Source organism: Phocoena phocoena, chromosome 13 (genome assembly GCF_963924675.1).
Source record: "Phocoena phocoena chromosome 13, mPhoPho1.1, whole genome shotgun sequence".
Taxonomy (NCBI): Eukaryota; Metazoa; Chordata; class Mammalia; order Artiodactyla; family Phocoenidae; genus Phocoena; species Phocoena phocoena.
The window spans coordinates 15,983,458-16,055,546 of record NC_089231.1 but is presented as its reverse complement, the minus strand read 5'-3'; the positions used below and the strand labels follow the sequence as shown (position 1 = coordinate 16,055,546).

Sequence of the window (72,089 nt, the reverse complement as noted above, 5' to 3'; positions counted from 1 at the left end):
TATTTAATGGTATGGAAGATAATCTTAGTATATTATTAAGGAAAACAATCAGGATACAAAACGATATGTATAATATAATACCTTTTTCGGAAAACATATAGAGATAACTGTGTGTATATATGTAATATATATATTTATACATAAACATATATTTATAGAGACAGAGAGAGAGAGAGGTGCTATGTCTCTTTTGTAGAGAGAGATTGTCTGTCTTGTTTTCCTTTGCAAACTCAAAACCTAGCACGGTGCCTGGAACTCAGAGTGTGTATTAGGTGTATACCACATCAATCACATATATATAAATGAATGATTAATAAAAGACTATGAAAACATTCCAAAAAAATCTCTGGCATCCTCCCTCCTGATTAATCATTTTTTTCTCTCAATTTTCTTTCTCCTTGACCACTGTGGTATTCACTTCCTTCTTAAAACTCATCTGTTTCTGATTCAGGGATGGTGTTTTCTGATGGGGATCCTTCTTCTCTCTCCTGCCCTTTCTCTCTCTACCTAATCGCCTGTACCTTCCCACCTGTTCCTTTCCTCATTGTACATTTCTTGTAAACAAATCACATTTTAGAGACAAGGTGTTGGCCCACAGACATCGTGTTGGGCTGGCAGTCCTGATGCCTGGGCTCTCATCCCGTTTAGGCCGATAGTCGGCTGTGCTGTTGGCCCTACCCAAGCCATGTCACTTTGCTGAACAAGTTTCCTCACCTATGAAGTGGAGAGGCTGTGTTTCCCAAAGTCTGAAAATCTACAGCAGCTTAAAACATGTTCTAATTCCTGCACCCACCAATCTGCTCCAGCCGGGGTTAAATGTCCAATCTGGCTGTCCAACACAGTGACTTTTAAGGGTTGAATCACATAAATTAACAATTGAGTAAATTATGTTAAGAGCAAAGGGAATGAATACCCCAAATTCACCACTTCCTAACTGTTGTATGCACTTGACCATCACCTGTACTCTTGAACTGAGTCTGTGTGGTGGAAATGTATTGCTGTGCTACCGCACGTCATCCTTTAAGCTCAAGTTCAGGGATCAGGCTGGGAGCTTGAAGTCAGCTGTGGTAGAAGTATATTCACCACACAAGTCGGCAGTCACTGTAGGTCAGGGCTTGATGTTTTGTTGACTGTCTAGGCTTCAGAAGTTGATGGAGAAAATGTTACAAATTAAAATAAAACTTAAACGTGTTACGTCTGCAGCCTTTGCATTATAAATAGCACCCCAAAACTGTTATTCAGCAAAAGCATTGCTCACATCATGGACAAATGAGTGAAGTTCTGACATACATCTTTCTGGCTTCACATCCGTATTACTCATTACGGTGGACAAAAATATCACCCAACGTTTATGTGGGGATGACACTGGTGTCATAGGTAAAATCATAGGTTGGCTACAGATATAAGAGTTTGGCAAAAATTAGTGAACGCATTCTGTGAGAATCAGTTGGCTATATATGGAATTTATAACAAGGAATATTATTGATTTAATTATTATTTGTAATCTGTGCGTGTTATGGGCTGAATTGCATTCCTCCCAAATTCATATGTTGAGGACTTGACCCCAGTACTTTAGAATGTGACTGTACTCGGAGACAGGGTCTTTAAGGAGATAATTAATGTGAAATGAGGTCATTGGGATGGGCCCTAATGTAATATGACAGGTGCTTTTATAAGAAGAGGAGATTAGGACACAGACACACTCAGAGGGAAGGCCAAGTGAAGGTGCAGAGAAGGTGTCCGTCTATAAGCCAAGGAGAGAGGCCTCAGTAGAAACCAGCCCTGCCAACACCTTGATCTTGGACTTTTAGCCTCCATGACTGTGAGGAAATATATTTCTGTTGTTTAAGCCACCCAGTCTGTGGTATTTTGTAATGGTAGCCTGAGCAAAGTAATACACTATGCTATACATTCTTTATATCAGTATAATTTATGGTGTATGTGTGTGTGTGTGTATATATATATTTTTTTCCCCTCATTTTGGGGAGAGAGCAGATTATTAAACATTTATCTTCACTGCCCAGCCCCACCCCACTGCTAGCAAACCTATAGGAGCTGGACATTTTTCTTTTTTGGTTGCGTTGGGTCTTCGTTGCTGAACACGGGCTTTCTCTAGTTGTGGCCAATGGGGCTACTCTTCGTTGCGGTGTGCAGGCTTCTCATTGCGGTGGCTTCTCTTGTTGCAGAGCACAGGCTCTAGGCACATGGGCTTCAGTAGTTGTGGCATGTGTGCTCAGTAGTTGTGGTGCGAGGGCTCAGTAGTTGTGGCATGTGGGCTTAGTTGCTCCGTGGCATGTGGGATCTTCCCCGACCAGGGCTCGAACCCATGTCCCCTGCAGTGGCAGGCGGATTCTTAAGCACTGCACCACCAGGGAAGTCCCTAGGAGCTGGACCTAAGAATCTGAATTTTAAGGAAGCTTCTTACCTGATTCTGATCATTGTGATGGTTAGCTGAAAATAGGGATGTCAGTTTTACTGGTGAAAACATATGTCAGACAAGATTCCAAAAGTAGACAAAAAACCCAACCCCCTGTATTAATTTGCTAGGGCTGCTGTAACAAAGTACCACAGACTGAGGGGCTTAAACAAGGGACATTTATTTTCTCACAGCTCTGGAGGCTGGAAGTTCAAGATCAAGATGCTGGTAGGGTTGGTTTCCTCTGTGACCTCTCTCCTTGGCTTGCAGATGGCCAATGACCGCCTTCTCCCTGGTGTCTCTCTGTGTGTCCAAATATCCTTTTATACAGACACTGGTCAGATTGATCAGGGCCCACTCTAACAGCCTCATTTTAACCTAAAAACCCCTTTTCGGGACTTCCCTGGTGGTCCAGTGGGTAAGACTCCAAGCTCCCAATGCAGGGGGCCTGGGTTCGATCCCTGGTTGGGGAACTAGATCCCACATGCATGCTGCAGCTAAGAGTCCACATGCCACAACTAAGAAGACTGCATGTCGCAACTAAAAAGATCCTGTATGCTGCAACTAAGACCCGGTGCGGCCAAAATAAATAAATAAAAAAAAAAAAAAAAAAAAAAATTAACCTAATCACCTCCTTTTAAAGGCCCTATCTCCAAATGTAGTCACATTCTGAGGTACTAGGGGTTAGAGCTTCAACATATGAATATCGGGATGTGGGGAGGTGGGTGTGGGGAACTCAGGTCAGCCCATACACCCTGTAAAAGCCCATTTTGGATTTCTAACCTTTAGAACTATATGATAAATAATATATGTTGTTTTAAGCCACAGAGTTACAACAATCAAAGTTACATTTTTTTACAGCAGCCACAGGAAACTCATAGACTTGCAGGAAGCTCACTTTGCCTAGTGTGGCCACACATCCCGGTGACCCCATTTCTTACAGTTTTTCCTACCCTTTTGTTCTATCACCACTTTTGGTTCTCCACTCCCGACATCTGCTTGTTTTCCTTGCTATGTTTTTAATATTGGACTCCAGTATAAAATGGTGAATTTATTTAGTAAATATGTGATCCTTATTAAATATATGTGGAGGTAGGAGTATATCTATATATCCATATATCCTTTTCAGTTATTCTAATCTGGGAACTGACTGCCTTTGGCTTTATCATATGTGTTCTAGGATAATGATTTCACATCTCTTGTCTGAATATCTTGTCTCGTTCCATCTTTTCTCTGGAGGAAGGGCACCTGGAAACTAAGAAGGGTTTATGCCCTTCTATGTTGGCAGTTGGTATAAATGTATATAATTTAAAAAGCAGATGACCAGACCACACAGTAGAAAAACTATTGAAAGGGGGCTCTGAAGCCATGTTGTGTGTCTTTGGTCCCACCAGGCATCCGATCAGTTATTTCTTCAGGTCTTTCCATGGCCTACTGTGTTCTCCAATTTCCACCCTCCTGGCATCCTGTCTCTCCATAAACTTGTCATACCTTCCCCAAGCACATGGCTGCTGCTTCTCTCTAGGCTTGTAGCTTCCCCAACCACACCTCACAAGCTAGTTAGTAGCATCCTTGGCTTGGATTAGAATCCCCACTCTGAGAGTGTTGCAGGTTGAACTGTGTCCTCCAAAAAGATAGGTTGAATCCCAAACCCCTGGTACCATGGATTTGTGATCCTATTTGGAAATAGGCTCTTTATAGAGGTAATCAAGTTAAGATGAGGTCATGCTGGATTTGGAAGGGTCCTAACCCAGTGACTGGTGTCCTTATGAGGGAACTACACACGCAGACACAGAGACACACAGGGAGAATTGGCGCATAATGACTGAGGCAGAGATTGAAGTGATGTGTCTAGAAGCCAAGGAACGCCAAGGACTGCCCGCAACCACCAGAAGCGAGGAGAGAGGAGTGGGCAGACTCTCCTCCAGAGCCTCCAGAAGGAACCAACCCCGCTGATCCCTTGATTTCAGACTTCTAGTCTCCAGAACTGTGGAACAAAAAATTTCTGTTGTTTCAAGCCACCCAGTTGGTGGATATTTGTTAAGACAGCCCTAGGAAACAAATGCAGGGAGCTGTGGCCTCTCAAAACCACCATCCAGAAGAAAAAAGCATGTGTTTATTATCTGAGACAAAAATAAAAAAGCAAAACAAGCAGTCTCAGGTAGGTCTTGGAATTCATTTTCCTTGCGATGTACCAGGCCCACCCATGGTCATTTCATCAAGTCCAAGCATACCCATTTGTAGCATTGTCTGCATTGGGGGCCTTTCAGGGGGAATCTATTTATATGGAATTAAAACTTTGCTTAGCATATCGAGGGCCTGATGGTTTCACGTGATGTCTGCATTTCCCTGTACTTTGTTCCTGGGAAGGAGGCGGGTGGAGGGAGGCTTCTGGTTCCCAAGCAGCCTGCAGGGTTTTTCATTTCCTGTTTTCTCTAATCTCCTCACAGCCTTGAAATCTTCCCCAAGCGGCTACTTTTGCTATGAAACTTTCTTAACCCTTCAAGTCCCTTCTCCCTGGTCCTCATGCCTCAGCCCACCCTGATGGCTACGTTGCCGAACTTCCTACTCTGATCACTTACTCCCTTGGTTTCATCGTTTATCTCTTGAGGTGATTATTTCATGTCGCCTATCTGTGTGTCTCATCCTCTCCCCTGGAAGCCGAGGCCTGTGGTTACACTCCTGGCATAGGAGGTAATCCATAGGTGGCACTCACTGGGCGAGCCAATCACTGGCCCCAGCCCTGCCTTTGTTCTGTGGTCATCAGTGGAGGACTGACCATCTACATGAGTTGCGTTCTCAGAATGTCACCTCTTTTCCCATCTGGCTGCCAGTCTAGAGGGCATTTTACTCAAGCCCAGCCTCTCCACTGGCGCTGGAGCTAGGGGCAGAAAAGATGCTGAAACCAAGAAAATCTCAGAATAGAGAAAGGGTGACACAAGGGGCTTCACTGAAATTTCTGGGTTAGCTGGATTTCAAATATCCATGTTGTGGTAGGCTGAAACATGGATCCCCAAAGATATCTCATTCTAATCCCTGGGACCTGTGAATATTACCTTATATGGAAGCAAGAGCTATGCAGATATGTTTAAGTTAAAGATTTTGAGATGAGGAGTTTATCCTGGCTTACCCAGATGGGCCCTAAATGCAATCACATGTATCCTTAGAAGATGGAGGCAGAGGTGGAGGGAGATTTGACACACAGAGGAGAAGGTGACGTGACCACAGAGGCAGAGATCGGAGCGATGCGGCCACAAGCCAAGGGATGCAGGCAGCCACCACCAGAAGCTGGAAGAGGCAAAGGACGGACTTTCCCCTGAAGCCTCCAGAAGGAGCACAGCCCTGCTCACACCTTGATTTTGACTCAGTGATACTGATTTTGGACTTCTGGCCTCCAGAACTGTGAGAGAGTAAATTTCTGTGCCACCAAGTTTGTGGTAATTTGTAATAGCAGTCACAGGAAACTAATACACATACTATTCTCGTTCTTGAAGTCCAAGATTAATAGTTGGTCAGATGCAAGGGGGACTGCCAAGAGGTGTTTGTAAAGAGCCTGCTTTAGGAACCTGGATATCAAATTGACAGCACATTCAGATCTTTTATCCACAAGGAGATCACTGACAACTGATGCTTAGCATTTAATGTGTATCCAACGCAGGACAAGGACTGTTCAATTCTAGTTTTAAAAAACCTGCAGTGCAACACAGCCATTGGGTAGGTGCTTAATAAATATTTGCTGTAACCGCTGAAGATGATCGCTGCTTTCAGGATTTGTTTGTGGCTCAGCATTCTAGAAGCTTCTGGTGCCTTCACCTTCCTGAGTTAAGTGCATCCATATTTTAAAATCTAAGACCATTGACCAAGGCCTCTCTTTCGTTCATTTAAACCCAGAAATTAATCAATTCTGCATTTTAATATCCACATATGGTTGCCAAGAAAGAAAATGTGTCTGTTAATTAGCTCGGCAGAATTGAAACAAATTGTTTTTAATCTTTTGGAAATGAAAACTTGGAACAACTGCCATGCAATTTGAAGTAACAGGTGGGCTTAATCATTAGCTTATTCTATCCTTCCCTCCTGTGACAATCACAATGTATTTAGATTTGGACAGGGCCCATGGCCTGGCATCTCAGGTTCTTGACAGAAACTAATTAAGGATAAGGCAGGAAAAGAACAACCTGTCCATTCGATTTCATAACCAGAAAGGAAGCAAATGCAACTGAAAATCTGCACAGCATACAGAATAACCTCAGGTAGAAAACCATAAATCCAATCCATTTACAAAGCAAAACACCAATTGGAAAGAGAACTAGAGTTTAATCTTCTCAAGTGAAGAATTAGGTATCTCTCTACATTTGTCCTTCAGGGATTTATCCAAGGGTCAAGAAAGGCTCTTATAGTTCCAGATCCTTAAACTCTAGGCTATCAAGTTTGGGATAGTCAGTGATGGAGAAGGGAATTTGGAAATCATGCAGTCTATTTATAATAAATACATCCAGTTTTGTTTCTGACACAGAGAGGACCTTACAATACGTTTGTGGAGCTGGATTTGGGGCATTTGCACTTAGTTTTTTCAAAATTTAATTCAGTTAACTCAGCAAATGTTTATTGACCTCCTCCTCTGAAATATCCACTGATGAAGACACAGCCCCTCCCTCAGAGGGGAGACAGGCCAACAGCTACAGGCCTTCTAGTCTGATACACTAAGCTAGAGTCTGGGCTGCTTCCTGGGCAGACCATCTTTCAGCCCAGACTCAAAGGATGATTCAGCATTTGCCAGGCAGACAGGAAGCAGGGACATTCCAGGCAGAAAGACAGACAAGTGCGGGCCTGGTGCGTTCTGTATAATGGAGCAGAGGAAATGGGCGTGGGTGTGGGGCGATGAAACTAGAGGCAGGTCTGGTCACGAAAGGCCTTTTAAACCGAGCTTGGAGTCTGGAATTAATCTGAAAGAGCACAGCAGTCAAGGCTAGCGGCACATAGCATCTCCTGGGAACATTTGAAAAACAATTAATGCCCAAGCCTCACCCCTGACCAATTAAGTCATTCTTTGTGAGGGTGGAGCCTGGGCTTTAGTGTTTTTTAAAAATTGCCCCAGGTGATTCTAATGTCTGCCAGGATTGAAAATCCCCTCTCTAGATAAGAGATCTGCAAAGGTTTCCTCTAAAGAACCAGTTAGTAAATATTTTCAGTTTTGTGGGCTGTACAGCCTCTGTTGCAACTACTCAACCTTGCCTGTATTCATAAAGCAGCATTGACAATATGTAAACAAACGAGATGGCTGTATTCCAATAAAACTACTTACAAAAATAGCAGGGCCATAGTTTGCCAACTCCTACTCTAGAGGATGGAACGAGTATCTTTGAAGAATTTTTTTAAATATTGACTTAAAAATTCTGTTCATATTTTATTGTTTATACACTATATTTGTTAAATATGTGATTCTATTCTCATTGTAAAAGAATGGAAACAGGGCTTCCCTGGTGGCGCAGTGGTTGAGAGTCCGCCTGCCAATGCAGGGGACACAGGTTCGTGCCCCGGTCCGGGAAGATCCCACATGCCGCGGAGCGGCTGGGCCCGTGAGCCATGGCCACTGAGCCTGCGCGTCCCGGAGCCTGTGCTCCGCAACGGGAGAGGACATAACAGTGAGAGGCCTGCGTACCGCAAACAAACAAACAAAAAGAATGGAAACAATACAGACAAAGCTCAAGTCTTTCTTGTTCACTCATTCAATTCTTAGTCCCCTTCCTGGATAACAGCTGTTTAGCAATAGGTGTGTATCCTTCTAGAACTTTCTCCTTGCATTTTTGTTCATCTATATCTACCAGAAAGATATTGTTTTGTAAAATTGAAAAGTATATTTATTGTTCTTAATCTTTTTTTTTTTTCCATGTTACAGTGTCTTGGAGCATTTCCCACAGCAGCAAATATAGATCTGTCTCATCTTAGTTGTTGCCTATGAACATTTAACTACTGACATTAAACTGTTTTTGTCCCATAAAATGGATCTTTCATGTGGTTCAACCTAACAGTTTGTGTCCATTTTTCTGCTTTTACAAGTGTTAATGCCACAAGCATCTGGCAGTTCTGTGCTCATATGTTTCCCTGGAGCAGATTCTGAGATGGTGAATTGCTGGGCCACTGGGGATACGGTTAGAAAGGAGCCTTCGGTTAAACCACAGACATCAACCCTGACAACCTTCAGCAAAAAGGGGAGTTTATCGGCAGACGATGGGCAGCTCACAGAAGGGAGAGTAAGGCCTGCTAGGCTTGAAACCGGTCACTGGACCAGTGAGGTCCAAACAGCCTCCACAGCCTCTGAGGAAACCACCTGTGGATGAATGAAGCCCAAGCTTCTCTTCAGGCCTTGACTCACTCCACACTAGTCCTGGGACCTCATGTCACAGGGACAGGAGGGCAGAGCAGGAATGGCCTCCAGGGATCCCATCAGCTTCCGTAATGAGAGGACATACCACCTTGATATTTTTTCAAGACTCCATGCAGTTGGAAAGTGACAATTTTCTAAAAGAAAATTTAGTTGCTATTAGGAAGGAGATTAGCTCCCAGGAAGCCGGATTGAGAGAACTATTTCTTCATATTCTTACCAACATTCAATTTTATCAACCTTCTACATTTTTACCGATCAGATGGCTAGAAGAAATTGGTGTCTAATTGTGGTTTCCTGGTGAGACTGAACAACTTTCTCATATTTATTGGTCACTTGGATTTCCTTCTCCAAGAGTTGCCTGTTCATATCCTTAGCAGGTTTTAAATCAGTTTCTTTGACTTTTTAAAAATTACTGATTTGTATTTGTTTTTGGTTTTTCTGCTTTTGGCCACACCGCACAGCTTGGGGGATCTTAGTTTCCCGACCAGAGATCGAACCTGGGCCCACAGCAGTAAAAGTGCCAAGTCTTAAACACTGGACCACTAGAGAAGTCCCCCCAAATTACTGATTTTTAAATCAACCATAATCCAATATAAATGCAAAAAAATAATGAAAAGTATAAAAATTACTGATTTGTAAGGGCTTTTTATATGATCAGAATACAATTCTTTATCCAAGTTATTAATACAGTAAATATGACCGCTCCCTTAAGAGTTACGTTTTAACTTTGTTCATGGTGCCTTGGAAGCGTTGTAAGGAGAGGAGGGATGTGGTCAATCTTGTGACTCAGGCAGTTTAGCTTAAAAGATGATCGCTGGCTACAAGTCACTGTGGGTACCAGCTCTAAGGTTCTGGGTGTGGTCAGAGCCAAGGAGGGTCACATTCACTGGAGGGAAAAGGGGAAAGTAAGTTTCGCTCATCACAGCAATAACCTGGAATACTTGGAAGCATAAAAATGAGGCCAGTGATAACAGACACCCACTGGATGAGCCCAAGTGGCCAGAGCAACAGAACTTGCCAGAAGAGGAGAGGGTTCATGATGAAAGTTTACCCCGGGTAGCTCAGCAAGGACCATTTGCCCAGTTATGGCCAGGACGTTTTCAAAATAACATACTACTTTTTTTTTTTTTTTTTTTGCAGTACGCGGGCCTCTCACTGTTGTGGCCTCTCCCGTTGCAGAGCACAGGCTCCAGACGCACAGGCTCAGCAGCCATGGCTCACGGGCCCAGCCGCTCCGCAGCATATGGGATCTTCCTGGACCGGGGCACGAACCCATGTCCCCTGCATTGGCAGGCGGACTCTCAACCACTGCAGCACCAGGGAAGGCCAACATATTACTTTCTTAAAAAGCACTCATGTAAGCAAAATGCAGTTCCTTCAACCTGATTTCTACATTACACCTTGGGAACACAATTATTAGTAAAGACAGAGACAGAAATGCAAGAGGAGCTGTATAATTTTCCCAGCTGTATTTGGGGTTTCCTCCCCACTCACTCTAAGGAAGATCATTATCTTTAGCTATATATAAGAACCGACATACCAAACTGACAAACAAAAACAGGGTCTTTTTGTATATTTGAGAGGGCAAGAAGTTATGGGTTCAGATTAAAATGGGTTTGAACACACAGCTCTGATCCTTATTAGCTGCTTTGAATACTCAGCTCTGATTCTCACTAGCAGTTAAAAAGAGGTAGATTTGTATTGCTGTGTATATTACTTATCGTCTCTGTGCTTCGGTTTTCTTACTTGTTCTATCACTTAACAATGATGTGACCCTGGGCGAGTGACCTGACCTCCCTATGCCTCAGAAATTAACATTGGTACGTGTGTGTGTATAGTTCTATGTCATTTTAGCACATGTGTAGATTTGTGTAACTCATACCACAATCAAGACCATAACTATCCATCACCACATCCGTCTTGTTACTGCTTTATAGACGTATGCAGCCCCTTCCCTCCACCATCACTAACCCTTGGCAAACAGTTATAATTACAGTAAATTTGACTATAACTTTGATTCCAAAACTAGAAAAGGAAAAAAAAAAAAGTGGTCTAAAGATTAGAAAGAAAGAAATAAGAAGGTAGAACTATTAAGAAAGTTCAGCAAATTCGCCAGATACCAGAACAAATTACAAAGATCGATAGCATTTTTCCACACCAGCAACAGTCAGTTGGAAAATATAATTGAAAATAAAACACTGAGGAAAATAGCCAACTCTACACTACCTAGGAATTGTTTATGTAATCTGTCTTAAGATTATCAAGGAAAAATATAAAGTTATAAATAAGGACACAAAAGAAGATTTTAGTAAATGGCATGACATCCAATGATAGCTTGATACAACGATGATGTCAATTTCCCCCATATAACCTATAAATAAATTTGAAGCGATTTCAATCAGTATTCTAGCTGGATGTTTTGAGGAACTCAATAAACTTTTTCTGAGATTTTCTGCAATTTCTAAAAATTTTCTGAATTTTTCTGAAAGCTTCTGGATACGAATTTTCTGAAATTTGAATGATTAACAGTCCACAGATATTAACTAGCTGAACTTTGAAAAGATGACTAAAGGCTGAATACTTAATATACCTCGAATCCGTAATAATAAAAACCATATGGTTCTGGTATTAGAATCAGACTGGCTTCGTAGGCGTGTGACCTTTGCAATCACACTGCACCCCACACATCAGAGGGCCCCACGCTTCCTTTAGCGTGATTGGCGTCACCATCTTGAAATGCTTAATTAATTTTTAAACAAGAGGCCCTGCATTTTCATTCTGTATTAGCCCTGCAAATTATGTAGTCAGTCTTGACTAGAACAAAGATCGTTCAAGACTAGAACAAAAATTACACGCTCAAAAGAACAGATTTCTATCCAATGAGGAAACCAATAGATAAAGAACTGACAGATAACTGACTGAGAGTAAGTATTTTCGATAACTCAGGTAGAATAGGACCAATATATAGAATGATAAGGAGCTCTTGCAAATCAAGAAAAGAAAATTCATTAAGAAGTGGGCAAAGGATACAAACAGGTACTTTACAGAAGAGAAAATTTAAATGGCTTAGCTATTTTAAACAAAAATATCCTGACTTATTTGTAATTTGATAGACGGAAATCCAAACAATTGGATATCATTTTATATCCATTAACCACCAAAAATGGGAAAGCTGGACGATGCAAAGAAGAGATAGGAGTCAGCATCCCTGGGGATGTGGATTGCGGCGGTCACTCTGGAACACAATCCGGTGGGATTTACACAGTATCTGTGTACCTTCTGATCCAGCAGGCCCACTCACAGGTGTGTATATCTGAGCTAAAGCCTCACGTAGGTTTATACAGGGATACGTATGAGGAGTTTGTCCCTGTGTGTTTTTGTGTGTTAGAGGCCATCTATGTGTCCATCACCCGGGGCATAGCTAAGTCTAAGATGACGATGCGTTATTATACAGAAATCAGAAGCTCTGGACTCGATGAGCACAGTAACACCATACATAATACAAATGTAGCTCTGAGTTACATATGTGGAAACAGGAGATCTGAAGCACAAGGCCATTCATATAAATTACAAATACATAAAATAAAAACACCTACAAATGAGACAATATATTTCAAACATGGGGGTGGGGGGAATTGGGGGAAAGGAAAGAGAAAGGGTGAGATGAAGAAAGAGGAAAGGAAATGAATTATTTAAAATAAAGGGGAAGAGGACATATACGAGCACAAACTAATAAAATAGGAGCTTTACAGGACCAGGGCTAGAGAGGCATTAACCGTGGAACTTGATTACTGCACGCTTTTACTCCCAAGATTAAAAAACAAACAATCAAAAACCTCTCTCCAAAATAAGGTCCTACAAAATTGGATTAAAAAATTTTAAGACGTGAGTATTTTCTCCTGGCTGTATGGAGGAGAAAGAAAAGCTACCAAATTTTAGTTACTTTTTTCTTTTTTTGTGGTACGCGGGCCTCTCACTGTTGTGGCCTCTCAGCAGGTTCAGCGGCCATGGCTCACGGGCCCAGCCACTCCACGGCGTGTAGGATCTTCCCAGACCGGGGCACGAACCCGTGTCCCCTGCATCGGCAGGCGGACTTTCAACCACTGCGCCACCAGGGAAGCCCTAGTTACATCTTTTTTACTCCCCCAAAGCATTTGTTTTTTAAAAGATTTCAAACTCTTCATTTTTTCAGCAACAGGTCATGTGTGAGAACGCAGGTCATGTGTGAGAACATGCATCATGGTTCTCCTCAGTGAAGAGATGGGCTGTGGGTGCCAAATGCAGGCCCAAGAGTGCCATCTGAATACTTGCCTCTTCTTTTTTCGATCATTTAAATTTTAGAGGTTTAGAAGGTGGAGCTGAATGCCGATAAATTCATTTGAAAGCGACACAAGGAAGCTAAATTTGCCCACTTCTTCTGCTCTGAAATTCAGTGTATGACTCTTTCAGGAAGCTGGGAAGCAATATTTTTAATGGAAATGTGGACAGGCTGGGATCTTCCAGTGAGTGTCTCTCTACCCATGCTCCATCGGGGCATTTCCAAGGGCAGTAGTGCAAGCTTCACGTCCTGCATGTGAGCGTGGGATCTACACACACACTCTTAAAAGACTGGTGAACATTGGACTCATGATATGAAACCTGATACAACTCCACTGGTTGCTTATCTTCATTGGAAAAGCAACAAACTATTAAGATGTTTTGCAAAAAGTTAAATTTTAAACAGTTGGTGGAAACTTGCTTGCATGTCCTGAGTATGGGACATTATAGGAGGTAGTTGTCCACAAACCAAACAGGTCTTCAGATGTTCCTCCTACCACATTGCATGGGACAAGACCTCTGGATGACCTTTATGGGGAATCTAAGGTCAAGTTCCAGCCAATATTCCTGAGCATTAACTCCTGACTCACCATCAGTGTTTGGAATACCAAAGGAAATGGACTTCCCATTACCCATAATCCTTTCCCAGAAACAGAGCTCTGAAACGTGAATCTGAGGTTATCCTAGCAGATGGGTTGGAACTTTTACAAATACATCACTAAATAGGTTGACTGAGGTCACAGGGCTCACTATCTTCAAAGCATGTTAATTCTTTTACTTTTGGGGGGAAAAAGCTAGGAACAGCACAGCCTCCTATTAAATACAAAGATATACTTTATGCCTGGCACGCAACACTAAGAGAAAATACATTACTAGTTGGCTAATAACAGTTGTATAAAATAACAATAAGAAAACCAAGCTCTTTGACGTTAATGCTATAAAATGGTCTTACAATTGTTAACCAATGGAGATAGGGAGATTATCACCCAGCTCCATCTGTCATGCTGAAAATTTGACAATGATTGCTTGAGGGTTCATATCCTATTTTCAAAGCAGACTAATGATTTTGATATCAGAGCAAAAGGTGAAATGTACACAATCATGTAAATTATATGCTTAGAAGAAGCATCCCAGCAATTTTTATTTATAACTTGATCTTTACTTTATTGGCACCGGCATTCTCATTTTGGGCTTTTTTATTAATAAAATCTTTACTTGGTACATTGTGTCCTGCTACAAAGAAATGACAGCTTGGCAAATTTGTTGAAAATTGTACGAGTTGTTAACTCTTAATGACCTGTAATATAGGAGAGAGATGAACTGGGGCAGACTACCCCACAGTAGAGGCTGCTTTTTTTTTTTTTCTTTTATTTAAAAAATTTTTTTGGCCACACCGTGGGGCATGAGAGATCTTAGTTCCCCGGCCAGGGATCGAACCTGTGCCCCCTGCAATGGGAGCACAGAGTCTTGACCACTGGACTGCCAGGGAAGTCCCGAGCCTGCTTTCTAAATAAGCAATTACGTTAACCCTTGGAGCATATTTTTATTTAAATATGGGTGCATGTGATGTTCTGTAAGTTGACTTGAAATACTCTGTAATGGAAAAACCATCTCCAAAGAAGTCAGCAAACTTTTCTTCTTTCAATAACTTCTCTTTTCCTTCTCCCGATCTGGATTCATGGGTAGTACAGCAGTAGCCTTACTTAGGAACGATCGTGCATATATTCTATGAATACTAACATTAAAGAACATTGTGGCATTGTGTTCCCAGGATGGAGCTGACTACAGCGTGGGCGTGTGTGTCCCCAATTCTTGTGCTGAAGAAGATGTGACTGAGATGTCTCGGCTGGGTAGGTCCAATAGAATACCCAGTGAACCTGTTGTCTCAGCATCAAGTTTGAAAATCCCCGGCCCCTTGGAGCCTCTTGGCCATTCTCTTGGGATTGAACCAAACTTTCATCCTGCTAAATCCAATAAACCGAGACTAATAGAGTTTGGGGGTCTTGGGAGTGGGTGGAGAGGAGGAGAGAGACATTAAAGAGAAGGTAGGAGCTGAATCTTTATGTAATAATATTTTCTTTTTTTTTTTTTTTTGCGGTACGCGGGCCTCTCACTGCTGTGGCCCCTCCCATTGTGGAGCACAGGCTCCAGACGCGCAGGCTCAGCGGCCATGGCTCACGGGCGCAGCCGCTCCGCGGCATGTGGGATCCTCCCGGACCGGGGCATGAACCCGCATCCCCTGCATCGGTAGGTGGACTCTCAACCACTGCGCCACCAGGGACGCCCTATGTAATAACTTTTTAAACGTAATCTTCCCTCACTGCCTTAATCAGCCTCAGCTGCCTGGTTAGGTCTGAAGGAAGGAGCTGGATGGTATCTGGTTTCCATATTGTGAGGGTTCTCTGCTGTGGCCCATGTGTGGAAATCAGTCAGGTGCCAAATCCGGAAAGACGTTCTAAACTGGGATCGTGTGAAGCCAATGTGTTGTGATGGATTAATGCTAAGAGGCCAGCATTTGGTCCTGGTTTGCACCTCCCAGCTGTGTGATCCTGGGCAAATCACTTAATCTCTCCCTGCTCCAGCCTCTTCCTCTGTACAAAGAGGGGTAGACCATGTTGTTCAGTCTGGCCCCAAGTCTCTGCAGGCTTACAGTCCCCTTCTGACTTTAGCCAAGTGGAATGGAAACATTTTAGTCCACGTGGAAACTGGTTAGATTTCCTCGAAGTCTTTCAAAATTTTCAAAGGAAGAGCTTTAAAGCCTAAAATTTTTACTGCGAGTGTCTTCTGTATTTACTCTTGTCATCCATCCAAATAAGAACTAACGTGACACATTAAAAGGAAGACATTGTTTCTCTACATACAGAAACTTCCAATACCAAATGTGTGGGTTTCCTCCTTACATTATGAAATTGTGACACTAAGTATCTGGAGGTGGTGCTGACCCCACAAATTAAGGGCTCAGTTTCACATCACTGCTCCCCACTTCAGACACCAATTGTGTAAGTATTGGGTCCTGAGGTTACCCACTACTTCTGTCCAACTTGGCTACAAATCAGGGGTTCCCATGACTCTGATTTGTTCCCAGGATCCTCTCCTCGGGTTTGATAATTTGCTATAATGGCTCACAGAACTCAGGCAAACACATGACTTACTATTACTGGCTTATTATAACGAATAAAACTCAGGAATAGCCAAGTGGAAGAGATGCAGAGGGCAAGGTATGTGGAAAGGGGCACAGAGATTCCATGCCCTCTCAGTGTGTACCACCCTCCCAACACCCCAGTGTGTTCATCACCCTGGAAGCTCTCTGAACCCCTTTGTTTAGGGTTTTTATGAAGGGTCCATCATGTAGGCATGATTGATTAAATCACCGCCTATTGGTGAGTAACTCAATCCCCAGGCCCTCTCTTCTCCCCAGAGGTTGGGGATGGGTCTGAAACTCCCAACCCTCTAATCACATGGTTGGTTCCTCTGACAACCAGCCCCTCTCCTCCAAGAGTCACGTTATTAGCTTAAACTCAAGTGTGGTTGAAAGGGGCTTATAATGAATAACAACGGATGCTCCTCTCAGCCCATCACTTGGGAAATTCCAAGGCTTTAGGCGTTCTGTACCAGGAACTGGGGATGAAGACCAAATATATATTTCTTATTTTTATTTTATTTTATTTATTTATTTATTTATTTTGCGGTATGCGGGCCTCTCACTGCTGTGGCCTCTCCCGTTGCGGAGCACAGGTTCCGGACGCGCAGGCTCAGCGGCCATGGCTCACGGGCCCAGCCATTCCGCGGCATGTGGGATCTTCCCGGACCGGGGCACGAACCCGTGTCCCCTGCATCGGCAGGTGGACTCTCAACCACTGCGCCACCAGGGAAGCCCTATATTTCTTATTATATCACAATGTCACACACGGTATTAAAAGCCTCTTTTAAGTGTTGATATTGCAGTTAGTTTTCTTTTTCTTTTTTAATACATTTTTATTTATTTATTTTTGGCTGCGTTGGGTCTTTGTTGCTGCGTGCGGGCTTTCTCTAGATGTGGCGAACGGGGGCTACTCGTTGTTGCGGTGCGCAGCCTTCTCATTGCGGTGGCTTCTCTTGTTGCAGAGCACAGGCTCTAGGCGTGTGGTCTTCGGTAGTTGTGGCGTGTGGGCTCAGTAGTTGCGGCACATGGGCTCAGTAGTTGTGGTGCTCGGGCTTAGTTGCTCCACCACATGTGGGATCTTCCTGGCCTAGGGCTCGAACCCATGTCCCCTGCATTGGCAGGCGGATTCTTAACCTCTGCGCCACCAGGGAAGCCTGCAGTTAGTTTTCAATAACCTTAAATTGTCCTCTGAATTTATGATTATCCCAACAGCTTCAGGTACATTACCTCTCTATCTAAACCAAATATTTCAGGTGGTATTAAAAAGAAAACAGAACAAAACAAAAAAAGAGAAAGCCAGTTGTTATATGTCAAATTTAAATTTCAGTTCTTGTTGAATAAGCCATAAATATCCTAGAAACAAAGAAAAACTTGCAGAGTTGTTATTATATTAGCATAGCAAGTGAATAAATGACTCTCTAATGAGTTAACGGTCATTATTATTTAAGAGATTCATCTGTTAGTCTAGTTTTTCTGCCTAATGCTAAGCTTATTAGCTAGAGTTGATATTAGAATAAAATGGAAGGTTGGAAATTATTATCAATACAAAGATATTTTGATGATTTCTCTCTGAGGAATTGGAAAAATAAAGGGCCCTGATTAAGGTGAGCAGAGTTGACTCGGGTGAATGTATTAGTGGAACTTAGTCCTCACTGCCAAGGTGTTTATCCAGCTTCTACACAGAGGCAGCAGATAGCAATGGGAGCATCTGTGCCCAGGGGAAGAGGTCTCCATCTGGAAAAGATTTGTCAGCTCGTCCTTAAAGCTTTTTGATGGGTTGCCAATATTTCCATTACAGATGTGGAGGCAACCAGCTCAGCAGTAGCTGTTTGTGCGGATTTTTTTCCAACTAGATCACGAGGGTAGGAGTCAACATGAGGGGAAGACTGTGGCAGAGAAGCCAAGAAGAAATGAGCCTGGTGTAGCAGAGAGAAGGACTATTCTGGGCAGGTCAGAACATACTGCTTTTAGGCAAAAAACTGCATAAAGTGGCTGCCATAGGATGTTATAAAATTTCAACCAACAGACTTTGAGTTCCTGATAATGAAAATATGGAGCACCAGTGGGTCTAGATAAGATTTGGGTGTGATGATCCCAAACCCAGTTATAGGCTAGTTCCCTAACAATTCACATCTGCGTATTTTAGCACCACTTACTGTGTTCTGTTTCCTAGGGTTCCTGTAACAAAGTACCACCAACTGGGTGGCTTACAAGGCATCACTCCCATCTGGCCTCCATCATCAGGTAGTGTTCTTCCCTGTGTGTCTCTCTGTGTCCAAATTTCCCTCTTTGTGTAAAGACACCGGTCACACTGGACTTAGGACCTACCCTCACCTAGTAATCAAACCATGGACCTCAGATAGGGACTTGAATACAAGTGCTGGGACTCAAACCCGGCCAGAACCCAGATTGGGATTTGAACCCATGGTCTTTTAATTGAGATCACATACCTGGTCGCAGGACTTAATGAAGCTCAGGTTCTTGATGTCTCCTCTCAGAAAGAATTCAGTGAGAGACAAAGTGATAGGTAAGAAGTGGGTTTATTTGGAGAGAAACACACTCCACAGACAGAGTGTGACCCATCGTGGCCCATCTCAGAGGGTGAGAGGCCCCGAAATATGGGGTCGTTAGTTTTTATGGGCTGGGTAATTTCATAGGCCAATGAGTGGGAAGATTTTTCCAAGAATTTTGGGGAAGGGGTGGAGATTTCCAGGAATTGGTCCTCTGCCCACTTTTTGATCTTTGATGGCCGGCTTCGGAACTGTGGCGCTGGTGGGTGTGTCACTTAGATTATGCTAATGTATTACAATTGTGTATGATGAGGCTCAAGGTCCACTGGAAGTCAAATCTTCTGCCACCTTGGACCTAGTTGGTTCTAACCAGTTTTTGTCATGTCCTATGCCTGTGTCATGTTTTTAAAGGTTGTGCCCTGCCCCCTTCCCTCCTGTTTCATTATGACCTCTTCTTAAGTTGATTACCTCTGCAAAGACCCTATTTCCAAATAAGGTCACATTGGCAGTGTTACCAAACTCAAGAGTCCCCAGGGTGGCAGCGGGGGTGGAGGGGTGTTAGGGTTTGAAATTTTTGGAGTGGACACAATTCAATCCAGAACACTACCTAATACCTAGCTGCTCATTTGGCTCGGTTATCTGAGGTCCTTTAAACATGACAGGGAGTTGGGAAGGTGGTGACTTAGAGACAGATTAACAGGAGAAAATCGAATTTGATTACGGACATTCTGGGGCTCCAGGAGACTATGGGACAAGTTAGACCATTGAGGCTTATGTGCCCTCTGAGAGAAGGAGAATCAGGGAGGGGTTTGGGGCTTCAAAGGGAAGGAAGGCAATTTACATGAAGGTGAAAAAGGACAGGTGTTTGGTAAACAAATGCTTGCTAGACCCTGCAGAGACAACGGACACAGAGAGGAATTTTAACAGACTTTGCTGGGTTTCTTCCTGTCCACACCCCTAGTTCCTATTATACTATAGTTATCTATGATGATGACTCCCTCTCTGGAACATGTCCCCTATCTACATTCTTCTTGGCAGTTAGGATGAAGGTCAAAGGTTCTTCCTGAGACTTTTGCACCTTGATTGTCTTTAGCTTGAAATAATCTGCGTGCCAAAGAGACACATTTTGGGGTGGCATGTTTCGCTCCTCTGCGCTGTTCTCTTTCCTATGCTCTGTGAGGCCGATAGCATCTCACTTTGCCTACTATAATTAGAATTAGGAGGCCTAGGTAGTGGAACAATGGTGTTAGCACTGCAAGGGCTGATTTCTTGCCCCGCTGCTATCTCTCATGGATTTCCCTGAGCACTGATTGAGAAAATGGACCTATTTTAATAAGAATAACTTGAATTACCCCCGGAAGTGTCTTTCCAACTAAGGACTCAAAAGAAGCCCAAAACATTTCACAGAATACCATTTTCTGTTCTCAGTTTAATTCCGAGAATATTTATTGAGCACTTTACTATCTGGCCTTTGTGTGAGACATCACGTGTGTGTGCTGGGGGAGGGTCAAAAGGATTGGGAGTTACTCATTTCGGGAAACCTACAATTAGGAAGAAGCGTCTGTGTGCTTGAGCTGTTGGGAAACACTGTCAGGAAAGAGATGCTCAGGTCCCACATTGAGCGCTGGGGACGGGCACACTCGGAGAGGAGCTTTGGGGTGAGGGGCAATGGGGGCAGGGAGAGCCATGCTGGGTAAAAAGGAGACATTTATAAGGAGGGCTTGAGCTGGCCTATTTTTTTTTTTTTTTTTTGCGGTACGCGGGCCTCTCACTGTTGTGGCCTCTCCCGTTGCGGAGCACAGGTTCCGGACGCGCAGGCTCAGCGGCCATGGCTCATGGGCCCAGCGGCTCCGCAGCATGTGGGATCCTCCCGGACCGGGGCACGAACCCGTGTCCCCTGCATCGGCAGGCGGACTCCCAACCACTGCACCACCAGGGAAGCCCGAGCTGGCCTATGTTAGTGCAGAGGTTGGAGGGGGGCGTGTGCTGAAATCTTGGAAACAGATCATTTATTTGGTTTCAAGCAAAGGTTTCATATTCCCCTGTGTAGACCTGGAATCTGGCACACTTAAGGTTGATTGAATGTGCAGGGGCTGCCAGTCAGTTTTAGTTACTATGGCAGGACAGAGACTCAGGTATGGGTGCTTCCTCTCAGTGCTCCTGGGACCTGAGGACATTGACTTGGGTCACTTGGTGACATTGGACAAGCCCAGGGAGCCCAACCGTCCATGTGCGGTCCAGTTCTGAGAGTCTTGGCCTGGTTCCCAGCCCAAGTGCTGCCCCACTGAGCATAGCGTTTGGTGAGTCTCTGTGTTAGTTTGCTGGGACTGCTTTAACGAAGTACCACAGGCTGGGTGGCTTAAACAACAGAAATTTATTTCTCACACTGTTTGGCAGCCGGAAGTCCTAGATCGAGGTGTCACAGGGCTGATCTCTCCCGAGGCCTCTCTCCTTGGTGTGCAGACAGCCACCTTCTTGCTGTTTCCTCACGTGCGTGGTCTTTCCTCTGTGTGCACACATGGGTGTGTCCAGATTTCCTCTTCATGTAAGGACACCAGTCGGATTGGATTAGGGCCCACGTCAATGGAATGTTTAACTTTATCACCCCTCTAAAAGAGTCACATTCGGAGGTACTAGGGGGGTAGGGTTTCAACATATGAATTTGGGGTGGGAGATTCAATTCAGTCCATAAGAGTTTCTTCTCCAAGTCCCTTTGAACTTGATTTTGGACATCTAGGGTTCAATTATGTTCTATTCATCGTCCTTCTCTTCTGACCCTTAGGCTCCCTGGAGTCTTGTAATCAACATGAGAGGCACTTTGCAGGAAGGGGGAGTGATGCCTGCAATGCAGCCCTCAGACCTAGCCAAGAAGGATCCTATCCTGGACTCCATATTTAAGGGATGCCACACTTCTCTGGCCTTCCTCTGGCTGTGTCCTCCCCATGGGATGAGATGCTGCAGGGCCAATGGGACATTGCCCCCCTGGAGCCTGCCCGTTGTCTTCCAGTCCGCACTCTCGAGTGTCTAGGACCTGGGAATTGCAGTGGGGGTGGGCCTAGGGGGCGGAGCTTAGGTTGTCCATACTCCTGCCCGTAAGGCAGTTGGTGGTATAGGAACAGAGCATCTGAGGGGAAAATGGGTGGGACCGGAGCTGGGGGGAGGGGGTGGGATCCTGCAGAAGCCCCCATGTACTCCCGACCCAGGCCCAAGGTAGAAGGGGTGAGCCTGAGTGTCTGGGGGACCTAAGCTGATGCTGCCTTCAGTGTAACCATGCTTAACCCTTTCTGTGATCTCCCCCAACACATGTACACACACACACACACTTCCAGCACTATTCTGGCTTTTTGGTTGGGCCAGAGCTATTTAGAGGTTTAAAAGTCACTGCCAGACTACAGGGTGGTATGGTGATGGAGTGGGGCAGAGCCAGGAATGTCATTTAGTTAGTACACTGCCTGCAATATCTTTGGGGTTAGGGGGGCAGTGTTCACCCCATGGATGAAGAAGTTATCACCTTCCAGGTTTGCCCGCTTAGCAGTGAGGACCTGGGTCTCCCGTGTCCTTCAGAGTCTGGACACTGTTGCCCAGCGCTTCAGATTTCATCCACAGACAGACTGCTCATCCACGGACAGGGAATCCCCCGGGGCAGCTGAGGTGATGTCTATTCTAACCTGCTTTCATCGGCTTCGGGGCTAGTGAGGCAGTTCCTCTATGATTTAGACGCAGAAAGAGTATCATTTGGGACACCTGGGGTACATTTTCCAGCTGCTGCGAAACCTGTGCTTCTTGAAAAGGGAGGCTTCAGATCTAACAAAAAAACACACTTTTAAAAACAAAGGGAGGTGAAGAAAATGTAATCTCGAAGCCCAGAAGTATAGTTTATCATTTTATTCCTAATTCTGTTGTCTTGGACTCTTTGTGGCATGGAAGGCCCTTAATTAAAGTAAAAAAAAAAAAGTTTTTTTCAATAGTGAAGATAAACTACAAAGCTTTTACATCTTGATTTGGGATCGTCCCATGACCTCCAATATGTGCTGTGCAGTTAAAGGTGACAAGGAAGGTTATGGTGGCTGTGGCTTTGCAGGATGTCCGCAGAAGGTCACCACAGGCAAGGGCTGGGCTTTGCTTTGCAGGCCAGAGAAGCTGGTTTTCTCAGTTCATCCGGAGTCCGCAGGCTGGGGTCCTGATCAATCGGCCAGAGGCTCTTGAGTGGTTCACTGAAAAAACAGAACTCCAGTTGATTCTTTTAAAATTAGAATAGAACTTCAAAGGGGAACAGACTTGTCAGCTTGTCAGTACACTTTTGTTTCAGGGTGAGAGTTTATTGGGGAAATTAAAATATTGAATACTACCAGGAAGTAGCTCGGGGAGCAATTCAAAATGATTGGAATTGGATAAAGGAATTCTGCTGCTGTGTCCCCCGTAGGGATCCCCTGATGGAGCCCCCTTACTATTGGCCAGCGCTGAGGACCCACCAACATCTCCTGCTTCTTGTCTCCACCCTTAACAGGTGACAATAAGACTCACAAGGGATCACACATTTTTGACCTTTTAGTGCCCTATTTGGACATTTCAGAAACCCTCTGGTCACACTCATGGGAACAGTGCGTGCTGGAGGTGGAAGGGACATGAGAATATATTGTGTCCAACCCACCCTTCCTCATTACATACATGAGAAAATGAGACCCAGAGGGCTGAAGTGACTTGCCCAGAGTCACACAGCAAGGTGGCTTGGACCCAAAACTCCTGAACGCGAGTCTAGTGGTGTGGTGAGATGAGGTAGCTTGAGGGGATAAAAAGACCACATCCTTCAAGTTCATACAGACCTGGGGTGAGCTCTGGCCCTGCAACTCAGCAGCAATCATAATAAAGACAACCAACATTTACTGAGCTCTTACTCAAGGCCAGGTACTTTCTAAGTGCTTTAGAGTTCTCGCCACATTTCATTTTTATAACAACCCTGTGAAGTAGGTATCTCCATTTTACCAAGGGGGAAACTGAGGCACAGGGCAATTAAACTAACTTACCCATGGTCAGATTGTCAAAGGTGGATGCAGGCTCCCAAACTGCAGATCCTGTATTCTTTTTTTTTTTTTTTTTGCGGTACGCGGGCCTCTCACTGTTGTGGCCTCTCCCGTTGTGGAGCACAGGCTCCGGACGCGCAGGCTCAGTGGCCATGGCTCACGGGCCCAGCCGCTCCGCGGCATGTGGGATCTTCCTGGACCGGGACACGAACCCGCATCCCCTGCATCGGCAGGCGGACTCTCAGCCACTGCGCCACCAGGGAAGCCCCAATCCTGTATTCTTAACCACTATGTTCAAATTCATAAACTTATCTGAGGAGAATTTTCCTTGTCTGTAAAATAAGGTAAATAATAGCTCCTCATAGGGATGTTGACAAAGTAGAAATAATGAACAAGACCTGCCTCATAGCAAGTGGGCATTTAATAAACAGCAGTGTTTTTTGTTATTTATAACCAGTGTTGCTATTTTATGAGACCACGCTGTGCCCCTCATCCTTTGCTGAGATTTTGGAAGTCCCCTGGTCTGGTAGAGTGCGCACCCCAATTAGCAGCAGGAACACCCGGAAACTTGTTAGAAAAGCAAATTCTCTGGCCCCACCCCAGACCTACTGGCTCAGAGCTTGCAGGGAGGGGAGGCGGGAAGCGGTCTATTTACCAGGCCCTTCAGGAAATTCCGAGGCACGCTAAAGCTTGAGACCTCTGCTGCCTAGTCTTCCCACTTGTATCTTTACGAACTATTTCTCGTGGTGACTAATTAACTGTGTCCTAAGTTGGTGCATCTTATCTTCAATATCTGGCGGCACCTTTCCCCAGCTTGTGCCTTCCACCCTATTTTTCCATCTCATGTCGCATATATCTCTCTTGTGGACACCTGCTCACAGAAAGATTTGAGCCAGCAATGAGGCTTTTGTGGATTGCCATTCCCAGTTCTGAGTGCTGGGAAAAGATGCAGAGCCCGGGCAGGCTGAGGATTCAGGAGACCCGTGGTCCACCTCCAGCTGGGCCAAGAGTTCCTAATTCTGTGAGTTTCTGCACCTTTGAGCTCTAATTTCCCCATGTGTAAATCAGATATATTAAAAGCTAGCTGCCCTTTTTAATGTCAAAGTTTGATTTTGAAATAATAAATATGAAAGCTCTTGGAAAAGCATTAAGTATTTATTGCCAAGTAAAGTGTTACTAATGCAATCTTTTTTTTTTCTTCTTGGTAGATATTTTAAGATTCAGAAATGTTTCGTTTCTGGCTCCTTCTCTCCCTGTCTTTACAATAAATTCTTTCTCCTCATCTGGTGGGGGTGTGGCCAGATGTGACTGGATCACTCCCCCTGGACATGTCTGTTGCCATGTGTCTGTGAGTATAGGCATCTCAGGTACCGGGCTGGGATGTGCACGTTGGACTGTTTTATCAACTTTTGCTCACTAGCTACACTTGGCCATTTCATTTGCATTCATTGAATGACGTCTGATCACCATTTACTTTATTTATTTATTTATTTTAAAGGTGAATTTTAATTTAATTAATTAATTTATTTATTTTGGTTGAGTCGGGTCTTCGTTGCTGCACGTGGGCTTTCTCTAGTTGCGGCCAGCGGGGGCTACTCTTCGTTGCGGTGTGTGGGCTTCTCATTGCGGTGGCTTCTCTTGTTGCAGATCATGGACTCTAGGCGCACGGGCTTCAGTAGTTGTGGCTCACGGGCTTAGTTCCTCTGCGGCATGTGGGATCATCCCTGAGCAGGGTTCGAACCCGTGTCCCCTGCATTGACAGACAGATGGCGCCACCAGGGAAGTCCACCATTTACTTTAAACAAGAAAATTCAAACGTGTTCCAGAGGGAGCCAGCCACACCCAAATGTGATGGGCTTTTGGGATTACTGAGAAATGTATTCCATCCCCAGATATTCCTGTTCCTATCATGTGACACTGAAGATGAATTTCTTTTATTTGAGGCATCGCTTCTTCCCCAAACACCTCGGCAAACTTGCCTGTTAAGTCTTAGTTGCATCTGACATTGTTTCTTAGGACAAACTAATGGCAGTAGGCTTGCTGGCCCAGAAGTCGGATCTTTTATAAGGTGCTTTCCTGAAAACCTCATTATTCTGCCCCCAGTAGGAGATGCCCATGTCTGTTTCATTACCCTGCCACCAGCATCAGAAGCTCCCTTTATGAAAACTGGTGCCAATTTGATAGATTCATAAATTGGTTTACTTTACGTTAAAAAAAATTGGTAATAAGGGTTTTTCTTTCTAAGTTTACCTGCTATTCATACTCTTCACTCCCTTTACGTTAAAAAAAATTGGTAATAAGGGTTTTTCTTTCTAAGTTTACCTGCTATTCATACTCTTCACTCCCTTTTCTATGTCTGTGTTAGTTGGGTTCTTACTGATTTTTTAAAGTTCATTCTACAGATGAAGGATATGACACAGTCATATCAGCTGCAAATCTCTTCCTCGATGTGTTGGTTGTTTTTTGTTTGTTATGATTAATTTATTTTTTACAATTATAATAAGGACTTTAGTGAAATCCATTCATCTTTGACTTTGTAATTTCTTTCATTATCTTTTCTTAGAAAGCCACTCCTAACCCTTAAGCCTCTTAACGTTTGCCTACATTTCAGTAGGGGGCTGGAGAGGGTTTTTTTGCCCTGGGCTGTTTTCTCTGCATCTTACTGTGGTACTGTGGTGCTGGGGTGAGGTCAGGCTTGGTCACATGTGTGTCATCTCCCTGCAGGTTCCTCACCTTGCTGGGCCTCACCCTTCCTCTGGCTGGAACTGTCTATGTGGCAGCCACCGGGTGGAGGTCAGACCGCAAGGCATCACCCACACACGGAGCGCATTCGGCCACTTACGGGAGCCTGCCTTTGAGAGAGCGGGTGAGGAGTGAGCAAAGAAACACAATCCGACGGACTGATTGCCTTGCCCATCCCTCACTGTCAGAAACCCCGAGCAGAGGGAAAAGTAGGTATTTATTTTTTCAAGACCGCTCATGAGAGGTGACTTAGATGACGACACTATTAGAAAATAATCCCTGCAGAGCTGGGGTCTAGTGATGCCCGAGAGCTTCTAAAAGCTGGAGTGAATGTTGGGTCTCTACTCTTCACAGTTCAGTCTTTGTTTGCCATGAGTGTGTTCAGGCGAGGTCGCTGAAAATGCTGCTTTCTTTCTTAGGTACAATTATCCAGTGTGTTTTTGTACAACTCAGAGTCTAGGTCAGAACAGAGATTGGATTGCACTATGGTAATCCTCTAAGGGACCATCCCACGAGCACGATGTCTATTTTCAGTGTCACAGCTACACAGACGACTCACAGAACCTTCCTGGTATTCCTGAGGTAAATGATTTACATATAAGCTGAAGCCAGGGGAGTGATTGTGCAAAAAACAGGAGGGGATTACAATGGAAATAGACAACCTGGTACAGCGTAGTGACAGGCTGGGTAGGGATAAGTCACAGCGGGTTGTGATTTAGTTAAAAATCAAGAGCGTTACCTTTATTTCCACCTGCGCATATGGCAAGGCAAACACACACACACATTCTGAAACAACAATAGCCTCACATGCAAGTAATTTTAGAAGATGTGGAATAATTTTTGTCAGAGCCTCTGAGGTCCACGCGATTGTCTTTCCTTTACTCCAACGAGAGGGGAAAAAAACAAAACAAAATTTCAGTGACCGGACCAGAAGAATAGGAATATGTGCTCCAGTAGCTGCAGGGAACACATCCAGTGTGGAAGGCATAGTGATGACTTTATCAGATCCTATTTGGATCTTCAGGCAAAAACAAAGACAGCAGCAACATCAACAAAAAACCCCAACAATGAGAAAAACAGCAAAAGCATGTTTGTATAAAGATGATATAATATAAGCACGGAGAAGGCTTAGAGGTCCCTGTGCAACCTCCTTCCCAAATCAGAAGCCCTCGGAACCCATCGTGATGGGAAGTTTCATTGTCAGGCTTCTGCACGGCTGCAATCCCTGCTGCCCTATAATTTCTACTCTTGGGCCCTGGTTTTTGCCCTCTGGGGTCTCAGGAAATAAATCTACTTACTCTCTTGTTTCTATTACGACCCTGTCAGATGTTGAGGACAGTTTTGATGGGCTCCCCCAAGCCTCAGACCTCTCCATTATTTCTCACCTCACGTGGTTCAAGAACTCTCTATGCTCCCTGGCAGCCATCTAGAAGGTTCCAGGGTGGGCTTGGCAGAAAGAGCATATGCTTAGCAAACCCCAGGCAAACCTGCCTTGGTTTCTAACTCCGCCCTTGGTCAGGTTGTTTGACCTCTAGGAACCTCAGTTTCCACATGTATAAAATGGGGACATTTCATGGGATTTGTTGAAGGAATTCAATGAGATAATGTGTCCTCACCTCCTCCTAATTCATTCCTCTTTTCCTTGTTCTTCCAGTTAAACCAGGAGAGGGAGGAATGGATAGGGGCTTTAACTGGTCAAGACCTCTTTCTAGACTGACCTTGCTGAGGTCAACTGGGTTCCGGGGTCCTGCCACATGCTTCTAATTGTCAGCTTGAGGGTGAGCCTACAGTCACCAAAATTCACCATTGCTTATCATCGGGTGAAAGGCTAACCCACAGAGCCTGCATTTTAAGACAAGATCACAGGCAGACACCTGCTATGGTTCTAGGAATCAGCCCCTGAAACTTTAGGTTCTTCACCCAAAATAAGGCTCTCCCTGATAGGGACACTAAGGTTGTGTTAACTTTTTCAGCAGCTACATTTAACTGTGGTCTCAAAATGGGGGGTTTCTGTGTTCCATTGCTATAACAATTTTTTGTGTGTGTGTTTAATACCATCAGAGTAAAATATCACATTCCTGAATGTTTGGAAATAATCAAGATGGAGAGACCGTTAGGTTCAGCATTTTTTTCTCTCTACTTTCACACTCACCAGGAAGTCAAATCAACATAAGACCACTGTGTCTTCTAGATGTTTAGAGCCAAATAGGGTATTTCGGACTCCTAGTTCTTTATACTCCAAATAATCATTGCATTTGCTTAGAATGGTTTCCTGTTACGTGAGCCTGCTGTTTACTATTTAGATGAGAAAAATACCAGTGGACTTTGAGGACGTCTTCATGAAGTAAATAGCTATGGATTTCGGCTCCAGGGCTCTTACTCTGTGGTCTGCTGCTTAAAGTGGGCTCACAGTAATAATCACTGAGAAAATCCAGAAATTCGAAGCACTGTCACACCCATGTTTCTCAAACTTGGGTGAGCACTGAAATCACCCGGAGGGCTTGTCACCACACAGATTCCCAGGCCCTGTCCCCTAAGACTCTGATTCTGTAGGTCTGGGGTGGAGCCTGGGACTGTGCATATCCAACAAGTTCCCAGGTGATGCTGAAGCTTCTGGTCCAGGGACCCCCACGTAGGTAACCACATGCACTGTTTCACCTGACCCTCCCTGTGCCCCTGTGGTTTGTGATACTTTCCATTTACAAATGAGCGAAATGGGACTCAGAGAGGCTGTCTTCTCTATAGGTCAGTTATTTTCAGACCATCTGATAGCTACTGCTAGTTAAGTTTACCCGCGAGTAGAATTTAGATGAAGGAAAATAATAATGACAGCAAAATGTATTCAGTCCTTGCTTGCCAAGTTAGGCATCGGGCCAGATATTGGACAAATATTTTTCTTGAATCCTCACGACAGCCCTGCCTAAAATGTGCTCGGTTTAAAAGTGAGGGAAGAGGTTCAGAGAGGTAAAGGAATGGGCAGAATTGGGCAAAGCCAGGCCCCGTGACTCTGCTTTGCAGTTTGTGGCTTCTCGGGGAACCGAGGGGAGCCAGGATACGAGGTGTAGGACACTGCCGGTTGTGCTGTGACAGTGCCAATTCCTGGGGAGAGAAAATTCTTCTAAATGGAAGGGTGCGCTTCATGCCTTCAGGCAGGCACATCTGAGAGCGACGCCAATGGAAAAACTCATCTTTACAGCTGGAACCTCAAAATGCTAGTTAATTACACTCTTCCATTTAAGAAATTGATTCAGATTTCCAGAGCTTGGTTATAAGCCAGATCTCGATTGTGAATAAGTTTCAGTTCTGCAAGGACTTCTTCTGCCCACAATGTTTAAGGCACCCGGCTAAGTCCTGGAGAAGAAATGAGTCTCTTGGAGCTGGCTTGAGTTTTGGAGGGTCCCGTTGCACAATTCCAGATACTTAATTGGCTCTCAGGACGAGCCAAGTCAAATTTGTTTTAGATTAAAGGGAATAAATTAAGTAGAAGGGATTCACCCTTCTTAAAGCAATAGGGCTTAAAAGAGTGAGTGGTAGTAGCTGTGACACTATCTTATTTGTTTTTCACAATAATCCCATGATTATAAGATCTACTTTGATTCCCATTTTGCAGATGTGGAAATTTAGGCCGGAGAAGTTAATTTGCTTGCCAGAGGTCACAGAGCTAATACGTGACAGCTAGATTCAGAGCCAGGCGTGTCCAACTAACTATAAGGTCTGTACCCTTACCTTCCACTCCACCTGCCGCTCTGTTTTCATACCGTGACAGGTAGAGATGTTGTTGGCAAGTGATTCATTCTTGGGAAAGCACTAGGGATGCCATTTCAAGTGACACGCTGGCCTTATGGAGCATGTGATTTCTTAATGATGTCTAAATCTCGCTTGACTCAACCCTTTGTAAACCAGGACTGGGTCGGGGGGTGGCAGGCGCTGGCATTTTGGGGACTGAGCTCGGGGAGCGTATTCTGTACGGGAGAGTGGGGTCACCAACCTCAGGTCAAGACTGTTAGGGAAAGTCAAGGTTCATAGGGGAGGGAGACGAAGTCCAAAGGTCTACAGATAGATCAAGAGGGGACCACGGAGAACTGAGTTGAGCTTTCCAGGGTTGCAGGGAGGGAGCGTCCGTGTGGCGGCCAGGATCACTTGTTTGTGTCTTTTGCCTCTTGTCTGTGGGGCAGCGTGTGGACTGGTCTGGCTTTCAGGGTGGACAGTGACACCTTTGCTCCCGCCCAGGATTTCTAGGAGCCATGGACCGTGCTCTGAAATGCTTTTCTTGGCAGAAGAATGTGCCGGCCCTCTGGATCACAAAGATGCCAGGAAGCACGTGCTCTGCCCTGAATGGCCTCTGATAATTGAGCTTCCTCTGGATCGTGTCTGGGCACGCCGGTCAGATGACCGCATGGCTGTCTTTGGGTGTGGAATGCTGAGGAATCTTTACGAGCCGTCGAGGAAGAGAGGAGCTTTTGTGTAGGGGGATCACATTGGGCCCTAGGGCGGGAGGCCGCAGCCTTCCACTCGAGCAGCCTTCCTTCTGTTTTAGAGACAGAGCCACGACTTCCCATAAGTGAGTTTCCCAGGCCAGTGTCCAGTGGTTGCTTTACCTCCTCTTGGGTGTAAATCAGGCACCTGATTGCCAGGTAAATAGTGATCGCTGAGTATTGTATTTTCATCGTCCAAAGAGCTGGGTTCCCTCTCGTCATGATGAATAAATCCAGAAACTTTTTTCTTCTCTCCTGGAAAAATTGGCAAATATAAATAAATATTGTGCACTAGTGTGAAATCAGTGTTTCTCGACCTTCTTTCTGCTGCTATACTCCAGACGTACTCCCATCAACAGAGTGGAACTCTCTAAGTGGGGACCAAACACACATATCAGAATTGAGGGGAGGGGCCTGCCCGGTGTGGTTTGAAGATCCTCCCACGAGATCTGAACCATGAGAAACAGGTGATGCTGCTATAGCCCCAAGGGCGCTGCTGGCCCTGTAGAGGCACAAAGGAGCACAAAGCCCCGGTTACGATTAGCTACCTCAGACAGCATCTCTCTCTCTTTTCTTTTTAACTTTTTATTTTATATTGGAGCATAGTTGATCGAAGTATTTGTTGTTGTTGTTTGTTTGTTTGTTTTTCACCATCTCTTATTCCCAATCCAAGTTGTCCTCTTAAGTGAATTACGGGGATGCATAAAACCCTCTCAATATAACTGAAAGCTAAAGGTGTTCTTCTTGCTTCTTCTGAAAAGATAAATCACATGATTTTCTTCTGTTAGATAAAAAGATATTTTGCTTTTTATGTCTGTTACACGTAATGTGCTTGAATGGAAAGCCAGAGTCCTTAAAACTTGATTCTCGGAGTGGCCCGTTCTATCTCGGCGTCGACACATTTTTCCTGATCAGGTAAAATGGTGTTTTCTCTGCTGTAGTGCTTGTGGCCGCTTGTTTGGGGATGTGTGGATGTGGATGTGTGGCTGTTCTCACTTTAGTGAGAAAAATTGAATGGCTCACGTTGACTCACCTTGGCCTTTGCTTCCGTGCGTCTCTGGACAGCACTGTTGTCACCGGTTCCTCTCTTTCATATCTTCAGTTTATTAAATGATTTAGGATGGCTCTCTAAAATGGGCCTTTTACGAAAGGTGATTTTATTTATCAAAATTGTTTATTTCAGTGGTTCTCAAATTCTGGCTCGTGGTATGATGCAAATTCATGATCAAGTTGTCAGTTCTCACTATGGTGAAATGTGAAGAAATAAGAAAATGATGTGATATTACATAAAGCTATATTTATTTAAATTAACTACTAAGAGGTAGATTTTCTTAAATGTTTGATAAATGTAAGGCACTGTGTTAAGTCCTCTGCAGCATTACCTCATTCAATTCTCATAATGTTCCTATACAGTAGGGACAACTGTTATAATAAAATCCCCAGTTTTTTCGTTCTTTTTCTGGTTGAAGTGAAATTCACATCACATAAAATTAACCACTTAAAAGTGAATGATTCAGTGGCAGTTAGTACGTTTACAATGTTGTACAACCACCACTTCTGTCTCTTTTCATCATCCCCAAAGGAAACCTCATACCCATTAAGCAGTTTCTCCCCAGTGTCCCCTACCTCCAGTTTTTAGAAATCTGCTGCCTGTGTCTGAGGATTTACCTGTTCTAGATATTTCATATCAATGGATCACACGATATGTAGCCTTTTGTGCCTGGCTTCTTTCACTTAGCATGATGTTTTTGAAGTTCACCTATGTTGTGGTACTTCACTGCTTTTTAATGGGTGAGTCATATTCCTTGTATGGCTAGGCCACAAAATCTCCATTTTTTTTTTTTTTTTGCGGTACGCGGGCCTCTCACTGCCGTGGCCTCTCCCATTGCGGAGCACAGGCTCCGGACGCGCAGGACCAGCGGCCATGGCCCACGGGCCCAGCCGCTCCGCGGCACGTGGGATCTTCCCGGACCAGGGCTCGAACCCGCGTCCCCTGCATCGGCAGGCGGACTCTCAACCACTGCGCCACCAGGGAAGCCCAAAATCTCCATTTTAAAGATAAGAAAATTGAGACTAAAGAGGATAGTCCTGGTGGACCCATCGTCTAAACCCAGGCAATCCAACTCCAGAGTCTGTGTTCTAGCCACTGTGCTGGCCTGCCTCTACCTCTTTTGGGTTAAATATCCCTTCCTTCGTAGGGAGATGGTGCTGGTAGATGGAAGCTATTTTTATTAAATGCTAGGCATTCATCCATCCAACCATGCTCTATTGAATGCCTATTTGCCAGGCATTGTTCTAGGTCCTGAGGATACATCAATGGGTAAAACAAACAAGGGCTTCTCATGGGGCCTCCGTTTATATGTGTGTGTGTGTGTGTGTGTGTGTGTGTGTGTGTGTGCGCGTGATTGGCAATAAACAAATAACTAAACAAGAAACAATCTATAGTAATAAACATTAGGAAAGAAATAGAACAGGGGGTTGTAGCTATTTAGACTAGGTCAGAGAAGGCTTGTCTGATGAGAGGCTATTTGATCTGAGACCCAAATGGCAAGAAAGAGCCGGCCATGGGGAAATCAGGATGAGACAGTTTCAGGCAGAGGGAGCAACTAGTACCAAAGTCTACGGCAAGAGAGGAAGAGCCTTGTTAAAGGAGCAGAAGGAAGGCTGAAGCATGGTGAAGGTGGAAGAGATGAAGACAGGAGAGACAGGCAGGGCTGGACCATGTAGGACCTTGCAGCAACACTAAGGAGCTTGAACATGGGTCCTGGCAGACTGGGGAGTTGCTGGATTGCTTTAATTTGGAAAGTGATATGATCTGGCATTTTAAGAACAATCACTCTGGCTCCTGTGTTAATAATAGACCTAAGAAGGTCAAGAACAGAAGCAGGGAGGTGGATCAGGTGACTTTTGCCGTATTTCAGATGAAAAATGATAAGGCTTGGACTGCAGTAGTGGTGGTTAGAATAGAGAGACAAGGTCATGTTCAAGATATGTCTTAGAGGTGGAAATGTTAGGACCTGTTGATGGATTGGATGTGAAGTGTGAGAAAAAGAGAAGTGTTGAGGACGATTTCTGCTTTTTGCTTTGGTAACTGAGTAGGTGGTGATGGTATTCATTGAGACAGAGAACACTGGAGAAGCAGGGTTTGGAGAGGAAAATCAAGCTTTCTTTTTTGGACAAGTTAAGATAAAGGGACCTTTTAGACATCCATGTAGAGATGGTAAGTAAGCAGTTGGCTGTGTAAGTCTGGAGATCAGTGGAAATGTCAAAGTTGGAGATGGAAATCTTGGAGTCTTTGGGATCCATGCAGAATTTAAAGCCTTGTTACTGAATCCTAGGACCTCTGGTGTCCCAATCTGTAGAAGCTGGGAAAAAAGGGAGGAACCCCAGAGGACTCTGAGAATGAGGGACCTGTGAAATGGGAGGACAAGTAAGACACCTCAGGGACCAGGAAACCAAGAGAAGAGAGCAGTTCAAGAAGGAAGGGTGTGGTCTACGGGGCTCACGCTGGGGGAGTTGAATATGCCAAGAAGTGATCTTTGCTTTTGGCAACATGAAGGTCTCCTGGTGACCTTGTCCACAGTGCCTCCGTGGAACGATGGAAGAGGAAGCCTGGCTGGATCGGGTCAAGGATGGAAGGATGTGGAGTCGCTGACTGGGGAGTGGAGCCAGATGGTTAGTGGGGATCAGAGAGGTCATTAAAGAGAGGCGATTCAAGGACATGTCTATGTAGGATGCTGGGAATGGCCAAAAAGGAAGGCACATACTGATGGATGCTGGAGAGCTTGGTGTTGGCCAAACAACAGAGCCATCTTCTGATCGTGCCTCATTAAAAAAATTTTTTGGGCTTCCCTGGTGGCGCAGTGGTTGAGAGTCCGCCTGCCGATGCAGGGGACACGGGTTCGTGCCCCGGTCAGGGAAGATCCCACATGCCGCGGAGTGGCTGGGCCCGTGAGCCATGGCCGCTGAGCCTGCGCGTCCGGAGCCTGTGCTCCGCAACGGGAGAGGCCACAACAGTGAGAGGCCCGCGTAATGCAAAAAAAAAAAAAAAAAAAAAAAAAAAATTTTTTTACAAGTCCATGACATTAGAAAGTGTATGAGCAGGGCTTCCCTGGTGGCGCAGTGGTTGGGAGTCTGCCTGCCGATGCAGGGGACACGGGTTCGTGCCCCAGTCCTGGAAGATCCCACATGCCGCGGAGCGGCTGGGCCCGTGAGCCATGGCTGCTGAGCCTGCGCGTCCGGAGCCTGTGCTCCGCAATGGGAGAGGCCACAGCAGGGAGAGGCCCGTGTACCTAAGGCCTCTCAAAAAAAAAAAAAAATGTGTATGAGCCACTGGCTTAGGTAAGAAGTAGCTCCCAAACAGGAATTACAAATAACGGTCCATTTTCTGCAGCACTTACTTTTCTGCTCTCCTGGTGGCTTGCTCCCTTTCCTTCTTCAGGTTTTTACTCAGATGTCACCTTCACAGCAGGCCTCCCTTGTCCTCTCTACTTATTTTATTTTATATATATTTTTAATTTTTAAAAATGTTTATACAATTTTTTAAATAAATTTATTTCTTTATTTAATTTATTTTTGGCTGCGTTGGGTCTTCATTGTGGCGCGTGGGCTTCTCATAGTGGTGGTTTCTCTTGTTGCAGAGCATGGGTTCTAGGTACGCAGGTTTCAGTAGTTGTGGCGTACAGGCTTAGTTGCTCCACAGCATGTGGGATCTTCCCAGACCAGGGATCGAATCTGTGTCCCCTGCATTGGCAGGCGGATTCTTAACCACTGCACCACCAGGGAAGTCCCAAAAACGTTTATACAGTTTTTAAAGGTGACTTTCCATTTGCAGTTATTACAAAATATTGGCTATATTCCTTGTGTTGTATAGTACATCCTTGAGCCTGTCTTATACCCAGTAGTTTGTACCACCCTTCCCCACCCCATTTTGCCCCTCCCCTCTCTCCCCACTGGTAACCAGTAGTTTGTTCTCTCTATCTGTGAGTCTGCTTCTTTTCTTTATATTCACCAGTTTGTTGCATTTTTTTAGATTCCACATATAAGACTTAATGTGTCCTGATTTATCGTTTTCCTTTATCTAACAGTCTATAGATGCCGCTTTATTTATATATTTATTTTCTGTCTCTCTCCACTGGAATAGAAGGCAGGATATTTCTCTGCTTTGGGTACTGCTGTTATCATTGCCTAAAGCAGTGCTAGGATTTTAGTAAGCGCCTAAAGCAGTGCTAGGCTTTTAGTACTGCTCAATAAGTAGTTGTCGAAATGACTTCTTAATTGTTTTATGACTCTGGCCCGGTAGGTTCTTGGGGGTAATGCAGAGGAAGTAGGGCACAGAATGAGCTGAGACCTGACCACTACGGCAGCAGCTCGTGGTCGGAGGTGGCCAGAATGACAACAGAGAGTAGCCCAGACGGGCAAGGGTCAGAGTCCACCGTCTGCACTGAACAAGGCCATGATATGGGAACCATTGGGCACCAGACATTCCAAGAGGGCATAGCTGGGTCTAACCAGGCAGTTGAAGTCCAAGTGCAGGGTGGGAGGCTCTGGAGAGGGTGGGGAGGTCCGCCCAGGGGACAGCAGTTCAAAGACCAGAGCTCTGTTCCCTGCAAGGAGACTAGTAAGGACAAGAAAAAGACGCCTTAGGCTGGCTAGGACTGGTTGGCAGAGCTCCAAGTCCACGGAGGGGAGCTGGTGAGGACAGATCAGGATGGCTGGAACCAAAGCAAAACTCAAGCTGGAGACTTGCCACTAGGAGGGAAGAATGAAGGGCACGAAAGGCCACTGGTCATCCCAGGGCCATCAGTGGGAATCAGAGACAACAGAGAGCCATTGGGTCAGCCCTGAGTTATCACAGGCCAAGGCCACAGAGATTTCAGATGTCCAAGAAAACTACAAAAAAGCACCCTTTTTATTATAAAGATAACCTATCTGACCCTGGGCTCAGTCTGGGGCCCAGGGAGTGCTTGCTTTTATCAGTGCTCCTCAGAATATGGTCTCTTCCAGCATCATCTGGAAGCTTGTCAGAAATGCAGATTCTCGGGGCCCCACCCCAGGTCCACTGAATCAGGCACTCTGACTGTAACAAGCCCTCCAGGTGATGATGCTGCCCGCTAACGTCTGAGAACCACCGTGCCGGCCCTGGCGTGAAAAGCTGAGAGTGGCAGAGTGGGAGCCAACAGATCCTGACACAGTGCAAAGAGACGAAGACATACGTTTCTCTCTTCTTTATTCCTATTTGCTTCTGTTTCTCACTGTCAGTCTCAGTAACTGTTTTTTCTTTTCCCCTTCCAATTTTCATTTTATTACTTTAGAAAGTGCACATCGTCTTTTAAATAAAATTTTCATTCGAACAATGGAAATGTTACTAACAGTGATACGTAGTATTGCCATCGTGCTAAGAGATTAAAGTCTTTTATCTCATACAAATCCCACAATGAACCTATAAAGTTGGAAGCAATATCGGGCCCATTTTTACAGGTAAGGAGGTTGATGTTTAGAGATGAAATAACTTGCCCAAGTCCTCCCAGCTAGGGAAGTTAGAATCAGAACTGAAACATAATGTTTTCTCATGGCACATCTATGTCTTAATCACTGTCCCTAATATATTTACATAGTAATACGAAACACTTCTGATTATCACTGGTGATGGTTTTGGAATCCTTTTCTCTCTCTCAGGCTGACTTCATATATCTGTGTTACAGGATTTTATTCTTTCCCAGTCCGTTTAGGTCACTGGGTCTTTTTAGCCTCCTGGAACGAGTTCTCTTGTTCAGAGCGTGTTTTCCTGCCAGGCTTTCTCTTTGTTCTGTCTTTGTGAACTTAGGATGGTGCATGCCCGCACACAGAGTGAGACCCTGATTCATTCTTCCCGGAAATTAAGAGGAGGCTGGAATCAGAATTGGCTGTGCTACTTCCTCAACTCAGCGCTCTCTTTTACATGTCTCTATAAATTTTGTTCCTATTATAGTGAATCCAATTTGCTGCATCTCTAAAGAAACTCTTGCTGGAAGAGAATAAAGGCATTCTCCAACCCTCCCTGATCCCTTCCAAATCCTGCCCAACACATACACAGCCTTATTTTGCAAGAGGAAACACATTTGTTCTTTTTTTTTTTATTTTATTTATTTATTTTTGGCTGCACTGGGTCTTCGTTACTGCACGCGGGCTTTCTCTAGTTGCGGTGAGCGAGGGCTACTCTTCGTCGTGGTGCATGGGCTTCTCATTGTGGTGGTTTCTCTTGTTGTGGAGCACGGGCTCTAGGCATGCGGGCTTCAGTAGTTGTGGCTCACAGGCTCAGTAGCTGTGGTGCACAGGCTTAGTTGCTCCGCGGCATGTGGGATCTTCCTGGACCAGGTCGTGAACCCGTGTCCCCTGCATTGGCAGGTGGATTCTTAACCACTGCTCCACCAGGGAAGTCCAACACGTTTGTTCTTTAGTGAAACACCCACAAGGGTCATCGGTATAAGTGTCAAAAGATTGGGAAACTCAAAAGGTACAAACTCGCAGTGATGAGACCAGTAAGTACCAGGGATGTAATGTACAACATGGTAAGCGTCATGAGCATGGCTGTGTGTTTTATATGAAAGTTGTTCAGAGAGGAAATCCTAAGAGTTCTCATCGCAAGGAAAACAATTTGTTTTCTATTTCTTTAATTTCGTGTCTCTATGAGATGATGGATGTTTGCTGAACTTATTGTGATCATTGCTCCATGACGTATATAAATCAAATCCTTATGCTGTACACCTTAAATTTATACTGTGCTGTATGTCAATAATAACTCAACAAAACTGGGGAAAAAATGGTTGGGAAGCTCACTCACATACTTGCTTACCGTCAAAGGCATCGCCTCAGTTTCTTTAGCTGAATGTTCTGGGTAATGAATTTGTCATCAGGATACGTCGGTTAAGAAGAATTCTAACTGGGATCTTGGGCAGCCCACTTAGTCTTTGAGTCTCAATTTCCTGACTAGGTAAGCAGGGATGGTAATATTTTCCCTTTTGCCTAGCAGGGCTGTTTATTCATCTCTTCAGTCATTCACTCAACCAACATTTACTGCAGAGTTGTTTGGTATGGCTGGAGAAGCAAAACCAACACCATTAGTGAAAGTGCTTTGAAAATGACGTGACACTACAGAAATGGAAAGCCTTGATGTTATGACTTCAAAAGACCAACGTGGTAGTTATTAGTGTCAATCACCAAGTAGTTCTGGTTCTCCTCCCTCCAGGTACTTGGTAACATTCCACTTCCTGGCCCCATGATGGTTGGGTGGGCTCCATCACTAGGTTTGACACATGAGTAGTACCTGGTCTTACTATTATGCTGACAACTTTAAACAGGTCACGTCTGGGCTAGAACATTTACTTATTAACTTGAGGCCCTCCAGAACGCTCTTGTCCCATGTCCTCTGCCATGGTCACTGCTGAACTGTCCGTTAGTGGCCGCTCCATCAGCCCGCCTCCCATAGTGAGGAAGTTGCTGAGCCCAAGGTGACTGGCCACGGACGTGTACCATGAACAAGGGAAAAAACATTATGGTTTTAAGACTTGAAGATGTTTTATTACTGCAGCGTAACTTACTGTGTCCTGAGAGAGACGACCAAATTAACCCATGAACTGTATCACTGATAAATCATTCCTGTGATCTATTCTGCTCTTTCTTTCAGTGGCTGGTTAAGTGCAAGGTCCTTTTTATTTATTTATTTTTATTATTATTATTATTTTTTTTAATAAGTGTTTGTTTAATTAATTAATCACCTTATCTAAACCTCCCCTGTGTCACAAATCATGAAATGCAGTGTTGAGTGCCAAAGGAAAGGTATTTTTTTGGGGTTTTTTTTTTTTTTTTGCGGTACGCGGGCCTCTCAGTGCTGTGGCCTCTCCCGTTGCGGAGCACAGGCTCCGGACGCGCAGGCTCAGCGGCCATGGCTCACGGGCCCAGCCACTCCGTGGCCCGTGGGATCTTCCCAGACCGGGGCACGAACCCGTGTCCCCTGCATCGGCAGGCGGACTCTCAACCACTGTGCCACCAGGGAAGCCCCAAGGTCCTTTTTAAAGATGCGTTGGAATTCAGACAAAGGAATAACCCCTAAAGTCATACTCAGATACTTTCTCAGTTGCCTTACAAAGTAGGTTATTTATATAAATTCTTAATTCATTATTGCTGTGTAATCATTTATTAATTTTTAGTCTTTAACCCTCTTTTGAAAGAATTTTCCAAGAAAAATAAACTGAGAAAAATAATTTTCTTCCTTAAATACGGTTGCTCTTGCTGGTATAATGGCTTTTGTCAGTGGAAGATACCAGTATTCATGGTACTTTTTTTTTTTTAGATTTTATTTTAGTTTATTTTAAATTTATTTATTTTATTTATTTATTTTTGACTGCATTGGGTCTTCATTGCTGCACGTGGGCTTTTCTCCATTTGTGGCGAGTGGGGACTACTCTTCGTTGCGGTGCGTGGGCTTCTCATTGTGGTGGATTCTCTTGCTGCGGAGCACAGGCTCTAGGCACGCAGGCTTCAGTAGTTGTGGCTCGCGGACTCAGTAGTTGTGGCTCGTGGGCTCTAGAGCGCAGGCTCAGTAGTTGTGGCGCACGGGCTTAGTTGCTCCGTGGCATGTGGGATCTTCTCAGACCAGGGCTCTGGTGTTCCCTGCATTGGCAGGCAGGTTCTTAACCACTGTGCCACCAGGGAAGCCTTATTCATGGTATTTGTCCTAATAGAACTTGAACTATATTAAACCAGCAAAAACACCCTTATTCCTCAGCTGATGGACAGCAGGTTTCACTAAACATACAGTCAGATTCTCATGGAATCTATGTTCAACAGAATTTGTATGGCTCATATAAATTAATAGCAATTGGATCCTGTAAATAAGAGACTAATGGTAATGATAAAAATAGAATAAGATACAACTGGGAGAGGGGCTGTTTGAAGCTTGGGACGATGGTCATTCCACTGTCGAGCAGAACTAACGTGTGGTTGGTTGGAGCAGGAAGGAATACAATATTGGGACAGAATATGGAACCAATGGGATAGCAGAGTGGCAGTGATGTAATGAGACAGCAGAAGTTTGAGGAGAAAAGGGAACTTCAACTCATGTAACCCAAACCCTTCATTTATACACTTTCTAAATCATGGTTTGTTGCTGAGCCCAGATCTCATTACTTAAGGTCTATGGCTCTCTTGTTACACCGCACTGTCACAAAACAGGAAGGGAAGCTTTGAAACAATCTTCTGGGTTCGTCAAATGGACTAGGTAGGGTCTGACTCTGGTCTGCCTGGGCTTGCATTCTGGCTCAATCATTTACCAGCTGTGTGACCTTGAGTAAGTGTCTCAACCTTTCTGTACTTGAGTTTTCTCATCTCAAAAATGAAAATAGGGACTTCCCTGGTGGTCTGGTGGTAAAGAATCTGACTTCCAATGCAGCGGACACGGGTTCGATCCCTGGTCGGGGAACTAAGATCCCACATGCTGAGGGGCAACTAAGCCCGCACGCCACAACTACTGAGCCCGCACGGCTCAATGAGAGAGCTGAGTGCCACAAACTACAGAGCCCACGCGCTCTGGAGCCCGCACGCCACAACTATAGAGAGAAAAAAATTTAAAAACCTGCACGCCACTACTTGAGAGAACCCGTGCGCCACAACAAAGAGCCCGCGTGCCGCGGCAGAAGATCCCACGTGCCCCAAGCTCTATTAAATCTAGTCCTCGTTCTGAATGCTTGACGGAATGCTTACTCTTTCAATATCTTTTGGGCACGTGGCACTGGGTTGAGTAGCCTGTCCTGCCCTGTGATCTTCTGGAGGAGAGGGACTGGCATGCAGGCCAAGGGTTCTTAGTGATAAATGCCAAGATGGGTTGTTAGGGGTTGGGATGTGGGATCCAATGGCCTGGTGGGTTCTGCCTGGGACTCTTGCTTCAGAAGAAAACTCCTGGAGCTACGGATTGAAGAGCAAGACGTGTTTTACTAGGCAGATAAAGCAGTCGTGGGGGGCAGAGGGAGCACACGGCGGGGGGGGGGGTGAGGTGGTGAGGCCTCATGGAGCAAAGATGGCGGCGAGGATCCCAGTGAGTAACTTGTTGCAGGACGTGCACTGGCGATGGGCAGTGGGAATGGAGAGGGGGCCGATCAAGGACACTCAGATTTTCCAGCTCAAGCGACATGGAGGATGGTAATGAATTCTTGAGATGGAGAGCGCTGGAAGAGTGCCAGATGGGAGCCAAGTGCCAGATGGGAGCCAGGAAGAGAGTGAGTCCAACCCGGGACAAAACTTTGTCACTGACGAGGGCCCGGGTTCAATCCCTGGTTGGGAAGCTAAGATCCCACGAGCCGAGTGGTGTGGCTAAAAAAACAAACACACCCAAAACAAAACAAAATGAACACACACACAAAAGAAAAATAAGGGAAGCATCACCAACCTTAAAACACCCTCTTTAAGGTAAACCCAGTGAACAAGCAGCCATGCTCCTAGCTATTCTGATGTTCTCATTCATGATGGCAAGACTCACTGTTCTTACTCAATTATGATTTATTACTTGCCTTTTTAACTCCAAGAAGAGTGGAAGTAAGATCATTTGCTCACTCGCTCTTTCTGTATTTATTGAGGGTCCACTATGTACCAGGCACCGTTCTAGGCTCTAAGGATTCAGCAGTTGAGAAGCCATGCAAGTGCCTCTGGCATGGGGGTTACAGACTAGTGACTAGAGATAGACAAAAGATAAATAAACAAATATGCAACACTAAGTTGCAATATGCAAATCCATTTATAATAGGTCGGTGATGATAAGAGCCACAAAGTGATAATTTGGAGAAGGAAGAAAGACAGAGGGTCTTCCACCGGAAAGGTAGTCAGGGAAGGTGACATTTATCCAGGACCCTGAAGGAATTAAAGGAATATTCTAAGCAAAAAAAAATTCCGTGAGCAAAGAAGGATCCATGGAAGGGAACCAAGAGCAAATGTCCTGAGGAGGGAGCCGTGGTTGATGTGTTTGCAGAACCTCAAAGAGCCCAGAGGTGCCAGAGTGGAACAAGTGTCTTGGAGAACAGAAGGAATGAGGGCAGAGAGGTGGAGGGGAGGGAAGGGGAGGGGAGCAGATGGCCCAGGTCTGTAGGGCCAGTGGGCTGTCTTTAGGACTTTCCATTTATTCTGAGAGCAGAAGCCTTCGGAGGACTCCTGTAGGGGAGTGGCATGGTCAGATTTACATTTTGCAAGCATCACTCTGGCTGCAGGGCAGAGAATAGACTGGGGAGAGGGCAGAAGAGGGGGGCCCAAGTGCGGGCTACTGCAAGTTATAGAAAAGGCAAAAACCCAGTTTCTAGGCGTAAGCCCTTACAGATGTTATCTCACGGGAACGAGGAGAGTAGAGGCTCCAGACCCTTACAGCTGTGTGATTATTCCAACTAGGAGCCACATGTTAAAAATTAGTTTAGTAGATTAAAAAAATTGTTGATAATAATGTCTAACTAAAACAGAGGTCATGTACTAAAAATAAAGGCACCCCTTCCAGTCTTACCTCCCACAGGACACCTGTGTTAACAGTTTCTTATGAATTCATTCTTGCAGGGATTTTCCGCATATTGTTTACATGTACTTTCCCCACCCCGTACCCTGTCCCCACGAATAGGATTATGCTTAATGCAGCATTATTTTGCACATAGCTTTTTTTATTTAATGATTTAGTGCTGGCATATTTCTCTATTTGCATGAAAGGGCTCACCTCACTGATTTTAATGTTGCCTGGGATGGCGCCATGTGGGTGGCCCATGCATCACATATTTAACCGGTCCCCATGAATGGGCATGAAGGTAATTTCCAAGTTTTTTGCAATCTTAGACGATGATGCAAAGTCTATACATTTTTGTGCAGTTGTCTGGGCATGTCTGCAGGGTAAATTCCTACAAGTGGAATCCATGATTTGGTGCATCTAACGTTCTGATGGATATCTTCCAATGGACTTTCCCACCCGCCAGGTACGAGAAGGCCTGCTTCTCACACCCCCATGACACAGGCTGGTGTCACACTTTAAAATCTTTGAAAACCCACTTTGACTTTAAAACTTCAAGGTTGGACAAAAATGAAGCGCATGTACATTTATATGATGCTTCCCACGTTTCAGTTTTCTCATTGATCTCCTTTGATTCTCAGAAAATCTTAGGAGGCAGGAACCATGCTCCTTCTTAGAAGAATTGAAGGAACCATCGGCCCCCTTTTCCACAGAAGAGCAAAGGGAGAAATTATATGATTTTCTCAGTGTGAAAAATTTAGACAAAACTAGAAATCATGTTTCACGTTCCTTCCCCTGTACCTCCCCAGGCACGGTCCACCCAGCAGCCTCCACCCACCCCCACTGGCCCCAGCTCGGAGGCTGCCTGGGGCTGGACACTGGCCTCTACCCTGCCCTCTCCTGAGGACATCTGACCTGAACTCTGGTTCAGAGGGGAGCAGGGGGCTGACTTCCTCTCCCCGGGGAGATGGAGGGGACAGATGGTGGGAAGGGAGGCCGGGAGGTGAGAGCCCGAGGCCTGTGGGAGCAGCTGCGAAGCAGCGTGGTCAGATGCCTCATCTGGCAGGACCCAGGACCCAGTGAGGACTCTGAGGCTGTCGCCTGAGCTGATCTGGGGAGTCGCATCTTGGCATAACTGGCGTCCGTTCTCTCTGAATCGGATCAGCAATTTCAGCTCTGTTCCCCAATACCCACCACTCCCCCGCCCACCTGGCGCTCTCTGTGAAGGATGTCATCACTGTGGGGAGGAGAAGAGTCCCACAGGTCCGGGCCTGGGTGCAGACCAGAGGCAGGGTGCTGACCCCTATCTCTGCGGGGGGGGGGGGGGGGTTGCTCCTCCAGCAGCCCTGCTCTCCCTGTCTGTCATACCCCACCCCAGGCCCTGATGCCCCTTCCGAGATGTTCAGAGGTGCTGCTGGGTCACGTGCTCTATCCTTGTTGCACAGACCTGCAGTCTTACATATGTTCTTTAAAAAAAGAGGGCTCTGATGGAGGCCCACCCAGAATCCACACCAGAATTGCACGTGTCTCCCACGGTGTCCAATAGGGGCCACCAGACACGGGTGGACCAGTGAGATGTACTACAAATGTATAATACACACCGGCTTTTAAAGACTTGGTAAGGGAGTTCCCTGGTGGTCTAGTGGTTAGGACTCTGCACTCTCACTGCCGTGGTCTGGGTTCAATCCCTGGCCCGGGAACTGAGATCCCACAAGCCGCGTGGTGCGGCTAAACAAAGGCTCAGTAAAAGAAAAATAATGTAAAATAGCTCAATATTTTTTTATATCGGTTATCTGTTGAAATGATAATATTTTGAATATATTGGCTAAAAAAGTATGTTATTAAAATGAATTGTACTTTTGACTTTAAAATGTGGCCACTGTAAGATGTTAACCAAGTGGCCGACTTGTCTCCAATTACATTCTATTGAACAGCTCCGGTCTAGACATCTAGTGCCTTATTCATCATCATTGTAGCTGCTGCAAATCCCGCTTGGAAGCAGGTAGTGTATGAGGGAAGGAAGGAAGAAATAAAGTGAGGAAGGGAGGGAGGAGAAGAGGGAGACTGGAAAGTGATTTTCATCTAGGGAGGCCTCGTGGAAGGAGCGCGCAACAATGTCAGATCTCAGTACTGCTATGTGGTTGGACCATCTGGGGCAAGTGACTCAAACTTCTCTGAGCTATAATTTCCTCATTAGTAGAATCGAGGTCATAGTTACCTGACAGGAGTATTTTGAGGTTTAGGAAGCTCCTAGCACAGTGGCTGACACGTCCGACTTGCTCCGTGAATAACAGTAGTTTTGCATAAGTAGCACCTGCGCCAGCACACGACAGGTGCTCAAGAAAAGCTTTTGAACCCACAAATGTATGCAGGTTTGGGGGGTGTGTGGGGAGGTGGTCGCCCACGCAGTACAACCTGTTTTCGAACATCTTATCTGTCATCGCTATGTGCCCACCCGGGGGACCGAATGGAATCTCTGTGGAGAGTCACCCTCTCGCCCAGCTTTTTCCTGCCAGGTTGCAGCCTCTTCACCTGTATTCAGCATGCTTTTCGGTTAGATTGTTCTCCCTTGTGCCCTGGAGACCTGTCTGGGAAGTGCCCGAGTTCCACCTGGAGAACGGCCAGCAAGCGTGTTGGCCGAATTTGCTGTTGCTAGATAACTTCCTCTCGGTCCAGGATGCCGTGAGTTTTAAGTCATTGGCCGTGAAAGGGCAGAGAGGTGCAATACGGTGTCTCCCTTCACATGGTTTGGTGAACTTTCCCAGAGCCAACCTGAGTCTGATCCGCTTTCTTCTGGCATATTCTCTGGAGTAATAGTGATGCTGTGGGTGGGAAGACTAGCCTCTGGTGATGGGGTGGGATTTACGGCACCATCCCTGACGGGGCACTTGCTGTGAAAGCGGAGCGGGGGCAGGGGAGTGGGTCTGGGGGGACAGCCATCTCGGTGCCTGCCCCGGATGCAGACGCCCACTGCTCCGTCACAGTCCATGTCGCCCCAGGGGGAAGGACACTTTCTTCACCTCCGCCCAGAGAACCAGTAATGAGACGGAACGTGGCACCACCCCCTCCCCAGAATGAATTCTATCCCATGCCTAGCAGGATCTGACAGAGCAACAACGTCTGTATATGTTGGTCATGGCTTCCTTAAAGCCCTAGTTGCCTCCTAATGAGCCTGGAGCAACTGGAAGTGAAATAGCTGTAATTAAACCATGTCACTGCTTTCGCCTTGAAAGCACAGCTGAAAGGAGCATCACTACAGCGCGGCTGCATAACCGCTGGCCAACCAGATGGCTGCCTCTAGTTCACAAGTGCCCAGCAGATTCGACGGGGTGTACATCACTGTCTAACTGCCTTCTTGTGGACCCACGTCTGTGATGGGGTCCAGGAGGAGAGGCTGGGCTGTTTTCCCAGAGTCAGACTGGCTTGGGCCATACGTGGGACAAGGAAAGCTGTCACTTCTCTTGGATAAGTCTGGTCTCCCTGGGGCCGAGGGCGTGGGAGGGGAGGCCAAGGTGCCTTTTATCTCTGAAGCCCTGGAGAGAACTGCCCGCAGGAATTGCCTCACATTGAGTTAGAAATACAGGTAACCGCCTGGTGGCTTTGGCCGCCGATCTCCTGTCAATCATGCGTGGGACCTCTGGGGTTTCCCACAAAAGCTCGCCTGCAGCCAGGCCTCCGTTCTAAATGAACACATTCTCTCCACCTGGAGTTGCGGGAGGGCAGGAAGGCAAGGAAGAGAGAACAACATCGACCCTCTGACTCCAGCGCACGGTAAGGATAATTAATCCTTACATCCGTGAAACATGATGGAATTTAGTTCCCACCACTGTCCTGGGAGATTAGCTATTATTGTTGTTTTCAACAAGAGAGAAAAGTTGTCTGAATTTCCAGTTTGTAAAATGGTAATAATATCTACTCCCCCGGGACTGTTATAACGATTCGCTGAGATGAGGTATGTGAAATGTCTGTAAATCAAAGTCCTTTCTATTCCCGTGGAAATTTCGCCCACCCGCCTGCTGAGTTCCTCCTCCTGGTCCAGGAAGGTGAACCGATGCGGAGCAGAGCTGGTACATGAAGGAGAGAAGTGACCTTTGCTGGTTTCTTTCCAGTGCAACGGCTGGACGTGGTATCTTGCCAATGACTTTCAGTTCCATCTCATGACCCCGGTGATCCTCTTCATCCACGGAAAGTGAGTCTAATTGGAGCAAGTGTTTCTCCCCGTGTGGCCTCTTTCATAAAACTGTTAAGAGAGTCTCCATTTCTGGGCAAAGCAGCTTTTACGATTTAGGAAACGAACTTTCCAGAAGAGCGAGGACACCAAACCCGCCACTGTTTACTTCTTCCAAGTTCTCCTCTAATCTTTGTCCTACACAATCAGTCTGTATTTTTGCAGAGTTATAATCAGTGTGTCTGTCATATCCAGTCTCAGTTTTTTCCATTTCACTGTTTTTAGAAACATTTCCGCATCTGGACATGACCTGCTTACTTGTCAGTTTCAGGATTTATATACCATTTTTTATGGTGGGCACCTAGATTGTTTCCAATTTTTTAAAAATTATTTTATTTATTTATGGCTGCATTGGGTCTTCGTTGCTGCACGCGGGCTTTGTCTAGTTGTGGTGAGCAGGGGCTACTCTTCGTTGTGGTGTGCGGGCTTCTCATTGCAGTGGCTTCTCTTGTTGTGGAGCATGGGCTCTAGGTGCACGGGCTTCAGTAGTTGTGGCTTGCGGGCTCTAGAGCGCAGGCTCAGTAGTTGTGGTGCACGGGCTTAGTTGCTCCGTGGCATGTGGGATCTTTCTGGACCAGGGCTCGAACCTGCGTCCCCTGCATTGGCAGGCGGATTCTTAACCACTGCGCCACCAGGAAAGTCCCTGTTTCCAATTTTTTATGATTATAGATGGCACCTCAACGAATGTCTTTGAACATGCTACTTTTTCCTCTTCTGTACTTATTTCCTTGGGAGGTTATTTCCAAGTGGAATTACTAGGTCAAAGGGTAGGAACAATTTTGCGGTGCTTGTTACTATTCTGAGATTACTCTTCAGAAAGGTGTAGTAATTTATAGTGTCCCAAGCAATGCATCAGTGTACCTGCTTCCCCACGTTGGATGTTTATCACCTTAATTTTTGTTAGTTTTAGAAAAACTCTTAAGGCCTCAGTAATTCATGGGAGAATTATAGTTTGTGGATTGTGCATGCCATATTTTAAAAGATTTATTATTCTTTTTGTTAAAATACATGTTCAGTTTAAGAAACACTGGAAAATATTAGGATAAAAAAGGGAAAAAACAATCACCTTAGACCTGTTTCCTCACTTAAGGAGAGGTGATTTTGCTATCCATATTTTTATGTTTATTCTTCTGATCTTTTATTTTGCACAGTTTTTTATACATGAAAGGATTCTGCATATATACTTCAGATCTTTCTTCTAATAGTTTTATGATATAAGCATTTTTCCCATATTATTTTATATTTTAAGTTAACATACTTTTAATGTCTGTATAACATTCCATTTCATGAACGAACTATAGTTTACCTATATCTTCCCCTAGTGTTAAATACCTAGATTATTTCCAATTTTATAAATAACAGTCTCATAAACATATTTGTGGTCACCATTTGTCTCCAACTCTGATATTTCTAGAATGCATATCCTTAAGAAGAATTACTGGGTCAAAGGGCATGAGTCTTTTGGGCTTTTGAAGTATGATGACAAATTGCTTTCCTTAAAGGCTGTATCAATATTCAGTCCTCTGGCCATCTAATTACACCATTGCCAATATGGACTATTAATAATTTAAAAAACCCCAAAATGCAAACCTTGTTATTTTAAGATATGTAAGAAAAATTCATTTTTCACATCTAATTTGTAAGTCTTTGATTACTAGCAGTGGAGCTGAATTCCAAATATGTGTTGACCAGCTCTGTTTCACGATTACCTGTTAATGCCCTTTGCAAGGAGACATTTACATCACAGCTGACCCATGATGTTGCCCACTCCAGCCACATGCAAAGACTCAAGTATCCTGGGCAAGGAAAATGCATCCAGTTTTTTTTTGTTGTTTTTTTGGGTTTTTTTTGGTGGCGCTGCACAGCATGCGGGATCTTAGTTCCCCAACCAGGGATCAAACCCATGCCCCCTGCACTGGGAGTGTGGAGTCTTAACCACTGGGCTGCCAGGGAAGTCCTTCCGAATTTTAATGTATCCTAAGAATTGAATAATTTTTAAAAAGGCAGATCTGTCTATTTACATGCATATCTGAAGCACGTGAAGCTTCCTAACTTCAAATGTAGAAGAGTTTTTGGCTGACCACTTAAAAAACACTGTTCCATGCTTCCACTAGGTACAGAGGTAGTTTGCTGGTATAGTGAGCTTGAGTCAGAAGATGTGGTTCAAATCATGACTGATAAATTACCAGCTGGGGGACCCAGTGTAAGTCGCTGGACTCTCATCTTCATTGTTCATGTCTATGAGATGGAGACGATACACTTCACATCAGGGCCAGAGAAGAAAGTGAGATCATACATATGGGAGCTAGCACAGTACCCTCTGTGATGGGCTATGGCTGCTGGAAGGGCTCTGGAGACATGGCGGGTGCCTGCAGGTACAGGTGGGCAGGTGCGTGGCTCAGCCAGCCCTGAAGCCCCAGCCAAGGAGAAAGGGCAAGCCTCTACTGGCTTCCTTCGAGGTGCACTGGCAGCAGGATGCCCTGACTGCTGGTCAGGTGTTTAGTGGAGAAAGGGTTGGTTTCTTCTGAGGCCTCTCTCCTTGGCTTGTAGATGGCTGTCTTCTCCCTGGGTCTACTCCTCTGGGGTATCTGTGTCCAAATCTCCTCTTCTTATAAGGACACCAGTCATATTGGATTAGGGTCCACCCCAATGACCTCATTTCACCTTAATTATCTCTTAAAGACCCCATCTCCAAATAGAGTCACACTCTGAGGTCCCGGGGTTTAGAATGTGGTTTTAGCACTGGAATAGGACTGCTAAAGGCAGGATTGTGCTGGTTGGTTTGGCACTCATGTTTGACAATTCTTCCATACCACTGCAGAGTCTCCTGGTCCCGACCCTCACAATTCCAAGTAGATACAACCAAACAGTGCCTTGCTCTGAGCCTGTGTCCCGAAATCTCATTTCCTGCCCCAGAACTGCCCACATACTACAGCTGGGACTCCTTCAGGAACCCTCTCAGCCTTACACGTGCAGAGTCCCAGACTGTGGAGGAGTTAATTTTTGTGGGGCCACCTTTGACCCAAGGGGGTATAGAAGACAGTAGGAAAATGCTTCTTTCTTTCATCCCCCAGGACAGTTTTGAGTTGGCTCCACAGAACATTCTGGCATTGGCCACCATGATACTGCATCTTTGCATTGGCCTTCCTGCTTCCCTATTCCAACCCCATCCCTTATTCCTACCTCCACGTGAAGTACCTGCACCCTGATATCTGTCAGATTCTCCGTTCGGGTGGGTGGAGGGTCCCTGTGTCCCACCTGTGCCTGTCTCCTGAATCAGCCACCACGTCTGTCCATACAGCGCTTCATGGGTGGCAAGGGAGATTCCCAAGCACGGTCTCCTTTTGAGCTGAACAGTAAGTTTCAGGGTGAAGATGAAGAAATTCAAGTTCAAGGCCCTGCCCGGGGCCCGGCAGCTAGTAAATGGTCAAGACTAAAGGCTAACTGAGGCTCTCTAACTCCAGCCCAGCTCCGGCCCCACTCGGCCACAGCTGCGCCCATGGCACCCTCTCTCAAAGGCAGGCTGGCAGGAAGCGCCTCTGATTGCCAAGGTTGCGAGTCTTTCGTGTCCACACATTTTGCGGTGAAGGAAAGTGAACGTCCTTTCTTCTTTGCAGAAATCAACACGCCCTTGTCCTCCTCGGGGCCACGCTGTTCTTGGCATCTTTCACCGCCTCTGCTCTGCTCACACTGGCTTATAACCTTCCGGTGGCAGCTCCGTCAGAAGCAAGGTAACCGCTGTTCCCGGCCCGCCCTGCTCTATCCCTCGCCTGCCCTCGGACTGTCCAGGACCTCCCAGGCAGGGCTGCTGTATGGATGCCAGGCTCTTTGCACTGTGCACATCGGCTCCTGGAAAAACTCCTGGGTGGGAACTGTTCGGCCTTGACGGGAACGTTGATTGCGTGTTTGTTTCCAAACTTCTGAACCTTTCAACTTGTGCTGGGGGTCTGCTCTGAAAACACAGGGAACTCACTGTTGCCCATTGAAATACTTCTCGGAGGAAAGGAGCGCCCCCAAGTGGCCGTACTGCGTTTCTCCTCCAGCGGCGAACTGCCGCTTGGAATCTCTATTATGGAATAGATAGACTGAAATTTAAGGAAGCTGGGGTTACCTCTTCAAGGTCACACGCCTAGTAAGTAATACGGTTGTGAGCTGAACCTGGGACCTTACCCACTATGCTATTTTGCCTTTCCAATGGGGGTATGTATAACACTTCTTCCTTATAACCACCCTGAGTCTTCTACAGGAAAAACTGGTAAGATTTCCTGCTAATCTATTCTCAAGGCCGCAGTCAGAGAGATGAAAATGAAAATCGGATCCTGTCAGTCATCTGCTCAAATTCCTCCATTGGTCTCAAGGCAGAATCCCTGTCTGACCTCATCTATCACTTCCCTGCTTGCTGACTCAGGACCAGCCACGCTGGCCTCCTTCCTTCCACACACCCAACATGCTCCCTCCTCAGGGCCTTTGCACTTGCCATTCCCTCACAGGAGAATACTTTCCCTTTAGAATCTAGATCTTGGCAGGGCTAGCTCCTTCACTTCCTAGAGGTGTCTGTGCATACATCACCTTCTCAGAGCAACCTTCACTGACCTCCTGATGTCAAATAGCCCAGAACCGTGTCTGGCACAAAAGTGCTCAAAATGCATTGTGAGTGGAATAGATGAATGAATGAGTGACTGACTACACCCCAGGCCTTTTGACCAGGGAAGCATCACGCCCTTCTCGTCATGACATCAGCCTCTGTGGGCATAGCCAGGTGACCGAGAAGGAGGCGGGCCCCTGTGTAGCCCAGCTGTTCTCAACTCCAGACGCAAATGAGAGTCACTTGGGGAGATTTGAAATCCCACTGATGCTTCCAGCAAGCACCATCCTGGACCAATGGAGTCAGAATCTCCGGGGGTGTGGCCCAAGCAACCGAATTTTGTAAATGCTTCCATGAAGAGGTTCACTCCTTTCAGAAGAGGTTCACCTCTGGGAACCACATTTTTAGAGCTATCCCAGCATACCAGCCACCAGAAACAACTATTTAAAATCGGGCTTCCCTGGTGGCGCAGTGGTTGAGAGTCCGCCTGCCAATGCAGGGGACACGGGTTCGTGCTCCGGTCCGGGAGGATCCCACGTGCCGCGGAGCGGCTGGGTCCATGAGCCATGGCCACTGAGCCTGTGCGTCCAGAGCCTGTGGTCCGCAACGGGGGAGGCCACTGCAGTGAGAGGCCCGTGTACCGCAAAAAAAAAAAAAAAAATCCAACCCACCTAACCATGAAGTTCCAGAAGAGGGGTTTGCCATTGCCATCCTACTGGGTGTGTTTCCCCATATCAGTGGTTTCTCTGGCTCTGTACCAAGGCTCTGACGGGTGGGATGCCTCCTCCTTGTTGCCCACTCCTTCCTATGCGATCACCCACCAAGCCCCACCGGTTGTTTCTCCTGCCATCCTCTCGTAGCCTTTCCAACTGACCTTGTTGAAGCTCGTCTCATCTCTTACTTGGATTTCTTCACAGTTTTATTGCTTCTTGTCTTCTTGATGTCAAATCCACCCACAGGGCAATCTATTTAACACACTACCTTGGCCTTGGACTGTGCAAAACCTTTTCATATGACTTTTGTTGATCCATAAGACCTTGAGGGCAGAACATGTCTTATTTACCTCTGAATTTCTAGCACCTGGTTCTGAAATCACTCAATAAATGAATGACCGATAATTTGCTTCTCAATGGAAGAAAGGCCAAGAATTCCCTGCATTATTAGGGTGCAATGCTGACCCCAAATCCCCACTGCTAGGCCCTACCTTGGTTTGCTTAGGTCTTGTGGGTACCTCACCTAAACGTTCTAGAGACGAGGCACTGGTCCTTGGAGAATCTTGTGTTGCTCATAGCAGGAACAGGAGCTAGGGCGTTATTGGAAGGAATGGATACACAGGTGCTACGTGTGTATTTTCCTACAGGTTGGAGTTACGATATTCCCCTGAAAATGCACAGTTCAGTTGTAGATTACAACAGAGGACCATTCAAGAGGTGCTTTAGCGTAGTCCAGGTCCATGGTGCCCAGGGAGAAACTGGGTGTGAGCACAGGGGAAAACCTAAGATGATGACGGGGCATTTGGGAACCACTCAGAGGACCAGGTCAGGACCAGGGAGCATGGAGCTAGAACCCAAGTCAAGCAGAGCTGGAGGAATGACTTCGTTGGGATGAGTAGGCCAAGTACCAACTGTAGAAGCCAGAAAATGAGAACACAGAGTCCCAGCTGGAGGCAGCTGAGGCATATTCCACGTGGTAGGAATAAGGTAGTGTGCATTCTGAGTAAGAGTGAAGGGACCCTAGGCTAAGAGGAGGCTTGTGGAGAGCCCCTGAGGAAGTAACTTTGTGCCCTGTGGCCGGAGCCTAGGGCAGGAACCTGAGACCCAAAGAGGGGAGAGCTTCTCTTTAGAGACAAGATGGTAGAGTGATAAGATGCTAGTCCAGGTTGATGTAGATGTCATCATAGCACCTTGAGAACTGGAACAGAGAAGCAAGAGAGACCCTTGGAAGATAGGTCTGGGCCTAAAAAGGTCAAGTAAGGTGACATCTAAGATCTTGAACTGAGCCCGGTAATAGGATTTAACTCACGGGGCTATTCTGTGAGCTGGAAACATCTCCATTCTCCCATTCCTTCCGCCATTTTATGTCCCTAGGGACAGGTGCAGCCCCAGGTACAGGCTGTGTGCCGGGGCCCCTCACATTTATGGTAGGGGGCAGGAGCAATCCCGGAGCCATATGTGGGTAAGGAACAGAATGGGAGGTTAGGAGTGGTGGGAGTGGGTTAGAGCATTACTTTTTTCTTTTAACTTTCATCTAAAAATGACGTAAGAGTCACCATGAGCCGCAAAAATAGTAGAGGAGATCTTGTGTACCCTTGACCTACGTTTCCCCCCCAGGAATATGTTAAGGTAACTATGGCACATGATCACAACCAAGACATTGACACTGACATTGACACAATCCGTAGACCTTGGATCCACCAGTTTCATGTGCACTCGTTTGTGTGTGTGTATAGTTCTGTGCAATTTTAGCACGTCTGTAGATTTGTGTAACCGTCACCACCACAATCAAGGTACAGAACTCCTCTGCCACCAAAAAGGTCACCCTTGTGCTGCCTCTTCGTGGCCACACCCCCCCACTCTCCCCTACCCCATCCCGACCCTCACCCCAGTAACCGCTAATCTGAACTTTCTATTCGGTCAGATTTGGTCATTGACTGAGGCTTACAAATAGACCCCTAAAGTCACTAACAACACACAAAAAGTGAGCGTAAAAAGAATTAAATACACAATGGCCCAAACGGGCTGTGAACGGTGGCTTTCCTTTCCCTGTAGGTGCAGGCCCTGCTACGGTGGATTTGCTCTGTCGACCCTGTCCCCAGTGGCTGCCCTGGCATACACGGTGGGTGACGCGTCCGCCGCCTCTTCAGTTGCCGCTGCCGTCACCAGGCCCTCCACCGGCCCCTGTGGGCTGGGTATTGTTCGCACGTCAGGAAGGCTACAAAGTAGGATGCAGTGACGCAGCACGGGGCTTGCTCCGGGCTGACACACAGGCCTGTTAAAGGCGACGGTGTGAAAACATATGTACCCAGAGAGGCTTTTATTTGCTACTGAATGACTGATAGTGACTCAAAAACATCCATCTGTCTATATACTTAGGGAAACCCACTCACATATTCTGGTTTAGATGTTTATACTGGTTTCCATACAAATGCAGGTTCTGAAAGAAAAATTTGCAGCCTCTCCAATGAAGCTAGTTTAGAAATTGGAAAAGAACAGGTAGGGGGTAATGTCGTGAGAAAAAAAAATCACCAGTGCTGGGACAAGAGTACTGACCGCACCCAGCCTGGGCCTTGGTCTCCTCATCTGAGCGTAGAGACTGAAGAGTTGGCAACATCCCCTTCAGCCCTTTGATGACTGGGGACACTGTTTCTGTTGAGCCTGGCTTTCAGAGTCGGGCAGAAAAAGAGCTTAAATGGAAAGAAAGGGATCATCTCCAGATTAGAAATGTCTATTCAAGTCACCCGACCTTTTCCCCCATTCCTCCTATTTGGCATGAGGTGCTTGAGGTGTCAGCAAATGACAGAGAAAGGCTGGCGGGATTCACCCAGCAAAGGTTCTGGCCCTGCACTGCCCAGAAGCCCTGAAATGACGGAATCAGAGCCAGGTGGAGGCAACACAACTTTATACCCCTGGGAGATAATCAGGGTGAGTTTAAACTTTGGCCTGTGAACCCAAACCTGTTAACCTCAGCAAAGGTGGCTGGAGAAACCTGGTGAAGCGAACATAACAAAGTCCTGCTTACTGAGCACAAGCTTATGCCAGGCCCCGTGGGGAACTTCATCCCTGTGGTCTCGGGCAATACTGGCCACACCGCTACAGGTAGAGCTATAATTAGCTCTGTTCCTCAGTGAGGGAAATGGTGCCTGGAGATGAAGCAGCGTGTGAAGGTCACTCAGCTAGAAAGTGAGCCCAGGCCTGAGGGCACCGCCCACAGCCCCTGCTCTTCATTTCTCTACACTAGCCACGCCCACCCCCAAGATGTTTGATTGTTCAAATTGTTCTTGAGTTTTATGAGTATACAATGATGAGGGATTTGTTCTTTAACTTCAATTTTTAAAAATATATATATATATTTATTTTTGGCTGCGTTGGGTCTTCGTTGCTGCGCGCAGGCTTTCTCTAGTTGCAGCGAGCAGGGGCTACTCTTTCTTGCGGTGCACGGGCTTCTCATTGTGGCGGCTTCTCTTGTTGCGGAGCATGGGCTCTAGGTCCGCGGGCTTCAGTAGCTGTGACTCATGGGCTCTAGAGCGCAGCCTCAGTAGTTGTGGTGCACGGGCTTTGTTGCTCCGAGGCATGTGGGATCTTCCCGGGCCAGGGCTCGAACCGGTGTCCCCTGCATTGGCAGGTGGATTTCCAACCACTGCGCCACCAGGGAAGCCCTAACTTTAATTTAAAAAGCTTTCCCTTCCATGGAGAAATGATGTTAAAGAGGAATTGGGTTGCATTCTCCTTGACTGATGTATTTGCATTTATGGGCGGCTGTTTGGATCACATGACCTCCACTTGGTGACAGTGACCCTGAGCTGTTGACAGAGCCTCACAACATAAACAACTGCTCCCCCTGGCCTGGTACAGCCACCTCTGATGTGGTGACAAACAGCACAGTATTCCTATCTAATGTGACAGTCCTGCTGGGTCAAACTGGTTAATGTCCATCAGGATTAGAGAGGAGTGACTTAGGTTAAGTTAGAACATGAAACGAATTTGCAGTATTACCAGTACAATGGAGCTAGTAAATACTATCAGTCATTAGCCTGAGTGTGTATAATACACACCTCTTTTAATCCAAATGATGAGTAAGCCCTCTGGCTCATTCTTGAGCAATTTATCATTCAAAGGTGTATTGTTATTAGCCAACCACAATTATAGGTGTGACTGATGTTCTAGGTTTGTATCTCCAACACTATCTGTAAGATACCAAGACTGATTAGTAGGTCAATGTAGGAGGTGATGGGTTAGATAAATTTTTTTAAAAATGTGTCCACCTGATGACCTTTAGAAAAGTATACTTATAAAAGAACAAGTTTTTCTTCTTCATAATTTTATTTATTCATTTTATTGAAGTATAGCTGATGTACAACGTTATATAAGGTACAGGTGTACAATACAGCGATTCACACTTTTTAAAGATTATGCTCCATTTATAGTTATTATAAAATATTGGCTACATTCCCTGTGTTGTACAATATATCCTTGTACCTTATTTGATATGTAATAGTTTGTACCTCTTGATCCTCTACCCCTATCTTGCCTCTCCCCGCTTCCTTCTCCCCACAGGTAACCACTAGTTTGTTCTGTATATCTGAGTCTGCTTCTTTTTTGTTATATTCACTAGTTTATTGTGTGTTTTAGATTCCACATATAGATCATATCATACGGTATTTGTCTTTCTCTGTCTGAATTATTTCACTCAGCATAATACCCTCCAAGTCCATCCATGTTATCACAAATGGCAAGATTTGATTCTTTTTTATGGCCGAGTAGTATTCCATTTTGTGTATACACCACATCTTCTTTATCCATTCATCTGTTGATGGGCACTTAGGTTGCTTCCATATCTTGGCAATTGTAAATAATGCTGCTATGAATACTGGGGTGCATGTATCTTTCCAAATTAGTGTTTTGGGTTTTTTTTGGATATATACCCAGTAGTGGAATTGCTGGGTCACGTGGTCACGTTTGAGGAAGAAGATGTATTCAGTTGAGACTGTCAGGACAAGAAGGGATTTTGATGGTTCAGATCATCTTTTCCATTATCTTCAGTCATGGCCAAGGCAGACCATGCTGGTCTTGTTGAGCTGCAAGAGTCACCTTCTGACCATGTCACTCCTTCGATTAAAACTTCTCAGTGCTGGGACTTCCCTAGTGGTCCAGTGGTTAAGACTCTGTGCTCCCAATGCAGGGGGCCTGGTTTTGATCCCTGGACAGGGAACTAGATCCCGCACGCCACAACTAAAGATCCTGCATGCCGCAGCTAAAAAAGATCCCACGTGCCACAACTAAGACCGTGCGCAGCCAAATAAGTAAATAAATAAATATTAAAAACAAACAAACAAACAAACTTTTCAGTGATGCCCTGTCACCTACACCAATGGTCCTCAAACTTAAATAATAGGCGGACCCATTCTAAAGGAATAAGAATTCTTTTGGATCCTTAGTATTGGCTTAAATTATTTTAATCCTAATTTTACCTAAACACTAGCAAACGTAAACCTAGATGCAATTTTTTATGTTTATAGCACATATATTTATAAAGCCAAAACAAATGTATAAAGTAACCATAAAACCAATAAAATCTGAATGAATGTTAATTTAATGTGATTAATTGGCTGGAGCCAATCGTAGTTCATGACATGGTATTGTTTGTACTGGAGCACATTCTTTTGTGTTTGGCTTACCTGTATGACATGGGTTTTTTACTGACTTAATTCTACAGCTATTTTGTTTGTTCCACAGTAAATATCTTGGTTCATCTTATCATTTGGGATTCAGTTGGGTGCAAATGCACATTTTGTCTATGAGTCCATCACTATTTATTTACTTGATTATATAAGATACTTATTAAATGCTTGCTCTATGCCGGGCACTGCTCTAGATGCTGGGGATATCACAGTAGGCAAGAGAAATCCCCCTCTTGTAGGAGATTGCAATGGGGAAGGGGAAGTGAGAGACCAGGAGACTCTAGTAGCCTGCATAATGGCCTCCAGGTTACCAGGTGCTAATCCCTGGGAACTGGCAAATGTGAATAAGTTAAGGACCTTGAGAAGGGAAGATTATTTTGGGTTATTTGGGTGCGCCCTAAACACAATCACATGTATCCCTATAGGAGAGGGACAGAGGGAGATGTGACACACGCGTGGAGGGGATGGTGATATGAAGATGCGGCAGAGAGAGAGAGATGAAGATGCTGACGTTGATTGGAGTGATGCAACCACAAACCAAGGAGTGCCAGAGCCACCAGAAGCTGGAAGAGACAGGAAATAGATTCTCTTCTAGAGCTTCTAAGGAGAATGTGACCCTGCCAACACCTTGATCTTGGCCACTGATACTGATTTTGGACCTCTGGTCCCCAGAATGTTGAGAGAATAAATTTCTGTTGTTTTAAGCCACCATGGTTTTGTAACTTGTTACAGTAGCCATTAGGAAATGAATCCAGAGCCATATTAAGTACATGTATTTGTAATATAATTTCAGATGCAGATAAACATGGTGAATAAAAATAAATCAGAGGAATTCCCTGGTGGTCCAGTGGTTAGGACTCCGTGCTTACACTGCTGAGGATGTGGGTTTGATCCCTGGTCAGGGAACTAAGATCCCGCAAGCCGCACAGTGAGGCCAAAAAGAAAAAGAAAAAAAAAACATCAGGGGTGGGAGGGTAACTGGATTAGGGGTGCATTTGCAGATATGTGGTACAAAAGCACTCCAGGCAGAGGGAATGCTAAGGCAGCGATCTTCAGTCTGGAATATGTTTAGTGGGTGAGACGGACAGCAAGAAGACCAGTGAGATAGGGATCAAAGATCAAGGCAGGAGAGAGATGGGAATGAGGACAGAGAAGAAGGTAGTGGTCAGGTCATGCAGGGCCTTCAAGGCCATGGGGAAGAAGCTGGATTTTATTCTAAATGCCATGTGACATGATCTGGTTTGTGATTTTAAAAGATTACTCTGGATCTTTTCTTTTCTTTCTTTCTTTTTTTTTTTTTGTGGCTTGAAACAACAGAAATTGATTCTCTCACAGTTCTGGAGGCTAGAAATTCAAAACCAAGGTGTTGGCAAGGTCCTTCTGGAAGCTCTGAGGGGGAATCTCTTCCACCCTCTCCTATGTCCTCAGCATGCCTTGGCTTGTGGGTGCATCACTCCAATCTCTGTCTCCATCTTCACATGGCCATCTCCCTGTGTCTCTCCTCTGTGTCTGTGTCTCCTTTTCTGTCTGTCACAAGGACACTTTGGATTTAGGGCCCACCCTAATCTAGGATGATCTCACCACCCATTACTTACCTTAATTACATCTGCAAAGACCCTTATTTCCAGTTCTGAGGTTCCAGGTGGACAAAGCCACTATCCAGCCCACTGCAGAAAGCCATAGGTCTTATTCAGAGAGGGATTTCTCATTGTTTTAAGTTTTCATTCATTTAAATTAAATAGCCATGAGTGGCTTGTAGGTCTCATATGGGACACCCAGGTGTACAAGACATACCAAGTTACAGAAGGCAAAGGGTCTGAGGCCAGACAATGTTAACAGCCTCGTCCCAAGGCCCAGCAGCTCGTGTTATGCGCCTTGAATCAGAACCCAGGTTAGCAAAGGGACTTTGCACCTTGTTTTATATGTGGAATGTTTTGTGCTCAGAGGTTGAAACCCACTAAGGATTAAACTGGCCGTAAACTCAATGTTAGCATCCCTTATTATTACTTTCATATTGCTGCAATGGGAAGTTGGGTTTTTTTTGTTTTTGTTTGTTTCAGTACGTGCCCTTAAAAATTATAATGAAAAAGACCTTCTTAGTAGAAAGTTCACAGCCTTAGGGGCAGAACCCAGAGGGAGCAGTGATGACACAGCATCTTCCCAGGCCCAGGGAGGGGCTCGAAGCTCCATGAATGGGTGCCTATTCCCTCCAGGTCTGGTGCACCGACTGCTTTCCTGGAATAGCTGGAGCTTCCTGGCCAGCATGAGCTACGCTTGCTACTTGGCGCACCCATCTTCATCATCCTCTACAATGGGATTCAGGAGACACTTATTCACTACACCGACATCAACATGGTGAGGCAGCCCCAGCTCTCAGCATCTTGTAGCAACACAATTTGCTCTCCCCGGAACAATGCAAACTATTGGCTTCATTAGAACCTTATTTTCTGTTTGTTTGTTTGTTTGTCAAAAGCCTATTGTTCTTTGTTTTATTGAAGGGAGGGCTTCAGCACATGATAATATTTCTTTTCTTCTCTTTATTTTTAATGTTTAGGGCTGTTTGTCTTACAGATCTGTTTCATATACCCGGGATGGTACACTTATTCCAAATGCAATAGGAATCTTGTAGTAAGACTGTGTTCACTCTGCCCCTCTTTCTCTCTAGCTCTGTCTTTTCTCTGGACACTGTTTGCTGACCTTCATCACTGGGCTGGCCCTGACGCTGTTCATTGAGAAACCATGTCAGGAACTGAAGCGGTGCCTGCTGGGATCAGTGCCTGCAGGGCCGTGAGCTTCCTGTAAAACCCGAAAGAGTGGATGGCCCTTTGTGGGTGCTGATGAGTAAAGGCAAGTGTGATCTTGTTTATGTAACGAATGCTTGTGTTCGCAAAAAGCGGTGTGAGTCTGATTTTTGTGAATGTTTAAGGTATACAAGTTCTTTAATATATAAAACAGTTCCGAGTGTTTTCTATATAAAAGAGCTCTGTGTTAATCTGTTTAGTAGCACAATAATTGCCCTCCAATGTAACTTTTTAGCCAAAAAATCTGTATTTTGGGGGTCTCATACTGCATGTATTTTCTATATCAGTGATCATAGGAGAACATCAAGTGTAGTGAATTTAATATACTTCAGGTTTTAATGCTCACTTTTCTTGGTAAAATCACAGTATGTCGTTTTGTACATTATAATTGTTTTTGTGTTATTATGATACCTTTGTAGACTCGTAACTTTATCCTGGATGGTATGACCCCCTAGTGTGCACAATTCATGGGCTTGTCATTATAGGTGTTTCAAACCTTGTTCATTTTACAAGGTGGTCTATTTTTGGTTTTTTGTTTGTTTTTGCTTTTGTTGTGTTTTGATTTTTGGCCACGCTGCACGGCTTAGTTCCCTGACCAGGGATTGAACTCAGGCCACGGCAGTGAAAGCGTTGAGTCCTAACTACTGGACTGCCGGGGAATTCCCGAGATGGTCTATGTTATGAGGTGAATTGTGTCCCCTGAAAAAGATATGAAGTCCTAAACCCCTGGTACCTTAGAAAGTGACCTTATTTGGAAATAAGGTAGTCAAGTTAAAATGAGATCATGGAGGTTGGGGAGTGGGTGGCCCTAATCCAGTATGACTGGTGTCCTTATTAAAAGGGGAAATCTGGGCACAGAGACAGACGTGTACAGAGGGAAGATGATGTGAAGACACAGGGAGAAGATGGCCATTGGCAAGCCAAAGAATACCAAGGATTGCCGTCAGACACAGAAGCTGGAAGAGGCAAGGAAGGATTCTCCCCTAGAACCCTCAGAGAGAGCATGGCCCTGGTGACACCTTAATTTAGGACTTCCAGCCTCCAGGACAATGAGATGATACATTTCTGTTGTTTTGAACCAGCCAGTTTGTGGTGCTCTGTTACAGGAGCCCTAGCAAATGAACACAGTCCCTCAACACAACCTCTAACAGAGAAGGAAGAGACCCTAGTAAGTGGCTTCTATCCCCTCAGTTTCCAGCAAAGAGGTAGAGAGATGGGAGAGACTTGTAAGGCCAAGTGGAGACCATGGATGTCCCAGTTCTCAGGCTTGTGTTCCTTCCTGGGTGTGTAATTTCTTCTTTTTTGGGGTGTGTGTGTGTGTGTGTAATTTCATGTTGACCATCCCTACTTACATATGTCTAACATCACTTATAATAACGCCTTTTGTGTACTTAATAATCAAAGGATTTATTAACAACCATGGGGTTACCAGGAGCTTATTGGCACAGAACGCTCCCCATCTGTATAAGCTCTCTCTCTCTCTCTCTCTCTCTTTTTTTTTTTTTTTTTGCCGTACGCGGGCCTCTCATTGCTGTGGCCTCTCCCGTTGCGGAGCACAGGCTCCGGACGCGCAGGCCCAGCGGCCAGCTCCGCGGCATGTGGGATCTTCCCGAACCGGGGAACGAACCCGCGTCCCCTGCAACGGCAGGCGGACTCTCAACCACTGCGCCACCAGGGATACCCTGTATAGGCTCTCTTTGCCTTCAAGTGGATTTGCAAGGAAGACCACTGGGGTGAGGAGGGCTGCAAACCCCACATCCTTTGACAGGGCAGTTGACAGCTAATCTTATCCTTTTCCAGGCGGCCTTGGGGAACGAGCCACATCTCCCCGAGGTCTGATCTGCTCTGCTGGCAGAATCTGACCTGAGTGAGAAGCCAAGTCCCACCCGGGTGTGTTCAGTCTGTAATAAAACGCGCACCAAGTTGGCTTTTTGGGCGACTGTGAAGTTCATTGGGTTCCTCGGGAGCCCCCTGGTGGCCGATTCGGCACCTGCACCCTCTGACTTAATTAATTAGGCCTCAGAGGAGAAGCTGATGGTGGGTGACATTTACAGAAGGAACACCGCGATCCCGATGGACCCCGGTGGGAAATGACTCGCCTGCCAACAGTGCTCGGCAGTCCAATTGCCAAGTGCTTCTAGTTATGAGGCAGGAAACCCGGGGCCCTTGGAAACAGCTTTCCAACAATTACCAACAAAGCCTTTGAACGTTTTTTTAATAAGAAAACAATACTCTCCCCACGGTTGCAATTTCACAAAACATAAAGTAGGGATAAAGAAGTCCAGTTTTGTTCTGGCTCTTGTTTCAACCCAGAATTCCCTAGAAGTTTAAGATTTATAGAATGTGTGGACCTTATTTGGATTCTATAACAAACTGTAAAAAAGCGTATGACATTTATGGGACCACTGGAAATTTAAGCCCTGCCTGGGTATTTAATGATATTAAGGACTTATTAATCTTTTAATGTGATAGTGGTATTGTGGTTACGTGTTTTTAGAGTGTTTATCTGTTAGATGCCTACTGAAATATTTATGGACAAAATGATATAAAATGTAGTATTTATCTCAAAATAATATCGGGAAGAAGTGGGATAGATGAAACAAGATTGGCCATTTAGTGATAGTTTTTGAAGCTGGTGATGGGTACATGGGACCTCATTACACTATTTTCTCTATTTTTCTGTATGTTTGAAGTGTGTATAATAACAAAGTCAAACAAGTTTATAGAGGCAGCAGGATGGGAGTATAGTGTCAATTGATGGGTGTCTCCTCTCATTCCTCCTAAATTCTGAAATCCGTGTTTCATCCCCACCTACCTACCTGTGGATAAAAATAGGTCACATCAACAGCATAGGATCACCCCCAGCAGATCTAAAGGAACTCAGCCCTCCTTAAATTCCTCCTGACTGGTTTCGGGAGAGTCCAGGGACGTCCTGCTCGTTTTGAGAACACCTGGGCTCTGCTATTTCCTTTTTTAATGAGCGGACTCTCCTCAGCTGCACCACCCCTCCCCTCCCTGCCATCAGAGCTGCTGCTGAGAGCTGCAGACGGTGGCCAGAGCCTCCTGCACCTGCTGATGTCCCCACGCCACTCTCCAAAGCATGCCGCCTCCTCCCGTGACTTCTCTGTGTAGGATGTGGGCTGAGTTGCCTCGGTGCTCAGGGCCACCGTGTCCATTCCGAGCACAAACGATCTCCACAAATGCCACACGCAGATAAATCCCTGTGCCCCGACTTGAGCCATCTGTGCTTTCTCATTCAGGCTTTGACGCAGGGCTGCTGGGCGCTCATCATGTTTTTATAGAAACCGCTCTTGCAGCTTCCCTCTTTCTAATATACGTCTGTCTCCCTTGGATGCCCTAAGTCTATGGCCACTGGTATGGAGGCGACCTGTGTGGCAATCACTTCCTCTTTACATTTGTCCTGTTCACCAGTACATCTCTACCTCACCACCATGACTGGCACACAGTTGGTGTTAAAGAAGTGTCAGTTGACACAGTGATGGAATCAACCCTTTCTTCCTTTAGATGAGTTTCTTTTTCAGGAGGCTTCTTTTACAGATAGGCAGGCTCTCTCAACGAGGTTTCAGATATGTTCGATTTTATAGGAATCTTCCCCCCAAATGACCCGACCAGACCCCTTCCAGGGAAGCTCAAAGTTGAGAAGCCCCAGGGCATTTGAAGGGGTGAGAAGCCTTTATAACTTTAGTCCCTTGACCCCCAGTGGAATTTAAATCAACGCTGTGCTGATATAGGCTGAGAGGCAGCCACTTTTGGTAACCTACCCACATTCGTGTCCCCTCCTCTCTTGCAAAACAAACTCTGAAGTTGTTCTAGTATCAATGTGCCCAGACAGAGGGAAAGTTTCATATTTAGTATAAGACAATTTCATCTTCCCGTGTGCCTTTGCCGATGGTTGGGCCAAGTGTGGTCCTGTGACTCAGCTCTGACCAATGAGGTGTAAGGAGAAGTGTGCTGGAGATTTCTAGGAAGGATTGTCTTCCCTGAGTATGGAGGAGGGTGGAGCTTCAAGCAGACAGTCCTTTCTGTCCTCACCTCTGTTACTCCTGTGAGAGTACGGTGTTACTTAGAGTTGTTCCTGTCACTATTAGGTACTATTTTCTCATTTTTCTTTTTTTAAAATTAAGATATAATTTGCATAGAGTAAAATTCAAGCATAAAAGTATATGTTTCTGTGAGTTCTGACAAATGCATACAGTTATGTAATCACCAGCAAAAGCAAGATATAGAAGAATTCCATCACCCCTCAAAATTTCTGGAGTCCTTTTATAGTCAGCCTCTGTTCCCACCCCCAGCCCTTAGCAACTATCCACTGCTCATTTCTGTAGTTTTGTTTTTTCCAGATGTATTTATTTTTAAATGTTTATTTTTTTTAAATATAAAATATTCCAAATATTCAAACAAGCTAAAAAATGAAACAATGGGTACCCCACATAGCCATCATGCCTAATAAACGTAGGTTAACATTTTGCCACTTTTCCTTTGGATGTGTTTCTTTTTGTTTAAAAAATAAAACATTGTGAGCACAATGATAGGTCTCCCTGCATCCCATTTGCTTCTCCCTTCTCATCCAAGTTTCATCCACATTTTTTTTTTTAGATTTTTTTTTTGATACGGAACATTTTTAAAGTCTTTTTTGAATTTTGTTACAATACTGTGTCTGTTTTAAGTTTTGGTTCTTTGGTCATGAGGCATGTGGGATCTTAGCTCCCCGGCCAGGGATCGAACACACACCCCCTGCATTGGAAGGCAAAGTCTTAACCACTGGACCACCAGGGAAGTCCCCACATTTTTATATTTTTACTAATAACATGCATGTGTCTATCAATGGTATATAGTACTTTGTTTTTAAACACTATATAATTTGATCCATACCGTAATATCCTTTTGAAATATGATTTTCCCCTTTAAACACCTAGCTAGCCCATTCACTTTGAATGCGAACGGTGTTCTATTGTGTGCATGTGTGCCTTAAATGTTTATCAGTTCATCAGTTGGTAGGTAGATATTGGTTTGTTTTCAGTTTCTTGTTATTGCAAACGTGTTTGTAACCAACTCCTTGTATGTGTTTCCTCATGGACATACATTCGTTTTCCAGGGTATATAGTCAGGAGGGTCATTGCAGAGTTATAGGGTGTATGTATACTCAACCTTACCTGATAATGATACACAGTTTCCTAAAGTGATTTTCCAAATTTACACCTTCACTAGTGGTGATTGGGGATAGATACTGTGACTCAGAGATCCTCCCCAACACTTGGTACTATTGACCTGTTAAGTTACTGTTAAATCCCAGATGAGTCTAAAGTAGCATCTCATCACTTCATTTTGCATGACCCTGTCTACCAATGGGCTTGAGCATTTTCCATGTGTGTTTTGGCCATTTAGAGTTTCCCCTTCTCAGGCTGCCTGACTATCCTTTTCCTATTCTGCTATTGGGTGTTTGTCTTTTTTTTTTTTTTTTTTCGGTACGCAGGCCTCTCACTGCTGTGGCCTCTCCCGTTGCGGAGCACAGGCTCCGGACGCACAGGCTCAGCGGCCATGGCTCACGGGCCCAGCCGCTCCGCGGCATGTGGGATCTTCCCGGACCGGGGCACGAACCCGTGTCCCGTGCATCGGCAGGCGGACTCTCAACCGCTGCGCCAACAGGGAAGCCCGGGTGTTTGTCTTTTTATTATTGATTCTGAGACGTCCTTTATGTATTCTGAAGACTAATCCTTTATCGACTGTGCTGCAAATACGTTCTCCCAGGCTGTGGAAACTTCGTATAGGATATGAATGCTTTACCTTTTAATGCAGGCAAAATTATCAATCCTTTCCTTTCAGCTTGCACTTTTCGGATCTTGTTCATGAAATCCATAGAAATGTTCTTTTGTATTTTTTCCATGGGGGGAGAAAAGCTTCCGTGTAAGTTCCTGATCTCATGCTGCTGCGGGTTCTTTGAGCTCTTTGTAAGGTGGATTTGTAAGGTTAGAGCAGTTCTCGATAGGGGAGGGTGGTCGTTTTGTCTCTCCAGGGAAGACTGGGCAATGTCTGCAGACATCTGTGTTGTTTTTAGTGGGTAGAAGCCATGGATGCTGTTAAACATCCTACAATGCACAGGATGGCCACCTCCCAACCCCAATCACAGAAATATCCAATAAAAAAATGTCCGTAGTGCCCAGGTTGAGAAACTCTGAGTTAGAGAACAACAGTGATGATTGCTGGGTTCACACAAACCAGGACCCTCACATTCAAAGCTCCTGTGTGGGGAGGACTGAGGTCGTGTCTGGGGCTGTCAGCACTTAGACAAGTAACACTGGGTCATTCTGTGTTGAACTTGGTAAATATGCCCAAGCCAAGTGCGTTAAATCTACACAGGAGGGAACTTGACCGAATCTGCCAAACAACCTAATATTTGCTCTAATCACAGTAGGAGGGGAGGCGGTGCTGCCAGAGCTCTTTAATCAGGCCTTACTGCCATGCTAATGAGCCCTAAAATGTATTATGTGCTGTTTCTGGAAAGGCACAGCATGTATCATATTTTCTGGTCCCAAACAAGTTATCGGTTCACTTCGTTGTTCATTAAAAAAATCGTGCTCTCCATCCTGATGTGGTGTCAGCATGCCTCTGTTTCTTTCTCTGAAAAATGATGGAATTTGACAAGATGCATGGTTCTCAGATGCTGGTCTGTGTAGGCCGCTTGCAGCAGTCACCCGAGGTGCTTTCAAAAAATACAGGATAGGGCTTCCCTGGTGGCGCAGTGGTTGAGAGTCGACCTGCCGATGCAGGGGACACGGGTTCGTGCCCCGGTCCGGGAAGATCCCACATGCCGCGGAGCGGCTGGGCCCGTGAGCCATGGCCGCTGAGCCTGCGCGTCCGGAGCCTGTGCTCCGCAACGGGAGAGGCCACAGCAGTGAGAGGCCTGCGTACCGCAAAAAAAAAAAAAAATACAGGATAAATTCCTGGAGATTGACAGCCTGGGTGGGACTCAGTAATCTGGACTTTCCTCAAAACTTCCTGAGGCTTTCTAATGAGTAATGGTGTTTTGTTTTGTTTTGTTTTGCTTTTTTGCCTCGCCGTGTGGCATGCGGGATCTTAGCTCCCCGGCCAGGGATCGAACCCGCACCCCCTGCAGTGGAAGCGCGGAGTCTTAACCACTAGACCACCAGGGAAATCCTACGAATGGTGGTTTTGAACCACTGGACTCAATAAGTGGTAGGACTGGTTCTACATCATAGAGTCTGGATTTATGACATTCATGAGTGAATAGCAGCTTCTCCAAGACATGAACAGTCTTTGATTCAAAGTGAGCTTTCTTGTGCCTGAAGAGGGTCCTTTAAAGGTTTTCCTCGGGAACCATCCTCAGCCTTTCAAGCCCTGGACGTCCTTTGGCCAAAGGTCTCTGCCATTGTGAGTTCATGAAGGGATTTGGGGACGCCGGCCCCGTGCAGCAGCCTCCATTTGTTCACGGACACAGGCGGGCATTCATTCACCCACTCCTCTGGACATTCATCGAGTGTTTATTAGCGCCTGCTCCGTGCCAGGCACTGAGTGAAGTACCAGGGGTACACCGTTGACAAGCACGGGTGCAATTTCTGCTCTCCTTGCTCTTACAGTGTCCTGCGGTGAGGGTGATAATAAACCACACCCCAGGTACCTAATGACAATGACCTGAGAACTCTGAAAGCCTGATCCTAAGTGGGAGGCTGGAGATAGAATTTCTGGGAAACTAGCCTTAAACTGGGATTTGAAAACCAATAGTAAGCAGTATTTGTTGAGGGCTCATGACATGCCAAGTACTGTTCTCAGCACTTGACAGAAACCAAGGCTGATTTAATACCAACACAGACTCTGAGATAAGTACCGCTCTCATCCTCATTTGCACATTGGAGACACTGGGCCATGGAGATACGTCGCATACCCGAGGCCACAGCCAGGTGGGGGGACCGGATGTGAGTCCGGAGCCCACCCTTGTGGCCACAGTGTTCTGGTGGCTTTCAGATGGGTAGAGTTAATCTCTCGGGGGGTTTATGAAAAATTCTCTCCAGAAGTTTGTCTGCGGCAGTGTGAGATGGGCTTTGAAGGTGGGAATGATTTAGCACGTTTGTAGTCCTTGAGGATTTTAAGAGGAGTTTTGTGTTTTCTCAACACTTGAAGGAGAAAGAGGACCAAGGAAGCTTAAGGGAGGGTCTTACCATGAGACCTGGGAAGCCAGGGCTCCTCTGAACGTGCTGCCTCCTCCATAGCTTTGCTCAGTCTCCCCGCATCCCCCCAGGAGGCCCCTCGCTCCCTCCCGGTTCTGCAGACATGCTCAGGGTCTTCACAGCTCTGGGCCAGAAAACGCAGAGGACCCTTGAAGAGGTTAGCACCCTGTGGTTTCCAGATCTGCACTGGGCATGGGATGCACTTGTGACTAGACAGCTGGTAATTCTTCCTCTGGCATCAAATGAGGCTCATGGCCTCAGAGAGCCTTCTCAGATACGGAGGAGCCCCATCCTAGGAAATGTCTTATCTTACAGAGACTGAACCTGAGGCAAATGTGCTTCAGGACGCACAGCAAATCGGTGTCCGACATGAGCAATCAACCAAGTCCAGTGAAGGAGTGTCTTTTATTCTAACTAGGTCTGCACTGGAAGGGCGATCACACCCCATGATCTCACTTTATAAAATCCTAGGAGGGGGCTTCCCCGGTGGTGCAGTGGTTAAGAATCCTCCTGCCAATGCAGGGGACACGGGTTCGAGCCCTGGAACAGGAAGACCCCACATGCCGCGGAGCAACTAAGCCCGAGCGTCACAACTACTGAGCCTGCGCTCTAGAGCCCGCGAGCCACAGCTACTGAGGCCACGTGCCACAACTACTGAAGCCCGTGCACCTAGAGCCCGTGCTCTGCAACAAGAGAAGCCACGGCAATGAGAAGCCCGCGCACCGCAACGAAGAGTAGCCTCCGCTCGCCGCAACTAGAGAAAGCCCGCGTGCAGCAACGAAGACCCAACGCAGCCAAAAGTAAATAAATAAAATGAATGAATGAATGAATAAATAAACAAATAAATAAAAGTCCTAGGAGGGATTTTATAAGGGTCTGTCTTATAAGGGTCAGGAGCCTGTTAACTGTCTAGATCTACCCTTCAGTGCCTGTTGGGAGTGTTAGAAAAACACTATTTAGCCAATCATCACATGTTAAGGATCCAATATATTGTGTTCCAGCGTGGTCTGACCTGTAGACGTTCGGTTGGGGAAGTAACCATTCCCAGCTCCAGACATTTGATTTGTCAGTTACTATTCGGTACAGAGAAATGAGGCAGGTTGCAATGACCCTGCCGAAGAGGATAAGAAGGTTGAGAGTGTCTAGGTTTAAGTAAGTATCATCAGGACTTCATCAAGGAGTAGGTGGGGAGCTGGTGGCAGAGGGACACAATGGGAATGCGAGTAGCAGTGTCTGCCTGAGTGGCTGCAGAAAGCTATACACTGGAGGGAACAGGAGAACGCTTTCTGCACTTTGCAATGGATTTGCAGGGAGAGCTCCTCTCTCCCCAGACTGCGCCGTCCCAGCTGGGAATCTAGGGGTTGTGTCTCCTTTGAGCATGGCCTGAATCTCAGCCCCGTCTCAGAGAGGAGTGGCTGGTTAGCAGAGATCTCCAGCATTTTTTTCCCAGCTGCCTGACTTCCGTGTCATGATGCTGGTTCCTGCGATGGCAAAGAGGGTGCTTTAGGGCTCAACCCACTCTGTTCCTGGATGGGAATATCTCTCACGGGAACATTGAGGCTACGCCAACCTGGCAGATGGTTCTCCTGAAGTGTAAGGCTCCACCTTGCTGCTGGGGGGCTCCTGCCCCTAAGAAGAGATTATTCCTGGGGCCAGTTACTAGGGAAGAGGAAGTTCTAAGACTGGAAAACAGAACTAAGAAGGCAGAATGTAGTTAAGAGAGAGAGAGAGACCTCAAATGCTTTCCTTTGTTCAAGGCTACATTGTCACAAAGTTTAGTGAAGGTAAGAATTACCTGGGGATTTTGATAAAAATCAGGTTCCTGATTCCTGCTTGTTTGCAAGCATAAAGCACGTGATTCTGATGACCACACTTTCAGAAACACTGATATTGACACTAAGGGGCGGGATGTTCCAAAACGTGGTCCTAGGGGTAAAGGATGTTGAATCAGCACCCACCACGTTGACAGGGATGAGAAGAAGGAAAGCGCTAGCATCAGGAGGCTTCCGCCGCCGGGCACCTCCCCCGACGATGCTGTTACCAGAGCAACAGGAGCTGCAAAATCTCAATGCCTCGCTTGCTTCCACCTCTTTCTCCAGAAACTCAGTGTTTGCTCCTGAAAAAGCTCATCAACAAGGTGACCTGTTGGCTGCACGGGGAGAGACTGGCTGACATCCAATGTGCCAGACATCTTTGCTCTCCTGATGATTAAGGACCTCATATGCAGTGGTGCTCTTTGGTGACAGTCACATGGGATATAATTATTGTCACACGTGGGGCTCATTCTGCGAGGATTTTACATGTAACTTTCCCACACACGGTGTCGATACTTCCTCTAGTCTCGCTGCTTCCAAT

General features: G+C 45.6%; 1 protein-coding gene across 1 annotated transcript; it reads left to right on the top strand.

The window, feature by feature from the left end:
- Window positions 1-13,043: 13,043 nt before the first annotated feature.
- Window positions 13,044-61,520, top strand: LOC136132497 (O-acyltransferase like protein-like). Its single transcript, XM_065889417.1, is given in 17 exon segments — window positions 13,044-13,071; window positions 13,238-13,377; window positions 14,893-14,971; window positions 25,003-25,099; window positions 25,101-25,142; window positions 26,519-26,745; window positions 30,767-30,938; window positions 31,054-31,097; window positions 31,860-31,926; window positions 39,677-39,694; window positions 40,055-40,138; window positions 46,036-46,201; window positions 47,629-47,708; window positions 51,365-51,478; window positions 55,101-55,167; window positions 60,974-61,084; window positions 61,395-61,520. Coding segments are annotated over 17 exon segments (1,662 nt in total).
- Window positions 61,521-72,089: the final 10,569 nt, after the last annotated feature.